Source organism: Entelurus aequoreus, linkage group LG22 (genome assembly GCF_033978785.1).
Source record: "Entelurus aequoreus isolate RoL-2023_Sb linkage group LG22, RoL_Eaeq_v1.1, whole genome shotgun sequence".
In the NCBI taxonomy this organism is placed as follows: Eukaryota; Metazoa; Chordata; class Actinopteri; order Syngnathiformes; family Syngnathidae; genus Entelurus; species Entelurus aequoreus.
In genome coordinates this window covers 23,480,367-23,552,455 of record NC_084752.1, presented here as the reverse complement: position 1 = coordinate 23,552,455, position 72,089 = coordinate 23,480,367, and the positions used below count along the sequence as shown (strand labels likewise).

The 72,089-nt window shown below is 37.9% G+C and overlaps 1 protein-coding gene across 1 annotated transcript; it reads left to right on the top strand.

Annotated features, from left to right (window-relative positions):
* The first annotated feature begins 21,947 nt into the window (after nt 1-21,947).
* On the top strand, nt 21,948-57,066 carry LOC133639224 (stromal cell-derived factor 1-like). Its single transcript, XM_062032383.1, has 6 exons — nt 21,948-22,018; nt 24,532-24,609; nt 24,711-24,991; nt 28,855-28,972; nt 46,829-46,912; nt 53,168-57,066. Exons 3-6 carry the CDS (start codon nt 24,925-24,927, stop codon nt 53,205-53,207), a joined length of 309 nt encoding a protein of 102 aa, XP_061888367.1. The 5' UTR covers nt 21,948-22,018; nt 24,532-24,609; nt 24,711-24,924; the 3' UTR covers nt 53,208-57,066.
* The last annotated feature ends 15,023 nt before the right edge of the window (nt 57,067-72,089 follow it).

Sequence of the window (72,089 nt, the reverse complement as noted above, 5' to 3'; positions counted from 1 at the left end):
GGCAGAGGAATTAAACCTGTCAATTTTAAAGCGCCCCTCAATCGCCCGTCGCCGTGGGACCGTCAGAGTGGGAGGGGCCAACAGCATCTGTCCGCCTCTTGTGTCTTTCCACCAACAATCTCGGAGGTGAATTAAACTGTCACGTTCAAATGAAGACTTCTCGTGACACAAACTGACATCCTGCCAAACTTTTCATTGGTGATCATGTGTACTTTTTTTTGTTGTCACAATCACATTTTACAGTAAAGCTTTATCAAATTTGCCTGGCTTGCAAACGGTGCTTCAGTCAGTCAGCTCTTGGCGCCAAACATTTGGACTGGGGAGCATAAGTTTTCTGATTCAAGACCCAGATAGAGAAGATTTACTATGGACTTCATGCCCGGTCAAAGTGCCCTTGAGCAAGACATCAAAGAATTCTTGGATGCAAAACTATTTATGCAGTGCCGTCATTCTGCATTTGTTTGTTAAAGGCCTACTGAAATTTTTTTTTAAATTTAAACAGGGATAGCAGATCCATTCTATGTGTCATACTTGATCATTTTGCGATATTGCCATATTTTTGCTGAAAGGATTTAGTAGAGAACATCGACCATAAAGTTTTGGTCGCTGATAAAAAAAAGCCTTGCCTGTACCGGAAGTACCGTGACGTCACAGGTTGAAGAGCTCCTCACATTTCCCCATTGTTTACAATGCAGCGAGAGCAATTCGGACCGAGAAAGCGACGATTACCCCATTAATTTGAGCGAGGATGAAAGATTCGTGGATGAGGAACGTGAGAGTGAAGGACTAGAGTGCAGTGCAGGACGTATCTTTTTTCGCTCTGACCGTAACTTAGGTACAAGGGTTCATTGGATTCCACACTTTCTCCTTTTTCTATTGTGGATCACGGATTTGTATTTTAAACCACCTCGGATACTATATCCTCTTGAAAATGAGAGTCGAGAACGCAAAATGGACATTCACAGTGACTTTTATCTCCACGACAATACATCGGCGAAGCTCTTTAGCTATGTAGCTAACGTGATAGCATCGGGCTTAAATGCAGATAGAAACAAAAGAAATAAACCCCTGACTGGAAGGACAGACAGAATATCAACAATACCATTAAACCATGGACATGTAACTTCACGGTTAATGCTTTCCAGCCTGGCGAACCTTAACAATGCTGTTGCTAACGATGCCATTGAAGCTAACTTAGATACGGGACCTCACGGAGCTAACGTGATAGCATCGGGCTTAAATGCAGATAGAAACAAAAGAAATAAACCCCTGACTGGAAAGATAGACAGAAAATCAACAATACTATTAAACCATGGACCTGTAACTACATGGTTAATGCTTTCCAGCCTGGCGAAGCTTAACAATGCTGTTGCTAACGACGCCATTGAAGCTAACTTAGCTACGGGACCTCGTCAGAGCTATGATAAAAACATTAGCGCTCCACCTACGCCAGCCCTCATCTGCTCATCAACACCCGTGTCACCTGCGTTCCAGCGATTGACGGAGCGACAAAGGACTTCACCCGATCACCGATGCGGTCGGCGGCTAGCGTCGGATAGTGCGTCTGCTATCCATCTCAAAGTCCTCCTGGTTGTGTTGCTGTAGTCCGCCGCTAATACACCGATCCCACCTACAGCTTTCTTCTTTGCAGTCTCCATTGTTCATTAAACAAATTGCAAAAGATTCACCAACACAGATGTCCAGAATACTGTGGAATTTTGCGATGAAAACAGAGCTTTTTGTATTGGATCCAATGGGGTCCGAATACTTCCGTTTCAACCATTGACGTCACGGGCATACGTCATCATATATAGACGTTTTCAACCGGAAGTTTTGCAGGAAATTTAAAATGTCACTTTATAAGTTAACCCAGCCGTATTGGCATGTGTTGCAATGTTAAGATTTCATCATTGATATATAAACTATCAGACTGCGTGGTCGGTAGTAGTGGGTTTCAGTAGGCCTTTAATGTGTGGTTTTCCGCTTTCCCCTTAAACCCTGTAGGCTACTACAGCGAGTCAACCCAAGATGGTTTTGGCTCAGTTTGTACGCCCTTCCTGACACAAATACGGCCTGAAATCGATTAGTTACAAATTTTATTTTTTTTATTTTTTACTTTTTCATACAGACTGGGTACCTAATTAATTTAAGGTGTGTGTATTAAAACATGTGCAAACTTGATAGCGCACGATTGCGTCTCTTAAAGTCCCAGTAGAATGTATATTATTGAAGCTATTATCATATACAGCTATTATCATATACAGATGTGGTCAAAAGTTTACATACACTTGTAAAGAACATAATGTCATGGCTGTCTTGAGTTTCCAATCATTTCTACAACTCTTGTTTTATTGTGATAGAGTGATTGGAGCACATACTTGTTGGTCACAAAAAACATTCATGAAGTTTGGTTCTTTAATGAATTTATCATGGGTCTACTGAAAATGTGACCAAATCTGCTGGATCAAAAGTATACATATTTTTGTTTCATCTGACATCACATGAACAAAGATAACACTTTCTGGAAGAAAATTCTGTGGTCAGATGAAACCAAAATTGAGCTGTTTGGCCACAATACCCAGCAATATGTTTGGAGGAGAAAAGGTGAGGCCTTTAATCCCAGGAACACCACACCTACCGTCAAGCATGGTGGTGGTAGTATTATGCTCTGGGCCTGTTTTGCTGCCAATGGATCTGGTGCTTTATAGAGAGTAAATGGGACAATGAAAAAGGAGGATTACCTCCAAATTCTTCAGGACAACCTAAAATCATCAGCCCGGAGGTTGGGTCTTGGGCGCAGTTGGGTGTTCCAACAGGACAATGACCACAAACACACGTCAAAAGTGGTAAAGGAATGGCTAAATCAGGCTAGAATGAAGGTTTTAGAATGGCCTTCTCAAAGTCCTGACTTAAATGTGTGGACAATGCTGAAGTAACAAGTCCCTGTCAGAAAACCAACAAATTTAGCTGAACTGCACCAATTTTTTCAAGAGGAGTGCTCAAAAATTCAACCAGAAGTGAAGTGAAGTGAATTGAATTACATTTATATAGCGCTTTTTCTCAAGTGACTCAAAGCGCTTTACATAGTGAAACCCAATATCTAAGTTACATTCAAACCAGTGTGGGTGGCACTGGGAGCAGGTGGGTAACGTGTCTTGCCCAAGGACACAACGGCAGTGACTAGGATGGCGGAAGCGGGGATCGAACCTGCAACCCTCAAGTTGCTGGCACGGCCGCTCTACCAACCGAGCTATACCGCCCCAAGCTTGTGGATGGCTACCAAAAGCGCCTTATTGCAGTGAAACTTGCCAAGGGACATGTAACCAAATATTAACATTGCTGTATGTATACTTTTGACCCAGCAGATTTGGTCATATTTTCAGTTGACCCAAAATAAATTCATAAAAGAACCAAACTTCATGAATGTTTTTTGTAACAATCAAGTATGTGCTCCAATCACTATCACAAAAAAATAAGAGATGTCGAACTTATTGGAAACTCAAGACAGCCATGACATTATGTTCTTTACAAGTGTATATAAACTTTTGACCACGACTGTATCTGCTGCTAATAGTCCGATGCGGCTTACACATGTAAACATATTTATTTATTCTCAAAATGGCGGGTGCGGCTTTAATACCGGTGTGCCAAATAACCTGGAAAATACGGAAGATGGTGTAGGTGTGTCTAACTAAAGTTGTGAGTAGTGACTGTTTTATATCTCTGATAGGCTTTTAACAAAGCACACATTCACTTGGCGTACATTGTGCATCTCATCCAATTAGAGAACAAGTTCTGATGACCATTCCCCGGTCTGGTATGGCCTCCTGTGAGAAAAGAACAGTGAGCTCCTTGCCTGAACAGACGCAGTCTCACACCCTTGAACGTGCCACCAAAAAAGCCGACAAGCGCGCCAGACAACCCTCTCTTTTCTCAGCATCCTCCAACGTATACAGTAAACACATGTCCTGCCCTTTACAGGTCCCGAAACCATGGCGACGAGGTCAAATGCGAACCGTGCTCTTGACAAATATATGAAAAACAGCCTGGATTCAATGCGCTCGTCAAGCCGAGTACGAGGAGGGGAGAGGAGGACGGCCATTTTTGCTTTTGTTCCGAAAAGCATCCATTGAGTTTCTTTTGGTGGGATGCCAGATCCTCTCCTCTACAGGCAGGCACCATCTAAACTGGATTAGCCATTGAGAAGCCTTCGCTACCAAAAGCGACAAGCCAGGAAAGCCTAAGACTATAAACACTTTCAGGATGTTTTACCTGAAGTTGAAATTGTTATTGAGATGGAAATGTCTTTATCATCCACTCTGATGGCTTTCATGGCTTTTAAACTGCATGTGATGTCCAATGTCTCCATCTGCCCCACATATTGCCTCTATTGTAGTAGAAATAATGAACTTATAGTAAGTATACTATAGTGATTCTTAGGCCTAGTCTACATTTAGCTGGATAACTCCTTAACTCTTGTGTGGTGTTCGGGTCTGTGGGACCTGTTTTCATTTTTTATTAAAAGAAAAATTATACAATTATTACATTTTTCAAACTGAGACTCACTGACTTTGGCTCATTTTCTGTGAAGAACATATATCAGGAAACATATTTAATGACCACACACCATACACCCCCCTACACATTTCTATTACATATAAGATGTCCGGGTCTACTGGACTCCAGGCTAATAGAAGTGTGGAAATTGATGTTCTGTGTACCACATCCACACACACACACACACACACACACACACACACACACACACACACACACACACACACACACACACACAGCAGGCCTAGACAGGAGGAGGACAGAGTGTAGGTACACAGAACATCAGAGGGTCAAATGTGCGAGAAAATGAGAGCAGACAGTGTTGACAAACAATGTTGCAACCTAGTGTGGGAACCGCAGGTGCAGAAACACAAAAGAAGAATCCCTGTGGGATGCAGAAACTGGCAGAGAAATTTTCCGTGCAACGTTCATATTGTTGTTACTCAGCCAGCGTTTGTGGGTCTGATGGACCCGTTGCATTTTTTGGCTTTTAATGCCTCACAATCAAACACTTTTATGGTAAAATACTGAACAGATGTTTACCTTATCCCAATAAACATCTGTTCAGTATTTTTTGGCTTTTAATGCCTCACAATCAAACACTTTTATGGTAAAATACTGAACAGATGTTTACCTTATCCCAATAAACATCTGTTCAGTATTTTAACATAAAAGTGTTTGATTGTTAGGCATTAAAAGCCACAAAAAATGCAACGGGTCCATCAGACCCACAAACGCTGGCTGAGTAACAACAATATGAACAATACACAAGGGTTAAACAAATAATTATTTAGCCTAAACCTCGTGTCAGTCACACTAAACCATCATTTAAGGTTGCCCTCCTTGGATAATTTTTACACGGCTAAGTACGCCGTGTATTTCTTGAATCTCCGGCTCTTAGCTTTGTATGGATTCATTGATCGTTTACAAACTGAGTTCGGAGAGGAAGTGACGCCAGAAAGACAGCGCCCCACACAGGAAGTGATGTCAGAAAGAATGTGCTATAGCCAGGTTCATAGCAGACGCTTGTGGAAATCACACATGAATACCTTCAAAAGAAGGAAACGGGCGATTGCAGCTATTTCAGATACAACACATCTCAGGCGGCAACATAGCAATGTTGAGGGACGGTTTTGGAGAAGCCCTGTAATTATTGTAAAATGTTCTTTATCACATTGTTTACTTTCACACGTCCATTAAAGATATGATTCATGTATGATGGCTCAGGTGTGATTCACTACAATAGTCTAACAGCTGCTGATGGTGAAGCAAGCAAGGTTTACTGTTAAAAGAAATGTGGCAATAGTCTACATTGAAACACAGGGTAAGGATACACTTCCAGGTCAGAGGTGACTATGACACGCGCATTTTTTTTCACGCATGCTTAATAGGTCACGTTGCACCGGCAGACGGAGGGGGGAAGGGGGTCTTAAACGGTGGCATTGTGGGTGTGTGTGTGGACAAGGATAAGGTTAGGTGGAATATAGCCTGGATAACCTTAGCCGGCTTAGTGTAGAAGGGGCCTTAGGGCGTATTATTATTATTTTAAATATTTCCTGTCCAGCCATTCAGGCAAATCATATTGTTGATGTAGATGCCCATATCTGTTGTACAGATTTACTTCACAAAAGAGAAATAAATGTGTAGCCCTATTTATATGTATATATTTAATCAACTTTGATTGATTGAATTGAATTTATATATTTCTCTGGTCAAATTGACTCACGCAAAATTGGGCAGGCCAAGTGAGAGGACTGTAATTTGCAACAAACATTTTAATGATTTTGACTCAGAAAAAGAAGTGTTTCGGTCGGAGTTTGGATGGAAAAAACGTATAAGACTCAAGCCAAATACAATCTTGAAAATCAGGGGCACCCTCACGGGATGAAAGCCTGAATTAAAACCTGTGGAAAAACGGACAACGATGCTCGTATCTGATTTACTTCACAAAAGAGAAGTGTGTGATATTTCTCTTGTTTTCCTATTTAATAATATATATATATATATACAGTATATACACTACCGTTCAAAAGTTTGGGGTCACCCAAACAATTTTGTGGAATAGCCTTCAGTTCTAAGAACAAGAATAGACTGTCGAGTTTCAGATGAGCGTTTAATTGACTCCACAAATGTGATGCTCCAGAAACTCAATCTGCTCAAAGGAAGGTCAGTTTTGTAGCTTCTGTAACGAGCTAAACTGTTTTCAGATGTGTGAACATGATTGCACAAGGGTTTTCTAATCATCAATTAGCCTTCTGAGCCAATGAGCAAACACATTGTACCATTAGAACACTGGAGTGATAGTTGCTGGAATTGGGCCTCTATACACCTATGTAGATATTGCACCAAAAACCAGACATTTGCAGCTAGAATAGTCATTTACCACATTAGCAATGTATAGAGTGTATTTCTTTAAAGTTAAGACTAGTTTAAAGTTATCTTCATTGAAAATAAGGACATTTCAATGTGACCCCAAACTTTTGAACGGTAGTGTATACATGTGTATAATAATAATATGATTATATAACAAATATAACGGCATTCTATTTGTATATGACTTTATTAAATGGATAGTGGCCTAGTGGTTAGAGTGTCCGCCCTGAGATCGGTAGGTTGTGAGTTCAAACCCCGGCCGAGTCATACCAAAGACTATAAAAATGAGACCCATTACCTTCCTGCTTGGCACTCAGCATCAAGGGTTGGAATTGGGGGTTAAATCATCAAAAACGATTCCCGGGCGCGGCCACCGCTGCTGCCCACTGCTCCCCTCACCTCCCAGGGGGTGAACAAGGGGATGGGTCAAATGCAGAGGACAAATTTCACCATACCTAGTGTGTGTGTGACAATCATTGGTACTTTAACTTTAACTATAATATGTTGGTATGGCGCAGCCAGACCGCAGCAGGGGGGATAGAAAGAAGAAGAAAAAAGACAGGGAAATTTGCTGGGACAACAGGGGCATAAGACATAGAGAGATAACAACAACAACAACAACAACGACAACAGAACTACATCAGCAAACAGAATATATACAAATATGATACCAAAAATAATAAAGAAGAAGCAGTTTGTGAAGTAAATAGTAATAACACAGAAATGACATTGAACATTATTGCACGTCAAATGGAACAACACAAATACCAATAGAAATAACAATATTGATATTGAATAATAATAATAATGACCTCTATTATCAGCAGTACAATCGCTTCAAATGCAACAATTAATGCGGTATATGTAATGAATACATGAATTACAAAGAAAAGCAGATAAAGATGGGGCAAAATAAAGAGGAGCAGACTATATTAACCTTTTACATTGTTCAAGTAAAACTAGGTTAAGGGCGTATTATAACACTCTGCCATTTGTACCATGCTAGACTTGGGCACCGTTCTCCCTCCCTCTCCTGGCCCCTGCTGGGCTGCACTCACTCTGAGCATTCGCGCCTTGTCCTGCTTACTTGTCCTGTCACTTCATTTCCCTGACTTTGAGGATTACTTCCAGCCTTATTTCAAGACGCTCAGTTTGCACTGCCGAAGAGAGGAGCGTTCACATTAATTAAATGCCTTTGTCTTTATTCAGACACAAATATTAGTGCGTTAGTTTTGACTTTAGGCCCTTTTCTACAGCATGAAAGTTTGCAGGAACCTTCTGAATTCACCCTTTTGAGATTGCGATAAAGATGATTTATGTTTTTAATATTTGTTTACTTACTATGGTATATGATTTATTTATTCACTGTTCTGTTACAGAGAACAAGGAAATTGGATACAATTGCTATGGTATGAAAAGGGGTAGGATTAAATAAGCTCTGCTTCTTCCTACTTCTTTTCGAAACAACTGGAAATATGTGATGCATTACATTGTATCGTATGCGTGTTACAAATAAACTGAAAATGAACTGAATTGAACCCTGATAAGCGTTTCCACCAAAAACTACCCAGGTAAATAAAGTTCTACCAGAAACTAATTTGGCCTGAAGTCACCGGGTGCAACTTTTAAGAAGGTTGATTGTTTGAACACAGTGGGCCTTGTTTCTTAAACTTCTTATTTGAAATGTAATCCAACATTACAGTATACAGCAGACCTGGGCAAATTAAGGCCCGGGGGCCACATGCGGCCCGTTAAGCTTTTCAATCTGGCCCGCCGGACATTCCCAAATAATTTTTGTAGATCTTTAAGATGGAAAGTGTAGCTGCCATTATGATGTGCAGTGATGTTTTCTAATGACCGTAAGTCTTCAACTATACAAAGTATTTCAATGGTTGGAATCTGCGCTTTGGGATGATATACCAGTTATTATGGTAATCTAATTAGTTACAATGGTAATCTAATTAGTTACTATGGTCATCTAATTAGTTGCTATGGTAATCTACGTCACAGCAGCTCAGACGAGGCACCAAGTAGTGTGGGCGGGAAGTGTTTCCACAGACGCGGAAGGAGATTTTCACAACAAAGTTCTAAAGTTTAGTGATATATCAGATGTATCAGATTGTAGGTGGGTTTATTTTGTACCCTTCGCATTCATATTGCACTGTTAGTTGCATTTTTGTTGCGTTTCACTTGATTGTAAAACATGTCGATTCATATGTTGTCAATATTCAGTGTTTTATCGTTCATAGAAAAATTAAAAATTCCATTACGTTTTTTAAGGCGGTCTGTTATAATGTTTTTTGCATTCAATCAGACATTATTGTGAGGTTTTGTATTAGTGTTCCTAAAAATAGATATACCGGCCCAAAGACACATTTTTTTTCTCTAAATGTGGCCCCCGAGTCAAAATAATTGCCCAGGCCTGGTATACGGTAACACCTTGTTTATTTCTTATTTCTCGTGTATTTCTATGACAAAGGAGAGGAAGGAAATCGCTTAGAACTTTTGAGTTGCAGGAACTTTTGTGTGTTGAAAAAATGCTGATTGGTGGAACAGTCATGCAGGTTTTTTTTTACCGAGCCGTAATATTTAAAGTAGTTTGCAGTTTAATGTTTTTGATTGATTTTTACAACTTTCATTTTGATACGAGAAGTGGACGGACTCTTTCAGACGTATTTATAAGTGAATATGCAGTATTCAGAAGGACTTCGACGCAATGGGAATCGACAATCGTGTGGTTAGACGATAAAATGTGAAATAAATCCGGTACTAAACGAGTGGAATGTGGGTAAATCATACCAACTAATTACTACTAATTTTATCACGTGCTGTAACAGTAGTCAGCAAGACGCCATTTGTGTTACTAGCTTTAACCCAAGCCTATAATATACCTACTCAGTGGCCTAGTGGTTAGAGTGTCCGCCCTGAGATCGGTAGGTCGTGAGTCCAAACCCCGGCCGAGTCATACCAAACACTATAAAAATGGGACCCATTACCTCCCTGCTTGGCACTCAGCATCAAGGGTTGGAATTGGGGTTTAAATCACCAAAAATGATTGCCGGGCGCGGCCACCGCTGCTGCCCACTGCTCCCCTCACCTCCCAGGGGGTGATCAAGGGTGATGGGTCAAATGCAGAGAATAATTTTGCCACACCTAGTGTGTGTGCGACTATCATTGGTACTTTAACTTTAACTTCATAAATCCCTTAAAAAAATACACCTCCATTAAGGTTTTCAATACATGATATATGTAATGTATTGGGCAAAATATGTAATGTATTGGGCAAAATTGGGCACAATTATATTAACATTTAATATTTACGTATTTTGTTCGTATTCATTTCAAAAACGCATCGCAACATTTGCTTTTTTTAATTCTTCATCACTGATTATTACTCACTGCAGACTTCATGAGAGCCAACAAACCTAATAAAACATCACTTACTGTGCAATGTCTGCTGTCATTAGGATGCAGACTGCTAGGATGTTCATATATTCCCATTTAAATGAAAAATATCTCATAATCCTCGCGAAGAAAAGGTGAGGGTGAGGGGGGGACAAGCGTCTTTTCGTGTCCTCCTCGCCAGTTTCGGGTCCTAAATGGCTGTTAAAGTGTACCAACTTGTCAGAATACCTACTTAGACGTCTCATGTCCAGGTGAGAGGCATGATTTATGACCTAGAATAAACGTACAGGGAACAAGGAAGCGAGAAAGCCGAAGACCAGTCGATGATGTAAACATAGGGAAATGATTACGTCGCCGCTATAAATAGTTTGTCTGTGTTAGCGCTTGTAATAACAATATCACTAATACTTGGTTGATATTCATGTCACGAAATGTAAACGGATGATGTATTGTTGTTGCTTTTTGCAGTAATATTTTGATATTTTGCAATTATTTATTGGATTTTATGGGCAAAATAAAGGAGCTCCCATTGGCAAGCACACTTTTATTTACTTTTATTTACAAGTTAGAATGCATTAAAAAAAAATCCATCCGACGTCATGTCTTTCATGATGATTGTGAACGATAGGCAAAATTCCAAAAATCCCATAATAGAGTAATATTTGTGAAAATTAAAATTATTTTGTATCACACCTTATCTACCAGCGATTGTTTCCTTCATTAAAGAAATCAAAAGATAATAACGAGCCAATCTTTTAAGAAGTGTCTCTCTTCAAAGAGCAATAAATCCCACCTCTACATTTTCTTCCGTCCTGCTTAAGACGATGTAAAGATTCTGCACAGAATATTTCACTCATAAGTGGAAAATATATCAAAGTGGTTTTTTTGTCCACCGCAGTAAGCAAATGTTTTGTGTGTGTGTGTGTGTGTTCTTGTATTTCTACCCTTCTTGAGACATCAACAAGGAAAAGTACTTTCCATATGAGGACCGGTGAACAAGTTAGGACATAAATCATGGTCCCAATACGGAAAAGCATTGCATCTAATAAAGAATGTCTCATTTGCACCCCTGGTGGTGAAATCTATCAAAATTAGGGTGGTCCCAAAAAGGAGGGATTTTTCAAATTGACTGTGTGTCGGTTTTAAAAGTGCTCTCCCTCTGGTCAACATATGTAATTACAAGTGTGTGCAAGAAATTGAAATGCGCGACCTTTGGCCAAAATTAATTAAAAAAATTAAATTACTATGTATACAGAGACATGCTGTAATAACCTGAAGTAAATAATGAGGATTAAAAACCAATTACAAACAAAAAATAAAAAAATTAAAGGCCTACTGAAACCCACTACTACCAACCACGCAGTCTGATAGTTTATATATCAATGATGAAATCTTAACATTGCAACACATGCCAATACAGCCGGGTTAACTTATAAAGTGCAAATTTAAAATTCCCGCCACACTTCCGGTTGAAAAACTCCTTTGGATATGATTTATGCGCGTGACGTCACAAAAGCAACGGAAGTGGTTGGACCCCATCGGACCCGATAGAAAAGCCTCTTGTTTTCTTTGACAAAATTCCACAGTATTCTGAATCTTTTGCAATTTGTTTAATGAACAATGGAGACTGCAAAGAAGAACGTTGTAGGTGGGATCGATCGGTGTCTTAGCGGCTAAGTACAATACTGTAATATCCGTGATATTTGCATTAGTGTATTGTGTCTTTAAGGGTTTGGGGAACGCGCATGCGCGAGTGAGTTGGCGGAGAACTTGAGTGTGTGTGATCGTGACTTTTGGCTAACAGCAGCTCGTGTATGTGTGTGCGTTACTTTTTGAACTACAACCAGTTACCGCTTGTTAATAAAGCGATTGAGCAATTTGTTTAATGGACACTGGAGACTGCAAATAAGAAAGTTGGAGCCGGTGGAGCAGCGGACTACAGCAACACCAACACCAGGAGGTTGTGTTGTGTTTTGAGCAGGATAACAGACGCACTACGGTGAGTCTAGCTTTGGCTTCCAAACATTTGATTGATTGCCCGTACGTGCGTGTCGATATGTGCATGTGACGTACGTAACTTTGGGGAAATATATGTTTCTTGCCGACTCTGATGGCGGCCGGGGTGTCGTCAAAAGCGTACAACGCCCGCCGCCGCATCTAAGTTAGCTACGCAGCTAGGTTAGCTTCTGTTTTTTTAGCTTCGCAAAGCTGAATATTATTAATCGTGTATTTACATGTTCATGGTTTAATAGTATTATTGGTCTTCTGCCTATCCATCCAGTCAGGGTTTTTTTAAATTTAGTTTCTATCTGCATTTGAGACTGGCGCTATCGCGTTGGCTACGTAGCTAGGTTAGCTTCTATTTTTTTAGATTCGCAAAGCTGAATTATTAATCGTGTATTTACATGTTCAGTCACTGTGAATGTCCATTTCGCGTTATCGACTCTCATTTTCAAGAGGATATAGTATCTAAAATGGTTTAAAATACAAATCTGTGATACACAACAAAAAAAGGAGAGGGTGTGGAATCCAATGAGCCAGCTTGTACCTAAGTTACGGTCAGAGCGAAAAAAGATACGTCCATCACTGCCTTTCAAGTCCTTCACTGTAACGTTCCTCATCTACGAATCTTTCATCCTCGCTCAAATTAATGGTGTAATCGTCACTTTCTCGGTCCGAATCTCTCTCACTCCATTGTAAACAACGGGAATTGTGAGCAGCACTACCGCTTGTGATGTCACGCTACTTCCGCTACAGGCAAGGCTTTTTTTATCAGCGAGCAAAAGTTGCGAACTTTATCGTCAATTTTCTCTACTGAATCCTTTCAGCAAAAATATGGCAATATCGCGAAATGATCAAGTATGACACATAGAATGGATCTGCTATTCCTGTTTAAATTTTAAAAAAATCATTTCAGTAGGCCTTTAACTAAAAGCAGTCTTTTTCTCACAATGTGTCGACGTTTTTCATATAAAATCGGGAACAATTTCTCATATTATTTCTGTTTCTGTAATATTGCAACATTTTCTCCTAAAATGATTACTTTTTAATGTAAAATTATTACATTTTAATGTAAAATTATTACATTTTAATGTAAAATGATTACTTTTTAATGTAAAATTATTACTTTTTAATGCAAAATGGTGACAATTGTCATATAAAATTCTGACTTTTATCACAATATTGCCATTTTTTTTTGTTGTTCATGTAAAATAGTGACATGTTTTTAGTAAAATTATGACTTTTGTCATCATTTTGCCAAGTGAAATTCCGATTATTACTATAATATGGCCAAGATTTTGCCGTTTTCTTACAAAATTGTGACTTTTGTTGTGTAAAATGACGACTCTTTTCATAAATTTGCCTTAACATTAAGCTTTTCTTGGAAAATTGCGACTGTTATTGAGTAAAATTCCAACTTTTATCAAAATATTGCACAAATGTTCACTTTTCTTGCAAAATGTTGACTTGGGTTGAGTAAAATGACGAATTTTATTATAATACGGACAAAATTCTACATTTTTCTTGTGAAACTGTGACCTTTTTCTTGTGGAATTCCAATTCATTTTTCACTACAAGCTTTTTTTATATTTGCATAGTATGTATATATTATTAATGTTGTAAATACAAATATTTATATATCTAGAAAGGGTGGCCCTAAAGAGGTAGGCTTTTTTCGGAGGTCTCAAGAAGGTAATAGATACAAGTGCGTGTATGTGTGTGTGTGTGTGTGTGTGTGTGTGTGTGTGTGTGTGTGTGTGTGTGTGTGTGTGTGTGTGTGTGTGTGTGTGTGTGTGTGTGTGTGTGTGTGTGTGTGTGTGTGTGTGTGTACTGAGAAGCCAGCTGCTGGGGATCTTGGAGGAGAAGTGCTAACTGATAACAAAGACCCCCACCCAAAAACACATCGCACATCCAACCCCCTTTCTACACCCACAAACATTATACCTTTAAATCTACTGAAACCTGCTGTAACACACACATGCTATCGACACACTTACCTTTTTATATAGATTGTATGTATTCCCCGTATACATAGTCAATGTATTGCAACTGACCAAAACTTTTAATCAAAACTTTTAATCAAGACTAAATCTTTTTAAAATGTTCAAGAAAAGAGAATTTCTCCACACGTTGATTAATGTGTGTTTACATGCGCCCCTATACAGACCCGACTGTGATGGTGAACTACTGTTTATCCAAGCCCAGTGGAGGGAAAGCCTTCATGTGCCCCACCAAAATAAAATCCAACACAATAAACTGTAGACCACATATATCATTACATACATCCCAACAGGAAAGTCGGGGATCTGCAGTTGTTAGCAAGATGACCGAAAAGATTAGTCTGTGTTTGTTTTGCTTCATTTTAACATGCAAGGCTACTAATATTGTGTTTGTGTTAGTTATAGCTTTAAGTGCCGTTTCGTACACGGTGATGAAAGATGGTCACTGAAGTCTGCAGTATGTCTTTATCTCAGAATCTTGGGCTGAAAAAGACAGATTTTTTGAATCTGTACTTATGTTATGTTAGTGGATTTGAGTTTATTCCACCAAGCAGGAGTAATAATCCTTCAAGCATGGCAGGAAAACCGCACATGCGCCCACAAAAAAGACACATAATGGTGATGATAAGAAAAAACCCAACTGTTTCTTTGTGATTGCATGTCACTTGTGACACTTTTAGTGGGAAAGAAGCCATATTATATTCACTACCTCCAACGTAGTATATACAGTAGAACCAAAAAATAATGAAAAAAAAGACCATTATGATTATTAGTCAAAGCCTTACTTCATGTTTTCTAAGTTTAGGTTTAGTCCAGACTAATGTAACGATACCAATATTTTGGTACCGGTACTAAAATTATTTCGGTACTTTTTGGTACTTTTTTAAATAAAGAGGACCACAAAAAAATTGCATTATTGGCTTTATTTTAACAAAAAATGTTAGGGTCCATTAAACATATGTTTCTTATTGCAGTTAAGTCCTTAAATAAAATAGTGAACATACAAGACAACTTGTCTTTTAGTAGTAAGTAAACAAACAAAGGCTCCTAATTTAGCTGCTGACATATGCAGTAACATATTGTGTCATTTATCATTCTATTATTTTGTCAACATTATTAAGGACAAGTGGTAGAAAATGAATTATTAATCTACTTGTTCATTCACGGTTAATATCTGCTTACTTTCTCTTTTAACATGTTCTATCTAGACTTATGTTAAAATGTAATAATCACTTATTCTTCTGTTGTTTGATACTTTACATTAGTTTTGGATGATACCACAAATTTGGGTATCAATCCGATACCAAGTAGTTACAGGATCATACTGTACGTTGGTCATATTCAAAGTCCTCATGTGTCCAGGGACATATTTCCTGAGTTTATAAACATAATATACATTTAAAAAAACACAAAAGAAGATGTTGTGATGCCAAAAAATGTCGACGTAATCATAGTAGTATCATTTTTATATATGTATATAGGCCGGCCAAATTAATTTAACCCAATGTGGCCCTTGAGTCAAAAAGTTTGGGGACCCCTCATATAAATTATATTAACTTCCATTAAGTACGCACATGTGCACCACCAATTAGTTATATAAAAATAAGGTATATGCAAGAATTTTTCATTTGTTTTCTACCACTACTCATAGGTGAGCTTTAGTTTATTCCAGCTGACTTTGGGCCATGGTACAGGCTGGATGGACTGGGATCCGAATACAGAAACCCTTCAGTTAAATTAAATACCACTAATATCTATATTAGTGGTATTATATAAATAAAAAAGACAATATAACATACATCCATAAACGTGGACGCATGTGTAAAAGTGCAATATATTTATCTGTACAGTAATCTATTTATTTATTTATATATATTTATTTTGTATATATATTTATATATTATTTATATATATTTATTTATTTATATATGCACCTTATTGCTTTTTTATCCTGCACTACCATGAGCTTATGTAACGAAATGTCGTTCTTATCTGTGCTGTAAAGTTCAAATTTGAATGACAATAAAAAGGAAGTCTAAGTCTAAGTCTATCTGCTTTAAAACCGTCTCAATATTTGAACTGCAGCATGACATTGAGTTACAACTCTTTTAACCAGAAAATTTTCTTTAAAAAGTTGTACAATATCACCAATCAAAGACAGAAATCAACAAGAATTGTAACAATATCACAATGCAAACAAACATATTTTTATGGTGATTTATAATCTGAAAAGAAAGAGAAAAAAGGCACGGAAAATTAGCGCTGTGGATTAATCTGACCAGTTTCTCAAATAATCTGAGTTAGTGTCTGATGATTACAGTAGGGAAGGGATTCATGTGGTCCCACTCCTGGGTGGATCTTTATTTATGAAATTCAACGATTTGGTGCATTTACAAACAGCTAAAATGATGTATAAAGCAAACTATAACCTGCTAGCCAAGAATGTACAACAATTCTTCTCAACAAAAGAGGAAAATATAATTTAGAACATTTGTATGATCATACAACACTTAAAACCTTTAGCATATCAGTATGTGGAATTAAATTATGGAATGGATTAACCAAAGAAATCCAACACAAAGCACCAATATGATTCACTTTAAGAGACTGTTCAAACTACAAGTGTTCACAAAGTACACAGAAGAACAATTATGATGAACATCTTGAACCCTTTTTTTATTGAGACCAATATTATTTATGTATTTAATATTTGTTTACTTATGTTATATTATTTGTTTATTATAAATGTGTTCACTGTTCTGTTACAGTGAACAAGGAAATGGGATAAAATTGCTACGTTATGAAAAGGGGTAGGATTAAATAAGCTCTGCTTCTTCCTACTCCGTTTCGGACGTGCTCTAATGGGAAAAAAACTGGAAATATGTGATGCATTACATTGCATCGTATGCATGTTCCAATAAACTGAAACTGAACTGAACTGATCTTGCGTGAGAGAAGTGGAGGTTGTTGTTGTTATTGTTGTTGTTTTATGCACACATGCAAAAAGTGCAATTTCCATGTTTAAGATGTTAATTTATTGGGGGAAAAAAATGACATTTATTTTTTTAATTTCAACTGTTTTCCCTAAACTATGCATTGAGGTTATAAAGAGTGTTTTACCAATTACTCGATTAATCCAAGTAACTAATCGATAGATTACTCGATTACTCAATTAATGCGTCCCTAACACACTCACACACACACACACACTCACACTCTGGGATGGAGATGCTAAATGTCCATTGCACTGTGATGGAGGCCTGTAGAGTTAATGACTAAATGCTGTGTTGTTTCTACAGGCTTATTTAGTCAGGCCCTAAAACACTAAAAACATGTTGTTTGTGTCATTAGAGGAAGTCCATTCCAGACCGCTCATTTACATTTTACCTCCTGGAAGCTCAGTTTGATCTCTCAGCTCATGGTGGCAGTTTTACAAGGCGACTCTGCGGCCAACTGTAAACACCCTCTCAGGTTTAGGGTTTACAGCAGGACCTGCCACGAGTCCTTCACCGCCACACAGCAGCATGGGCCGTAAAGGATTCGAGCGCTTGTGGCGAGGGTTTGGTGGATGTCTGGACCGCAGATCTTGAGCAGTGGTATGGTTTTATTGCCCGAGGTGCTGGCGGCGGCGGTGAGGGGGGGGGGGGGGGGGGGGGGGGGGTGTTGGGGGGGGGCAGGGTTGCGTAAGGGGAGCAATGACAGGGGGAGGCGCCGAGTTCTGACATGAAGACTGTTTCAGTTTCAGCTGAGAACAGCAAGGGGTGACACAAATGAATGGTAATGTGCATGATAATGGGCACATAGTCGTGTAGAGACATGATCACACACACACACACACACAGACACACACACACAACACACACACACACACACACACACACACACACACGCACACGCACACATTCTTGAATTTATCACATTATTGAGACCTCTGAAAAATGCCTACCTCTTTAGGACCACCCTTTCTAGATATATAAAGATTTGTATTTACAACATTAATAATATATACATACTATGCAAATATTTTTTTAAAAAAAGAAGCTTTTAGTTATTTTTGTATTTTTTTTTTGTTTGTAATAGGTTTTTAATCTTCATTATTTACTTCAAGTTATTCCAGTATGTCTTTATATAAAAAACTTTTTTTTTTAATTAATTTTGGCCAAAGGGGGCGCATTTCAATTTCTTGCACACACTTGTTATTACATATGTTGACCAGAGAGGGAACACTTTTAAAACGACACACAGTCAAGTTGAAAAATCCCTCCTTTTTGGGACCACCCTAATTTTGATAGATTTCACCACCAGGGGTGCAAATGAGACATTCTCTATTAGATGCAATGCTTTTCCGTATTGGGACCATGATTTATGTCCTAACTTGTTCACCGGTCCTCATATGGAAGCTACTTTTCCTTGTTGATGTCTCAAGAAGAGCAGAAATACAAGAACACACACACATTTCAATTCCTTACACACACTTGTTATTACATATGTTGGCCAGAGGGGAACACTTTTAAAAACGACACACAGTAAAGTTGAAAAATCCCTGCTTTTTGGGACCATGAATTGATTTACGTGGACCCCCGACTTAAACAAGTTGAAAAACGTATTCGGGTGTTACCATATAGCGGTCAATTGTACGGAATATATGTACTGTTGTGCAATCTACTAATAAAAGCTTCAATGAATTAATCAAAAACCACCCTAATTTTGATAGATGTCACCATCAGGGGTGCAAATGAAACATTCTCTATTAGATGCAATGGCTTTCCGTATTGGGACCATGGTTTATGTCCTAACTTGTTCACGCGTCCTCATATGGAAGGTACTTTCCCTTGTTGATGTCTAAAGAAGGGCAGAAATACAAGAACACACACACACACACACACACACACATTCTTGTATTTGTGACCTTCTCGAGACTCCGAAAAATGCCTACCTCTTTAGAACCACCCTTTCTAGATGTATAAAGATTTGTATTTATAACATAATAATATATACATACTATGCAAATGTAAAAAAAAAGAAGCTTTTAGTAATTTGTTTTGTTTCTTTGTTTGTAATAGGTTTTTAATCTTCAATATTTACTTCAAGTTATTACAGTATGTCTCTATATACACTACCGTTCAAAAGTTTGGGGTCACCCAAACAATTTTGTGTTTGAGCCTTCATTTCTAAGAACAAGAATAGACTGTCGAGTTTCAGATGAAAGTTCTCTTTTTCTGGCCATTTTGAGCGTTTAATTGACCCCACAAATGTGATGCTCCAGAAACTCAATCTGCTCAAAGGAAGGTCAGTTTTGTAGCTTCTGTAACGAGCTAAACTGTTTTCAGATGTGTGAACATGATTGCACAAGGGTTTTCTAATCATCAATTAGCCTTCTGAGCCAAGGAGCAAACACATTGTACCATTAGAACACTGGAGTGATAGTTGCTGGAAATGGGCCTCTATACACCTATGTAGATATTGCACCAAAAACCAGACATTTGCAGCTAGAATAGTCATTTACCACATTAGCAATGTATAGAGTGTATTTATTTAAAGTTAAGACTAGTTTAAAGTTATCTTCATTGAAAATAAGGACATTTCAATGTGACCCCAAACTTTTGAACGGTAGTGTACATATTTATTTTATTTGTGTTATTAATTTTGGCCAAAAGGGTGTACTTCAATTTCTTACACACACTTGTTATTACATCTTGGCCAGAGGGGGAGCACTTAAAATTTTTACACACACTTGTTATTTCATATGTTGACCAGAGGGGGAACACTTTTAAAAACGACACACAGACAAGTTGAAAAATCCCTCCTTTTTGGGACCACCCTAATTTTGATAGATTTCACCACCAGGGGTGCAAATGAGACATTCTCTATTATATGCAATGCTTTTCCGTATTGGGACCATGATTTATGTCCTAACTTGTTCACCGGTCCTCATATGGAAGGTACTTTTCCTTGTTGATGTCTCAAGAAGGGCAGAAATACAAGAACACACACACACACACACACAGGACTGTATCATATTGCCAAGTGTTTTAGTCTCTCCCACTTCCAGATGTAGTATGAAGTGTTTTACGGACCATTTAAGCTCCATCTTCCCACCTGCTGGGGCATCATCTCACTTACGGGTAATTCCACCGCATCGGCGCCATTTGTGTTGCCTGGAAATAAAATGTATAAAAATACAGGATCAAATTAACTGTAGAATACACTTTTTTTCTTAAAGTGTCCTGCACATTGATCTGGTTGCGGTTGCATATTTGTTGGGTGAATTTACCCTACCTGAAAATAGAATGTGTTCCCTGTCCCTGCTTCTACTTCACCATGAAATATAATAATTACAATCCTTTGGAAATGTTCTATTTTTAGCACATTTGTGTCATTCCTTATCCCGTCGATGCTTTAATTTAATTGTATTTAATGAAAACAACAATTGATTCAAAATTCACACTTGGGGGTTCACTTCGGCCCCTTCTAAGGTTATCCAGGGTAAATCCCACACACACACAAGGTCGTTTAAGACCCCCTGCACCCCTCCATCCGCCGGCGCAACACGACCTAGTACGCATGCGCGAAAAAAATTAGTGCGTCATAGTCACCTCTGACCTGGAAGTGTATCCTTACCCTGTGTTTCAATGTAGACCAGGGGTCGGCAACCCGCGGCTCTAGAGCCGCATGCGGCTCTTTAGCGCCGCCCTAGTGGCTCTCTGGAGATTGTTCAAAAATGTATGAAGAATGGAAAAAGATGAGGGGAAAAAAATAAATTTTTTGTTTTAGTATGGTTTCTGTAGGAGGACAAACACGACACAAACCTCCCTAAATGTTATAAATCACACTGTTTATATTAAACATGCTTCACTGATTCGAGTATTTGGCGAGCGCCGTTTTGTCCTACTAATTTTGGCGGTCCTTGAACTCACCGTCTAGTTTGTTTACATGTATAACTTTCTCCGACTTTCTAGGACGTGTTTTATGCCACTTCTTTTTCTGTCTCATTTTGTCCACCACACTTTTAACGTTGTGCATGAGTGCACAAAGGTGAGTTTTGTTGATGTTATTGACTTGTGTGGAGTGCTAATCAGACATATTTGGTCACTGCATGACTGCAAGCTAATCGATGCTAACATGCTATTTAGGCTAGCGATATGTACACTAATATTGCATCATTATGCCTCATTTGTAGGTATATTTGAGGTCATTTAGTTTCCTTTCAGTCCTCTTAATTAAATGTATATCTCATGACACATGTAATATGGCTTTTAATTTTTTGCGGCTCCAGACAGATTTGTTTTTGTATTTTTGGTCCAATGTGGCTCTTTCAACAATTTGGGTTGCCGACCCCTGTCCTAGTGGCTCTCTGGAGATTTTTCAAAAATGTATGAAGAAAGGAAAAAGATGAGGGGGAAAAAAAATCAATTTTTTTGTTTTAGTATGGTTTCTGTAGGAGGACAAACATGACACAAACCTCCCCAATTGTTATAAATCACACTGTTTATATTAAAAATGCTTCACTGATTCGAGTATTTGGCGAGCGCCGTTTTGTCCTAATAATTTTGGCGGTCCTTGAACTCACCGTCTAGTTTGTTTACAACTTTCTCCGACTTTCTAGGACATGTTTTATGCCACTTCTTTTTCTGTGTCATTTTGTCCACCACACTTTTAACGTTGTGCGTGAGTGCACAAAGGTGAGTTTTGTTGATGTTATCGACTTGTGTGGAGTGCTAATCAGACATATTTGGTCACTGCATGACTGCGAGCTAATCGATGCTAACATGCTATTTAGGCTAGCGATGTGTACACTAATATTGCATCATTATGCCTCATTTGTAGCTATATTTGAGGTCATTTAGTTTCCTTTAAGTCCTCTTAATTAAATGTATATCTCATGACACATGTAATATGGCTTTTAATTTTTTGCGGCTCCAGACAGATTTGTTTTTGTATTTTTGGTCCAATATGGCTCTTTGAACATTTTGGGTTGCCGACCCCTGATGTAGACTATTGCCACATTTCTTTTACCAGTAAACCTTGCTTGCCTCACCATCAGCAGCTGTTAGACTATTGTAGTGAATCCCACCCATCATACATGAATCATATCTTAAATGGACGTGTGAAAGTAAACAATGTGATAAAGAACATTTGTACAACAATCATAGACTCATTAGTTTTGGATGACACCACAAATGGTAAATGGGTTATATTTGTATAGCGCTTTTCTACCTTCAAGGTACTCAAAGCGCTTTGACACTATTTCCACATTCACCCATTCACACACTGATGGCGGGAGCTGCCATGCAAGGCCCTAACCACGACCCGTCCGTTGCTCAAGGACACAACGGACGTGACGAGGTTGGTAGAAGGTGGGGATCGAACCAGGAACCCTCAGATTGTTGGCACGGCCACTCTCCCCACAGCGCCACGCCGTCCCCAAATTTGGGTTACAATCCGATACCAAGTCGTTACAGGACCATACATTGGTCATATTCAAAGTCCTCATGTGTTCAGGGAAGGGTTGTACGGTATACCGGTACTAGTATAGTACCACGATACTAATGAAGCATTTTCGGTACTATACCGCCTCTGAAACGTACCGGTCCCGCAAGCCCCCGCGCCTTCGCCGAAGTCACGTCGTGTCATTGCTGGTTTACGAGCAGAGGAGCATGTTCGGCAGCGCACAATCACAGAGTACTTACAAGCAGACAATGTGTGTAGACAGAAAAGGGAGAACGGACGCATTTTGGCTTAAAAACTAACGATAAAGGTGAAGTTATAACACTGAAACACCCTCAGAAAGAGGTGATTTAAGACATGGCTAGCTAGCTAGCGGCTAAGGTCCATCCGCCGTCGGCAGTGTTTTAGCTACTTCTAAATCACTAATCCTGGTCTCCATGGTGACAAATAAAGTATGTTTTTTACAAGTATCATAGTAATATCGAGGAATAGCTAAACATGCTTCACTGCACACCGTAGCTCACCGGCATCAAAATGTAAAAAAACGCCATTGGTGGATCTACACCTAACATCCACTGTAATGATATCAAGTACAGTAGCGTATGTAGTCGATACTACTATGATTACGTCGATATTTTTTGGCATAACAACATCATCTTTCGTTTTTTTAAAATGTATATTATGTTTATAAACTCAGGAAATATGTCCCTGGACACATGAGGACTTTAAATATGACCAATGTACGATCCTGTAACGACTTGGTATCGGATTGATACCCAAATTTGTGGTATCATCCAAAACTAATGTAAAGCATCCAAACAACAGAAGAAAAGTGATTATTACATTTTAACAGAAGTGTCGATAGAACATGTTAAAAGAGAAAGTAAGCAGATATTAACAGTAAATGAACAAGTAGATTAAATATTAATTTTCTACCACTTGTCCTTAATAACGTTGACAAAATAATAGAATGATAAATGACACAATATGTTACTGCATATGTCAGCAGACTAATTAGGAGTCTTTGTTTGTTTACTTACTACTAAAAGACAAATTGTCTTGTATGTTGACTATTTTATTTAAGGACTTAACTGGAATAAGAAACATATGTTTAATTGACCCTAAGATTTGTTGTTAAAATAAAGCCAATAATGCAATTTTTTTGTGGTCCCCTTTATTTAGAAAAGTACCGAAAAGTATCGAAAAGTACCGAAAAGTATCGAAATAATTTTAGTACTGGTACCGGTACCAAAATATTGGTATTGTTACAACACTAGTCCAGTGACATATTTGATGAGTTTATAAACATAATATGAATTAAAAAATAAACGAAAGAAGATGTTGTGATGCCAAAAAATATCGACATAATAATAGTAGTATCGATTGGATATGCTCCTGTACTTGGTATCATTACAGTGGATGTTAGCTGTACGGACCGGTACTTTTCAGAGATGGTATAGTACCGAATATGATTCATTAGTATCGCGGTACTATACTAAAACCGGTATACCGTACAACCCTAATTATTATTAGTAGTAGCATTTTCCATCCAGCGACCAAACTAGTTTACCAAACTTTAAGTAATAAAAGCCAGAGCTGCATATTTTACATTACAGCGTGCATGCGTCCTATTGAGAGAGAGACAATAGTCACACTTGGCTGATATATGCGGAATACAACAATAATATTAGTTAACAGCAGGGAGCTCTGCAGGGAGGTCACCCAAACTTCCATGCGTGTGTGACAGATGTTTTGGAAGGTGAAAGATGCTCCGCAACATCAAAGGAGGGACACATTGATATAAATCAATGTTACACTGGAAAAGGTAACTCCATCGAGCCTTTGACAAATACAACAAAGGAGGAAAAAATATCCTCCAGACTTTCCCTTTTTGACTCCCTGCCAACTCTTTTTTTTACGAGCAAGGAAGTCTCTCCTGGCTCTCCACAGTTCTCTCCTCCTCCCTCTCACCTCCTCATGCTGGGACCCCTCTCCTCCACCCTCCCCCTTCTGAGAAAGTGGGACTCCCTCCTTCCCCTCGAATCTCTCGCTCTCCCTCTCCCGTGTGAGGATTTAACACAATGCAACGCTGGCGGCCTCAGTTGAGCCCGGGACTGTAGCAGAGAGTCACAGCCACAGCATGGATGTCAAACTGCTGCCACTGATGCTTCTGTTGGCCGTGATCACACATGGACCGATCAGCACCGGTGAGTCACTCCGTCTTAAATGGTTATGAATGTCATGGTTTTTTTTTAAATATTACATTATTTTATTTATTTCAAGTACTTCTTCCAAACTGCAGGTTGAATTAATTTGGATGCTGAAGTCTTCATTACCATACTCTTCTCTCTCTTAAAAACATATATTCTTAAGAAATTGCTAACCCAATTTTTTATAATTTACAACATATATGGTCTATTTTCCAATTTCAAAGCTCAATTTATCACAATCTAAGTCCATCCATCCATCCATTTTCTACCGCTTATTCCCAAATCATTGTTTTTTATTCAAATTTGAGGAACTTGGAAAATAATGCAATTATTTGTGCAAAAATGCATGCATTTAGGCGTGAATAAAACACAGTTTTATCTGGGTTTTTGTTAATAAAAAAAAAAAATCAAAATAAATATAAATGATGAAGAAAATGGTTAAATGGACATTTAATGTCAATAAAAAAAAAATTATACTTTATTTACTAAAATCACACAGAATATTAACCAGTGCAACAAATCAATACATAACAATACAATAATAACGCATAATAGTAAAATTCCAAACCAATCCAAGCCACGCAACACCCAAACACAACACCAAAAAAAAAAAAAAACAATATCAACAGTATCAACGATAATAATACCAACATAACAGTGATCAAAAACATGAAACAACAACAAACAAACCAATCACTGTTATTATCGCCTCATCATTTCCATCGCCATGACAAGCATTAATAAAAAAAAACAATAACGTGTCACATTGGCTTACACTTGCACTGCATTTCGAAACATATTGTATCCATTACTAACCACAAAAATAAAAAAGTCATATTTTAAGTTCATTTAATAGTTAAAACAATTTCAAAAAATGGATCCCATTAATTCTAAGTTTTAGTTTTATTAAAGACTCTTGTTTGCGCCATCCTTGCACTTTGCTTGACCATGTATTTCTTCAAATCAATGGTGTTGCACATTATTTATTGGGAAACCCAATCATGCATGGAGCAAGTGTAACAATTAAAAGTTAATTAAAATCACATACAATTTTGCTGCTTTTTTAAAATTCTGTACAAGAATCGACAAAAATGACTGTTTTGGAAGGGGGTCTGGGCAGCGAACTGCCCCCCTTATGTTCTTTACCAGGCGAGCAGCCAAGGTTGGCCTGCATGATGCTAAGCTTGTTGTTTCTGCCCTGCTAGGACCCCCTGATCGCATATTAAAGACATGTGTGCATTGGGCTCTTCTCTGTGCTTTCTTTTAATTAGTTTCTAATTAGGGATAAACAATGCGCTGGTGATAGCGGCGGATGCTCACTTGTGGCCCCGGCGCTGCATGCTGCATAATGATCCTCCGCTTTGCATTAGAATGGGCCCCGAAAAAGGTGCGCGTCATTAGGCTGATATTATTTGGGCCTCAGCCATTTGTCGTGGCACATTTGGTGCTGATTTATAAACATGTGTCAGGAACAATATGCGGAACCGCTGAAGAACACTTTGTTAACTACATTGGGTACAAAATGTTTATTTGTCCAATTATATTATTAAAAAAAGGGATATTGTGGATTAATTATTGTCTCAACATTGCTTTTTAATGGAAAAAAACAACCAGATTTAACACATTTTGCTATAACATAGGGCATTTGATAAGCATCAACATATTTGGGCCATCTGCAAGCTCTATTTTGGAATGTGAATATTATACTTTCATGTTTGATGTTATCAGCGTGCATCTGCAGTGCTGCACGGGGCCTCGCCAGCCTCCATGCTGGTGGCACAGGGGCCATTTGTAATCATTTTAAGAATGTACTTAGGGTGATTTCCACTGAGACCGCAGATGCGGTGTGTGAGCCACAGAGGGCCCTTTTATGAAAGAGGGCAACGTTAGAAATTGAATGTTGAGGACCCTTTAGTGGGAGAATGGTCCGGCTGAATGCTGTCCGAGTGAAAGGCTAAAATTCTGCGAGCGTCTGTGTGTGCATGTGAAAGAGAGAAAGTGGTTCCAAAAAAAAAGGGACTAATCTCTTTTTAATGAGCACGTTGTGGAGAGCAATAGCAGGTAAACTCATATGTTCCCGTGCTTTGGAAAGACATGTTACAGTGGATTAAACACGCTTTTAGGGAGGGATGACAAAGACATAAGGGAGCCAACAATTCATTATTGCATTTATCTTCAACTGCACCGTCTTGTTGATTGGTCATTTGGCATTTAATTGGTTGGTTGTCACACTCTTTGCTCTTTAGTACGAATAACTCATCAAAACATCTTTCAATAAACATTCCTACATTAAATTAAAGCTTAAGGCGTTGGCTTGAAAGCTGCATCCCTCTCATTGTACAACTCAACAAAGAGGTAATAAACTATCAGACTCACTGTCAAACTCATTTAAAATCGGGGGCCACATGGAGAAAAATCGGCTCCCAAGTGGGCAGGACTGGTAAAATCACAGCACGATAACTTAAAAATAAAGACAACTTCAGATTGTTGGGTTTTTTTTGTTTAAAAATAGAACAAGCACATTCTGAAAATGTACAAATCATAATGTTGTTGTTTTTTTTACACTTACATGTTGTGGTTAATAGTATTCTATCTTTATTTCTCGTTATTTATACTTTCTGAATAAATTATGTGCTAATCTAGTCAACGCGTTGGTGTTAATTTTCAATCCATCAAGATGTGGATGTTATTTATGTAGTTTGCTCATTTTCCTCGACTGGTGCACTAACATCATGTGGTTTATTTATTTTTTTACATATGTAGCATCATCTACAGATACAAAGAATTGCTTTTGCGGGGGTTGGGGTTGGGGGGGGGGCATACCGGTACTTTTCAGAGGCGGTATAGTACCGAATATGATTCATTAGTATCGCGGTACTATACTAATACCGGTATACCGTACAACCCTAATATATGTATATACACACACACACATATATATATATATATATATATATATATATATATATATATATATATATATATATATATATATATACTACTGTTCAAAACTTTGGGGTCACCCAAACAATTTTGTGGAATAGCCTTAATTTCTAAGAACAAGAATAGACTGTCGAGTTTCAGATGAAAGTTCTCTTTTTCTGGCCATTTTGAGCGTTTAATTGACCCCACAAATGTGATGCTCCAGAAACTCAATCTGCTCAAAGGAAGGTCAGTTTTGTAGCTTCTGTAACGAGCTAAACTGTTTTCAGATGTGTGAACATGATTGCACAAGGGTTTTCTAATCATCAATTAGCCTTCTGAGCCAATGAGCAAACACATTGTACCATTAGAACACTGGAGTGATAGTTGCTGGAAATGGGCCTCTATACACCTATGTAGATATTGCACCAAAAACCAGACATTTGCAGCTAGAATAGTCATTTACCACATTAGCAATGTATAGAGTGTATTTCTTTAAAGTTAAGACTAGTTTAAAGTTATCTTAATTGAAAAATAAGGACATTTCAATGTGACCCCAAACTTTTGAACGGTAGTGTATATATATATATATATATATATATATATATATATATATATATATATATATATATATATATATATATATATGTGTACAAATTCTGTACGTTTCCATACCACAATTTGAGAGACAACGAACCCATTTTCCCATGCATGTATCTTTATGCAAGCATTGCATGACACATACATCATTGTTTTATTTTAATTGTAGGTATTAAACGATATAGTGCAGTCAATACAAAATTCTTATTAGGTTTTTTTAAAGTTGTTGTCAAGATTAACTATTTTTCCCCAAGTTTTCGTTCCAGCTTAATCATTTAAATGTTTTTGATATTGTTCATTAATAATATTGGTTCTTGTATTTTGCGGTGTGTTTACAGCAAAGCCTATCAGTCTGGTGGAGCGGTGCTGGTGTCGTTCCACTCTCAACACGGTTCCTCAGCGCTCCATCAAAGAGCTCAAGTTCCTGCACACGCCCAACTGCCCCTTCCAAGTCATGTGAGTACAGGACTTAAAGATTAGGACGCTAAGTAAATGAAAGCTCAGTTTGTCTGATGTGAGTTATTCAGGCAGACAACTGACATCCCCAGATATTGTTAAGCATAGTTAAATGATGTACATGTTGTCAGCTCTATTCTCAAGTGTAGTGTTTGCCTTACTTCCTTGCAAAGAGCCAAGGTTGAGGCAGCTCGGCAACAACAAACACAAAACAGTTTTTATTCTTTGCTTTGATTCGATTTTCACGTGTGAACATAAAATAGTTGGCCAGTTTCTTACAACATGATGTAAAAGTTATCTATCCTGCAGGACAAGCTGGAATATATCAATTGCAATACATTGCACACAGCAGGAACTCCCAGGTTGCCTTTTTTTAGTATGTGAAGTTTGATTACATTTCTGTTTTTATGGACTTTCTATGCATGAAAATGCTTTGGTTTGGACTGATGGAAAAAAGTACCTAATTCAAGTACAAAATTCCGGGCCCACTCTTTAAGGGCCCCCCCCCATCCCACCCTAAACCAAACTTCGCCGCCCCATACACATACTTGGTATATTTACGTGCACTACAATACTAATTATTGCATTGATTTGGTTGAAACCAGCTTATGAAAACACATGTGAAAAACGTAATTTGTTTTCTTACTTTTTGAAGAAAATATATTTTTACAAAAAAGTCCCAACAATTTCAATATAAAGTGACCGGAATATGAATTTAAATAATCATTATTCACTTAAATATGATTGTAACTCAAGTTTTCCTTTACTTCAGAGTGTAAAGTAGAGATTATCTGATTCACATAGGATTATTATCACTGAATAATACGAATCACAGCAACAAATTATTATTATGATTATGTTATTTTTAGGACATCACCCGGAGTTAAGTCTCCCTCTGTCTTTGAAAACTTGTGACACATCTGCTTCTAACTCTAATCAAGGCTCCTTGAACTCACCCCAGTTATGCGCAATGAGTTGTAAAAGTGAAACGTATACATACCATTCTCCTATGCTGCCACAAATAGATGCATTATATATTTATCTTTCTTCTATCACTTCACCCTTGTTACAAAAATGTTGGTGCTGTGTGTGAATGCTTAAAGGTGAACTTTGACGATGTTATGACGTCTGTGATTTGTGAAATGTTCGAAGTTAGGTTTGCCGCTATCCAGGTGGAACCATTTCGTATTTGTATCAAGAAGGTGTAGGTAGTAGTCTTAGACATTCTAGATTTTATTCAAGCAACCTTATTATTAGGGATGCAACAAAAGTTGCTTGGAGTAAAAGTATGACTTCCCTACTTATTAAACATACATCCCCCTTATATACATGTAACGGCAAAAAAAAATCAAATGATTGTTAAGTAAAGTACTATTTCTCATAAATTCAAGCAACTAAAATACTTTCTCAGGAATACTTCAGAGATTAAGTTAGAAGTACTCAAGATTAGGTACAGGCTACAAAAATGTAAATTCACATAACTCAATTATTTCAAGTGTAGTAATTAAATCAGACAGGAACATGAAAATGAATATTACAGGGCAAAAACATTACATTATGTACACTACCGTTCAAAAGTTTGGGGTCACCCAAACAATTTTGTGGAATAGCCTTCATTTCTAAGAACAAGAATAAACTGTCGAGTTTCAGATGAAAGTTCTCTTTTTCTGGCCATTTTGAGCGTTTAATTGACCTCACAAATGTGATGCTCCAGAAACTCAATCTGCTCAAAGGAAGGTCAGTTTTGTAGCTTCTGTAACGAGCTAAACTGTTTTCAGATGTGTGAACATGATTGCACAAGGGTTTTGTAATCATCAATTAGCCTTCTGAGCCAATGAGCAAACACATTGTACCATTAGAACACTGGAGTGATAGTTGCTGGAAATGGGCCTCTATATACCTATGTAGATATTGCACCAAAAACCAGACATTTGCAGCTAGAATAGTCAATTACCACATTAGCAATGTATAGAGTGTATTTCTTTAAAGTTAAGACTAGTTTAAAGTTATCTTCATTGAAAAGTACAGTGCTTTTCCTTCAAAAATAAGGACATTTCAATGTGACCCCAAACTTTTGAACGGTAGTCTATACTTTCAATTTTAGCTATCCCAATCAATGTAATTAAATGCTAGGAATAAACAAATACAGTTTAAGATTATTCATTGATTTCGTATCTATACATAATTGTATTTATATATATAATAGTTGTATTTTAATTATGTATGAATATCTTATTTATATATTATTCAATGTTGCAAAAGTTATTCATGTTTAATATAATGTTTTTATTGTCTAGAGGGTCATATAACATGTTTTCATATTTAGTAGGAAATCCCACAAATTCCAAAGACATGCACCTGGGGATAGGTTGATTGGCAACACTAAATTGGCCCTAGTGTGTGAATGTGAGTGTGAATGTTGTCTGTCTGTCTGTGTTGGCCCTGTGATGAGGTGGTGACTTGTCCATGGTGTACCCCGCCTTCTGCCCGAATGCAGCTGAGATAGGCTCCAGCACCCCCCGCGACTCCAAAAGGGACAAGCGGTAGAAAATGGATGAATGGATCGCACAAATGTATATTATATACTGTATAACACTGAGGTAATGTAGTTCACCTTGACTTATTTCCAGAACTATTGTTGCATTGCTTGCGTTGGCTCTGTATGCTTTTGTAAAATGTTGCGAAATATTCAAAGAGACTAAGTTACTTTGATAAATACATTAAACGATAAGTGTGTTGAATTAGTGTCCTGATGCAATTGAGTGCACTACCTAACTGCAACCTGCAGAGGTGCTATTGATTCAGTCCCAACTAGTCGAAAGAAGTGCAATGCAATACCAACTTATGGCAGTGCCTCTCCATTACTTTCTGTTATTTTTCCTCTTATCTTTCTTCCTAAGTGATTTCCTAAGAGGAGTCCATTCAAATTCATTACGTGTTTTTAAAAGGCCAAATTGTTCCCACCTGCTGTTCTTAAATTGCTGAATGCCAAATGGTTAGCGCGTGCGTGTCTATCATAATTTGCATATAAACACGCCCTTATTTCCCCAATATGCATATGTAAACACCCTTAATTCCGTAATTTGCATAGGTAAACGCCCTTAATTCCCCATATAAGGGCACAATTCCGGCGGAAAAGCCGAACATCAAACAGACGGAGAAAACACAAACAGATTACAGAAGACAAATTTGTATTATCCCGCAGGGGAAATACATAATGTCAAAACGTAAGTTTAAGAAAGGGGGGACGGCTGAGGTAGCCCCGAAGCGGAAGAAAAACTGGTCGAGTTCAGAAATGGAGGTTCTACTGCAAGAAGTGGAGAAAAACAAAGTAGTGATCCTCAGCAGTGTGTGTGTGTGTGTGTGTGTGTGTGTGTGTGTGTGTGTGTGTGTGTGTGTGTGTGTGTGTGTGTGTGTGTGTGTGTGTGTGTGTATGTGTGTGTGTGTGTGTGTGTACGTGCATGCACGCACACAGTATTTTGAAATGTCTTTATATTGCTCATTTTGCTATATGTCTGTCTGTCTGTCTGTCTGTCTGTCTGTCTGTCTGTCTGTCTGTCTGTCTGTCTGTCTTATCTATCTCTATCTATGTATGATATTCATTTAAACATTAGACAATAGAAGTAAGGGAACTTGTCACACTTAAGAACAAATAGGCCACCCTAAGAGTGCACTGGAGCACTCTTAGATTTTGTTCTTACCTACGAACAAATCCCAGTTTAGAAAAGATTGGTGAATACAAAAATATCCTTAAAAACTTCGAAAGTGGGCCTAAGAACTAAATGTGTTCTTAAGAACAGTTGCTGAATGGTTCCCATTGTGTTTTTGAAGCTGCACCAATTTCGTCAGAATTTTCACCAAACTTGAAGCGTTTTGTCCAGAGGATTATTTGTGATTTGTACGTTTTCAGAATGTGACTGTTCTATTTTTGGCCAAAGTAAAACAAAGAAAACAACCTGGAGTTGTCTTTATTTTTAAGTTATCACGCCATGATTTTACCATTAAGGCCCACTTGGGAATAGATTTTCAACCATGCGGCCCCGGAGCTAAAATGACTTTCAATCAATCATTCAATCAAAGTTTATTTATACAGCCCTAAATCACGAGTGTCTCAAAGGGCTGCACAAGCCACAACGACATCCTCGGCTCAGATCCCACATCAGGGCAAGAAAAAACTCAACCCAATGGGATGACAATGAGAAACCTTGGAGGGGACAGCAGATGTGGGGACGCCCTCTGGGCGATTGGTGCAATGGACGTTGAGTGTATCTAGTGAATAGTGTGAGAGTCCAGTCCATAGTGGATCTAGCATAATAGTGTGAGAGTCCAGTCCATAGTGGATCTAACATAACAGTGAGAGTCCAGTCCATAGTGGATCTAGTTAATAGTGTGAGAGTCCAGTCCATAGTGGGGTCAGCAGGAGATCATCTTGAGTGGAGACAAGTCAGCAGCGCAGAGACGTCCCCAACTGATGCACAGATGAGTGGTCCACCATGGGTCCCGACTTTAGACAGCTAGCACCTCATCTGTGGTCACCAAATCTGTGCCCCCCCCCCCCCCCTCTCCACAAAGGAGAAACGGCAGATCAACTGGTCTAAAAGGGGGGTCTATTTAAAGGCTAGAGTATACAAATGAGTTTTAAGATGGGACTTAAATACTTCTACTGAGGTAGCATCTCTAACTGTTACTGGGAGGGCATTCCAGAGTACTGGAGCCCGAATAGAAAACGCTCTATAGCCCACAAAACCTAGGGGAACACTAATAAGCCGGAGTTCTTTGAACGCAGATTTCTTGCCGGGACATATGGTACAATACAATCCGCAAGATAGGATGGAGCTAGACCGTGTAGTATTTTATACGTAAGTAGTAAAACCTTAAAGTCGCATCTTAAGTGCACAGGAAGCCAGTGCAGGTGAGCCAGTATAGGTATATATGTATATAAAGGTATATACAGTATAGGCGTAATATGATCAAACTTTCTTGTTCTTGTCAAAAGTCTAGCAGCCGCATTTTGTACCAACTGTAATCTTTTAATGCTAGACATAGGAGACCCGAAAATAATACGTTACAGTAATCGAGACGAGACGTAACGAACGCATGAATATTGATCTCAGCGTCGCTGGTGGACAAAATGGAGCAAATTTTAGCGATATTACGGAGATGAAAGAAGGCTGTTTTAGTAACACTCTTAATGTGTGACTCAAACGAGAGAGTTGGGTCGAAGATAATACCCAGATTCTTTACCGAGTCGCCTTGTGTAATTGTTTGGTTGTCAAATGTTAAGGTGGTGTTATTAAATAGGTGTCGGTGTCTAGCAGGACCGATAATCAGCATTTCCATTTTCTTAGCGTTAGCGGACATCCATTGTTTAGTTCGACACCCCTGATGTAGAGTCGTGGTGCCGATCATGAATATTAACGTGGGCCTGAAGTGAGGTGCGTGATGTTAATGTCCTGCTAAAACAAGAGGCTCCAGTTGAAAGAAAGAGAGGAAATAAAGTGATGACGGCCACAGCTCGAGGGTGCTATTTATGTTTTTGCCAAGGAAGCAATAATTAAGGGTCAAAGTGATTACCTTTGTGTTTGCTGACCCCCCCACCTCCGAGTCCCTTATCCACTGTTGTTGTTTTGGGTTTTTTATTTGCCGCCAATGTCATTGGTCTGGAACACATTAACTCAAAGCCTCATTCATTTGTTTGCTATAGAAAATGGCAGAAGCCTCACAGCCAAAAGGCGAAACGGCTGCCAAATGAGGAGGGGGGGGAGTGACTTGTGAGCGTTGGAAGCGAGAATGAATAGCGAAAGGTCGCAGAGGACATGGAGAGCTCTGACCAGGCATGGAAAAACTGCGCTGCCAGAGGAGTCAAGAAGTCATTTAGGCGAGGCGGGATGTATTCCGTGCTGCTCTGATATCTCTATTGAGGCACATGAAAGGCGGCTAGTAACACTAGACTCTTCTACCGCCCCCCCCCCCCCCACCCAGCAGCGTCCCACCGTGCACCCGTGCCAAGCCATCCCAGCATGCTGTTGGTATTACCTTGCTGTGAAGTAATTACTACCTGCTGCTTGTGGAACTTTAGCCGAGTCACTTCGAGGTGAAGCTGCGAGTCGACGAGGAGACAGATAAACAGGATGAGGAAGGACACCTCCAAAACAGGACCGAGCTCCCAAGCGGGATGGGCCGGCCACCCCTAATAAAAAAAAGAAGGCAGAGAAAGTAAGCACAGATCCAATTACGGGTGTTGTTGACATGTTTGATTGAGGGATGGGGATCGGAGGCTGAAGCCCGCGATGCTGCGCTTTAAAGTGGGGACGCCATTTGCTCACACAGGAGGCGGCAGGTTGAAGTGGCTGCAGTGACGAGGGGGCGCCTACACGGGATGTGGGGGGTGTTTCATTTGTGGAGCGGTGTGATGGAGATATGGAAGGAGGAAAGGTTGTTAACTCTCACGCGCGACCTTTTGCCACGGAGGTGTGAGACCCACATGTTGAGAGGCAGCTACAAATCCTCTCTTAAATATTTGGCCCAGGGTTCCATCACTCACAGGAACACACACACACACACACACACACACACACACACACAGACACAGACACACACGCACACACACACGCACACACACACACACACACACACACACACACACACACTTCGACCGCGACAATGTTAATCATATAGTGGCTTGAACGCGCTAATATCCCAGAAGACGCGTCTCACACTGCAAAAATGATCCATTCACACCTGGTAATACGTTGAGGGTTTATAAATATTATTCTACTTTAACAAATCGTGTTCATTGAAAATAACATTTAGATTTTTTATTTGTGGCAAGAACATGCATTCACAAAATAAATGACGTCAACACTACAAACCATTTGCCACTTGCCAGGTTTTTTTTTTTTTTATTCTTGAAATTTCCCTATTTTTAAGAGCTATTTACTTATTTTTAGTCATTAACTATAATCCCAATTTTAGCAAGAATAATTATATATTGTCCATTCTAGTTTAGAAATATTAAAATTGAGAAAATAACTATTCAAATAAGACATTTTGGTTTTCCCGACATAGAAAATAATGCTTGTTTTCAGAATAAAATACTTATTTGTATCTTAAAAGTCCTGCTAATTTCTAGATATAGAAATTTTAATTTAGAATGTCTTATCAAGTAAAATTAACGAGCTGCATGCATGGATAATTTCCCTAGTTTTTTTTTTAAAAAATCCTAAAATCTTGTATTTTTATTTTATATTTTGTCAGCTCTTTTTGCAGTGTATAATATTATTTAAAGTAGACCGATTGTATGATGTATTCAAACATACTCAAGATAACATGTATGAGATATGCTTTGGTTGAATTTTTTCTCCACAACTTTTGCTCCACAGTTACATTTATAAACCATTTTCTGAGTCTGTCTGCAAATTTAGATGGCAAATGAAACCCACCACGTTCCACCCTCTCCCAAAGAATATATATTTTCAAACACAGTTGAAAATAAACGTCATAAACAGCATACAAATTCACCGCTTACAACATTAGGTACGCAAAAAACTGCATTTTCAGCATTTATCTCACCGCATGGCACAGGTCATTATTGTGCACATGCCACAATTAGATGAAAAGAATAATAATAATTTTATTTATTTTTTTGTCCTGTCCAGCTTCTCAGGCAAATCATATAGTTCAGGGGTGTCCAAACTTTTTCCACTGAGGGCCGTACACAGAAAAATTTAAGCATGGGGGGCCATTTTGATATTTTTCATTTTCAAACCTTAACAAAATATATGTATTTTTTTTAAAAAAATTTTAACCTTTAGGGCTCCCGGGGACTATAAAGGGTCTCAGTCATTAAACTGTTAAAAATAAGTCAAATTGTTATTATTATTTTTTATTTAACGCTTACAGTAAATCTCTATATATATATATAAAGTAAAAAAAAAAAAAGGTTTTCTGTCAGACAACTTTGTTTTTTATAGTAAAACTGAAATATGCAGTATTTAGTAATTAGAGCCTTAAAATATCAATAATGCAGGACACCATTGATTTTAATTCTTTAATATTTTTGAGTAATCACAGTGAAAAGTTCAATAAAATCCTACTAAATATATTTGGGATCCAAAAGGTCCCCCACTCATAAAGTGATACATTTGTAGTAGTTTTTTTTTACTTTTAACACTTAAATTACGAGATCAACTTCAGATATAAATCTGTCGATTTTACGTTTTGAACTATTATTTTGTTTGTTTTATGCTCTTTTGTCAAATACAACTTTGATGTTTTCATATGGCAACCACACAATATATGCAATATTTTTTCCACATAAAACATTTTAAAGTGATATTTTTTAACTAATAATTCATTATAACAGATTTTTAGTCTTTTTTTTTTTTTAGCAATGGCAAAAAAAAGAAAAATAAACAAAGACAAAAGAAAAAAAACAGCCTGTATCGCAGCTTTGTGTCAACATTGCAACTTTTTCTTGTTAGATTTCACCTCATTCCACTTTTTTAAAATGTTTTTTTTTTATTTTTGCAATATCATAAATTTTGCAATTTTTGTAGAATGTGTGGCGAGCCGGTAAACAATTAGCTGCGGGCCGCAAATGGCCCCCGGGCCGCACTTTGGACACCCCTGATATAGTTGATGTAGATGCCCGTATCGGCTGTTCAGATTTACTTTACAGAAGAGAAGTGTAGGATACTTCTCTTGTTGCCTTATTTGTATTTGACTTTATCCAAATGTATTTATATTATCATTTGGTGCAGCCGGGCCGGAGCAGGAGGGGATAGAAAGAGAAAAAAAGAAGCCAGCTATATTAACCTTGTAGATTGTTATAGTAACAATAGGCTAAGCTTTGTCAGTGTGCCATGTGTTATCCAGTTTCCCCTAGAGTAACAACGTTGATATATGTTTGATGAAACGTGATTATGTGCATGAGTGTATGTATGTATATGTACAGTAAGTGTATATGTATGTCTGTACAGTGAATATATATGTACAGTATGTGTATATGTATGTTTGTACAGTGCAGGCTTTTTCGTCGGCGTGGCTAATCCAACTTTGTTCCTGTCCATGCTGACTGAACAGTCCTGTGTAAAATATGTGGACAAATTAATTTCATTATAATCATTTTGTAGATATTATAGCAGGCGGGAGGGCATGAAACAAGAATAAGCAATCTCAACAGAGGACGAGACTGGCCGACAGCAGATACTACTAGATTGTCAATCTGTGACATCACAAATGGCCCACGGTTAAAAAAAAAAAGACCACAAAGCACAGCGTTCAGAGGCATCCAAAACTGCGTGCAAGCTCACGCCCAAATACATGAACCTTATAATTTGACGCTTAATAGCCATTATTTATTATTTATATCATATTAACATTAGAAAAGAGGAAAATCATTAGGTCTCCTTCAAATCAATCTGTTATCACAATCCTTTAAAAAAAAACTATAAAACAAACAACATATTGCATAACATGATGATAACACTAGGATAGTACTACAATTATATTTTACCATAAATGGTTGGGAGTTGCAGAGGATAATATTGGAACACTTTTTGCAAAAAAATAAGTCACCAAAAAATAATTTTCATATAAAATTCTCATATACTATCATAGGAATTGGTTCTTTGGATAGATGAAATTATAAAATTGTATATTTTCAGGGTCTAAGAAGCGAACAAATAAGCACAAATGATCATTCATTAAAATCAAAACACAGACTTAAAATACTTAAATTTAAAAACAATATTTATGGTAATGCAGATCTCAAATTTACCTAATTTGTGTGGGGGTTTTTTGGGTTTTTTTTTGGTGTATGAAGAAAAGTCTGTCCAAATAGAGATTTGTCAGACAAAGTGCATTAGTGTTCAAAGTGACCCTAATTGTGTATCCGGTGATCATTTAGTTCAATCAGAGTTAAATTGAACCACCGGTCAGATCAAAAGGACTCACCAAAAATACAAAGTTTACATCAAACCCTGTGCACAGATGTCGTTGAGTCTGTGGAATATCACACAAACACGCAGGCCATTAGGCTAAAAACACTACAATGTCACAGATCTCAGGGAGTTTGCAGTCTGCTTGCACACATCTGAGTATTAGCAAAAAATATGATATGTTTTAAAATGTATGTATAGGTTTGAAATGTGAAATGTTACTAAGCAGTTCAATATCAAAATCACTCACCATACAGCAATAGATGATAAATGTCTATTACCTGACAGTTTATATGTTAGCTGCCTCTCTTTGTTTATAATGTATATTTTATGTTGTATCTACTCTTTATTTTATGCTCCCTTTTTTTTTTGCTACAGCTGTTACATATACTGTAAAATTGTCCATGGAAATTGGGATTTGTTATATATTGTATATATTATATAATAATATAATATAATATAATAATACATCAGTATATATACTGTATATATAATATGTAAATATTACATATATGTTATGTTTTATATTGCTACTGTGGTACATTTTTAGTCTACTTTATACCTTTTGTTTTCGCCCTCTTTTTGTGCCCTTGTGTGCATTATCCTTTCCATCCTTATCCTTTCCTTCCTTTGTAACTGAGCTACTGTGTGGAAGAATTTCCCTTGTGGATCACTACAGTTTGTCTAATATCTAATAAGTGTCCTCTTAGTGCTTTATAAGCTTTATTGAAGTACAGACGTCACTCTAAATTCTAGCGCCTTAAAGGTTGTACTTTTGGAAATTATCAGACGTTTTAAGTATATTTTATATAATGTGTTGACAACTCTGCAGATCTAGTACTAGTGTAGGCTAGTAGTAATGTAGTCTTGCTGCTGTACACGTTATCACTGGTGATCAACTTCTTTTTACACTTGTCTATTATTCATGTAAAAAAATACGATGCGTAAGGTTTATCTCTGAAACGTTATCACGCCTGTGTGCCCTCCTGTATCGGATTTGTTCATGTCAGTGTGAACAGTACAATTCTGAATGTTTCAAATCTGACCCAAGGCTCTTTCGTCTGTGGATATCAGTCAGATATGTATTCGATGCCACTGCAGTCCGAACAATTGCAGTCATCCGACCTATACTACAACAAAAAATATTCGCCAAAATAAACGGTTACAAATTAAATTATTGACAAATGAGCTGAAAAAAAGTGAAAATAACGTTTTAGAAACGTACGTCAATGTTCCACCACACCTCTCTAGGACTGCTTGCCCACTCGTTCTTCGGAGAAGACGTTGAAGCAAATGTCCTACGAACTTGCCCTCTTCCTTTTTAGACTTCTATGCGTGATAATTCCATTCCGAAAATGTCGACTTTGATTGCACAAAATCCTTTAAATTACCACAATGCGCCGGGATGTAGACCGACTAGAATTGGAGCCATGTTTACTTCTATTAACACTGCAGCACATGTGACATCATGGGTCAGTTTGCGTTCACATTAGACATTTTTTTCTGAAATGTGACCGACTAAATAAAAAGATCGCTTTTGACAAAAATAAAATAAAATTCAAGGAGACCTGTGATGATTTTCTTTTTTTCTGATACATAAATGTTGTTACAATGTTGTATAATCCTGTTAAACAATGCCAAAGCATCAAATTATAAGGTTCAATAATTTCGGCGTGGGCTTGCACGCAGTTTTGGATGCCTCTCTTCGTGGATTTTTGCAGTTTGGCTCTGGTGTGACGTCACAACGAGGTGGACGTACTTATTTGGACATTAAGTCAAGCTCTTAGCTAGAGTGGTAAGGTCCTCCCCCTCTGCTTCAAGTTATGAGGAAACACAAAACAAAGGTAAGCTAACGTATTATTTGTATCTAATCTAATGCACATAATAACATAGACGTGCATAAATGCTGCTACAAGCAGAGCAGAGTCTGACTCAATTGGAAAGTGCGCAGTTGTATCTAATGTGACCAGGTGAATCTTTATAAAATGTTAGCTAAGTTTTTTTTACTTTGAACAGTGAACTTAAAGATAAATTACGACACTTTTAGGGAGGGTGGGGCGAGGTATAATGCAAATCTGAAGGAATGAGACAGACTCAACAAATCTAGTCCAGTTATATACACTACCGTTCAAAAGTTTGGGGTCACATTGAAATGTCCTTGTTTTTGAAGGAAAAGCACTGTACTTTTCAATGAAGATAACTTTAAACTAGTCTTAACTTTAAAGAAATACACTCTATACATTGCTAATGTGGTAAATGACTATTCTAGCTGCAAATGTCTGGTTTTTGGTGCAATATCTACATAGGTGTATAGAGGCCCATTTCCAGCAACTATCACTCCAGTGTTCTAATGGTACAATGTGTTTGCTCATTGGCTCAGAAGGCTAATTGATGATTAGAAAACCCTTGTGCAATCATGTTCACACATCTGAAAACAGTTTAGCTCGTTACAGAAGCTACAAAACTGACCTTCCTTTGAGCAGATTGAGTTTCTGGAGCATCACATTTGTGGGGTCAATTGAACGCTCAAAATGGCCAGAAAAAGAGAACTTTCATCTGAAACTCGACAGTCTATTCTTGTTCTTAGAATTAAGGCTATTCCAAGAAATTGTTTGGGTGACCCCAAACTTTTGAACGGTAGTGTATGTGGCTGTTGAGCAAAATTTACACTAAAGCATATCCAACACATATTAGCTAAATCACAATGAAGTGGTTTTAAATTAAATAAAAATAATCATAGGTTCCATTTAAGAGAGTGTTTGAATTGTATTTTATTGTTGAATTGCTACAGTAGTAGCTTTTACAGAAATGTTACCTAAAATATCACCTTTTTGGGTAATAAATATTGTATGATTGTGACAGTTTGACCTTGAGAAAGGTTAATTCAATTGCATTCGATTGATTGTTTATATTTTTAGCCAAATATTTTGGTGGTCAATATAATGGAAGTGAAAATTCACATTTTCAACCAAACCCCAACATTTGTTTAAGTAAATCACACTGACATTTTCTGCTTTTAGTGTGTGAATATAGATACAGTATATCACATTTATTAAGCACCCTAATGTTATTTTATAGATATATGAAAGATTGTAGTATTACGGAGCGCCTAAAGGGACATGGATGTTTTGCGAGATCTCGAAAAGGTTTTTTTCCTATGTCAGTGAACCGGAAGTAAAACAGACACAGCGGTGGTGAACCGGAAGTGAAACAGACAAAGCGATGGAGGAGCCTACCCATCATCTGTGCTCTGTTGTGGGACCATAATACGATTTGATGTCTTTATATGTTAGGCCAATACTAAAATAGAAATCAATGATGGGTAGGCTCCTCCATCGCTTTGTCTGTTTCACTTCCGGTTCACCATCGCTGTGTCTGTTTTACTTCCGGTTCACTGACATAGGAAAAAAACCTTTTGCGACATCTCGCAAAGCATTTTTTTCCCTCCATGTCCCTTCTTGAACTCAAACTTATAATACATAATTCACCCCTATGCAATATTCTACCTTAATACCCTAGTGTGCAATATCCATTGAGTGCAATACATCCGACACTGATTGTTATTTATTACTCCGGTACTTTTGTCTTGTTCTGTATATTGTACAGTAATTTGTATAGTGTTTTGTATATTGTACAGGATTGCTTGTTATTTTTATTTGGTAGTAGTCTGTTTATTTCAATTCTTATTTTTTATCTTTATTACTTCTTGTGAAATTTAATTTTATCCCATATTTGTTTCCACTACCGCACCTTAAGTTGGAGTCCTTAATCTTGTTATATGCAAAAATAATGATAATAAAGTCCATTCTATTCTATTAGGGGCTCCGTATAGTATAGATCTTGTAACATCATAGTTTTTATTTAATGACTATGCAAAAGTACAGGTGTGCAAGGGCCATTTTAAACATCTACTTAGAATTTCATCTGAACGGTTGTTCGCAGCTATTCTAAAAAATTGTCCATGCATAATTTTAGCTCATTTCAATGAAATGCGCTTCAGACAGAGCACGGGCATCTCTCGCAGCTGTTCTCCAGTGGAAACAGAAGAGTGTTAATTTTCCTCAGCTGGCTGCTGGTTGACTGCCTGTCATGCTCAGGCAGCCTCACATCTGCAGCTCACGTGTGTTAGTTAGTTAGAGGACGTGCTGAGCTTTGTAGGACTTCTGAGCTCAGGTGTTTCTGGCCTGCCATTTCATGAACTGTGCCTAAATACCAGTATGGATAACGATTACTTTCGTTCCTTTTTGTGCTAAAAATGAGATTCCGAAAGATAAATAGGATAAATTGAAGATTTCTTCTTTGAGATTTTTCCCTCCAGAGAGATTGAGGTTGTAATCATGTGGCTTTAAACTGTGATGTGTTTTGAGAAGTTTACAAAGATGAACTCTTGATTCCATAAATACCGAAATGATTTATTAGCTAGTGATAAAATAAATATGTTCGGAAACAGCGCATGATCCTTTAAGTGTTTCCGCAGTGTTTACCTTTTATCACCTCCCCAGATGATATTTAGACTACTGTAGGGACTCATTAATGTTGCTCGTGGTTCATTCTGTGGTTTATATTTCCACAAAGAGAAACATATTGTACTTTTATGTATGTTTGTCGTTGCATCACTGGATCTCAGTGATCCGATTCTTACAGCTTATCTTGCCAAATAAACTTTTAAAATGTTTCTAAGCAACTTTATAGGCGGAGGATGCGCCCATTGACAATGAAGCTGATTTATGTATGACACTTAAATAGATAAACTAATGCCCAATCTTCCTTTTGGAGAATCAAGCATTCGCACAGTTTACACAATAATGTCGAAAGTACAGTTATAAATGAACTGTTAACAAAATGGAGTGCCATGTTTATCCATCAATTATGTCAGTTGGCAGGCTCCTTCCTGGTAATGGAAGATAAAACAAAAGGAACATATCATTTTTGATTCTAGGATGGCGGGAAGCCATAGTTTGACTCAAATGGCTTTGAACTGTAAATAAAATCCTCTAACAAAAAATGAAAAGGTTGTCTGTTTGGTTGCTAGCAAGCTAGGCTACACCTAGTTCAAGACAACAGGAACATACCCTTTTAAAAACCATTCTGGGGAAATATAGTTGTAAAAGGTTAAACAAGAGAGAAGAAATGCTAGAAATAAAATTGACATCAAGGTTTTAATTAGTACGATAACGTGACCGCACGAGGCTGAGTTTTTTATTCCCCCGCCATCACCGGCATTTGAGTGACAACCATGTTGACAGTCTAAAAATAACATGCCTTCCTTCACTCGTTATTTTCACAGTTTTATGCATTTATATGTATACAATATAAAAGTCGCAAATGGAATCGTAAACTAAATTTAGATGCGAAAAATTTGCAATTACATTTTTGCTCAAAATCGTGCTATGTCTATTTGTTGGCTAGCAGGCCACTTCCTGGTTCATAGAAAATGATGTACGAGAGTAGCAATACTTTCTACTGTAGATGAATGATGTCTCCACCTTTTCTATTTACATTATTTTCACAGAGAGAAGGAACAGTTATATTGTCACTGAAATGCCAAAAATAATTCATTCATTTTAAAAAAAAGTGTTTGTTTGTCTGCATGTTAGCTAGCAGGTCACTTCCTGATTCTCGGAGAATGACGTGCAAGATTAAAAACACTGTAGATGAATAGGTCACTCTGTACCATTTCTATTTGCGGAAATTTTCACAGTGAGTTGGGACGGTAATTTGTAAATGTAATGTTGAAAAGACATACCTAATATTTACAAAAAAATTTGCTTATTTGTTGGAAATAATTTTGGTGGAAAAAAATTGTTTGTTTACATGTTAGCTAGCAGGTCACTTCCTGGTGGATGGAGAATGACGTACGAGATTAACAATACTGTAGATGAACGGGTGTCTACTATTTCTATTTACATTATTTTACAGATGGCGTTGGGACAGGTATCTTGTAAATAGAATGCAGAAAAGAGATAATTATTATGGGGAGATGTTTGATTGTCTGTAGGTTAACCAACAGGCCACTTCCTGGTTCATGAAGAATAACGTTTGAGATTTTAAAAATAATGTAGCTAAACGGGCTCCACCATCTATATGGGACCCCGACTTAAACAAGTTGAAAAACTTATTCGGGTGTTACCATTTAGTGGTCAATTGTACGGAATATGTACTTCACTGTGCAACCTACTAATAAAAGTCTCAATCAATCAATCAATCAATCAATCAATATTTACATTATTTTACAGATGGATCTGGAACGGTTAATCTGTAACTGTAGTGTCGAAAAGACATACTTAATATTTAAAAATATATATTTGTTTGTTTGCATTTTAGCTAGCAAATCACTACCTTGTTCATGGAGGGTTTTTTTTGATTGATTGAGACTTTTATTAGTAGGTTGCACAGTGAAGTACATATTCCGTACAATTGACCACTAAATGGTAACACCCGAATAAGTTTTTCAACTTGTTTAAGTCGGGGTCCAGTCGGAGAATGACGTACAAGATTTTAAAATATTTTAGATTAATGTTTCTCTACCATTTCTAGTTCTATTATTTTTCACAGGGCCTTAGGATGGTACATTTGTAACCGTAATTCCAAAAAGAGATCATTAATATTGAAAAAAAGTCTGCCTTTCTTTGTTTATCTGTATGTTAGTTAGCATGTCACTTCCTGGTTCACGCTGGTAAACACATGGTTTCCAACCATTCCCTTTAAAAAAAACGTAATCGTCCAGTATTTAGAAGCAAAAGTATGCGTGTTGTATAGACTTACTTTGTCGCAAATTAAGGTGAGAATGTAAATGGCAAACATGCACCTTATAAATTCAGGTCCCAGCCAAATAGTGTAACACAAATAATTAAGGCAAAAAAAAAATCCACCAACCAGGTAGAGGTGAAGACAAATGGCCTTTAAGGAAGTTGCAACCTTAACCTGGTAAGTGAATTTTTGCGAAATAGGAACACTATTTATTGCATGATTTTTATGAATATTACATGCATCTTTATAAGCCTTTATAACAGTGGTTCTTAACCTGGGTTCGATCGAACCCTAGGGGTTCGGTGAGTCGGCCGCAGAGGTTCGGCGGGGGTCAAAACACACCTGATTCATCGTGTAAATACAAACTTCTCCCTATCGGCGAATTACGGATACGGCAAAAGCTGACTGGTTTGCAGGTGTGTAATTTGTTGTGAGTTTATGCACTGTGTTGGTTTTGTTGTTTGAACAAGGTGATGTTCATGCACGGTTCATTTTATGCACCAGTAAAAAAATATGATAACACTTTAGTATGGGGAACATATTCACCATTAATTAGTTGCTTATTAACATGCAAATTTGTAACATATTGGCTCTTATCTAGTCATTATTAAGTACTTATTAATGCCTTACTCGGCATGGCCTTATTATAACCCTAACCCTCTAACCCTGACCCTAACCCTAACCAAATAACTCTAAATTAAGTCTTTATTACTTAGAATATGTTCCACTAGTGTCCAAATAACTCTAAATTAAGTCTTTGTTACTTAGAATATGTTCCACTAGTGTCCAAATAACTCTAAAGTAAGTCTTTGTTACTTAGAATATGTTCCCCATACTAAAGTGTTGCCAAAAACCTATAACTTTGTCTTGAATTTGAAAAAAAACAACATTTTATTTTTCACTAAAGAAGGGTTCGGTGAATGCGCATATGAAACTGGTGGGGTTCGGTACCTCCAACAAGGTTAAGAACCTCTGCTTTATAAGCTTATATCCGAGTTCTTTCTCTGCACACAATTACATGTATTTGGAGTTTTGTTAGCCGTGTTATCTAATTCCCCAGCAAACCAGGTCTCATTTGCACACATTGGATTTAAAAATCCCTAACTGTATCCCAGCTCAGAAAATCTAATATTCAAATTGTGTCATGTTTTTTTTCCCCACACAGTGCCAAGCTGAAGAACAACCGGGAAGTTTGCATCAACCCTGAAACCAAGTGGCTGCAACAGTACTTGAAGAACGCCATTAACAAGTGAGAGTAATTCTCACTTTCTTCTGCATCCTTGACAAAGACAGACACGAATAATTCGAATTTGGAGCCTGGAGAGTACAAATAAACCACAGTTACAAATTGCCGGTTGACCGTCTAGCTGGTACTTACTCAGCGAAAGCGTTGACGCATGCAGCTGAGTTATCATCTGTGAAATGATCTGCATTAAGTTGAGGAAAGTCATAAATCTTCTTGCGGTGCGACGGCTTCCTCCTTTCTCATAACCTTCTGCCTGAGAATCACAGGCGTCATCACAGAGTTTATCATCATCAGTTCGCTCGCCGCACTTAAGCACGCAAGTATGTCAACTGGCTTTTTAAAGGCATTCATTGCATAATTATCGCCACTAATTGCACATTAACAGCGGACCAGCCTTAGCCGTAGGGCAACACTGGGGGAGGAAAGCGTAAAAAGTCCAACAATAGCAGAAGCGCGTTCAGATTTTAACAAGCAATGTAGTTAAAATCAACACATTCCTCATAAACAAAATGTGTCTGGTAGTGATTATTGCCAGGCTGCGTGCCTGCTTCTTTGAAACATGGTGAACACTCAAAGCGCACAATATAAAGATACACAATAAATTAATTTACTGGTGTTGTTTACTGTGTTTGTGCAGGGTCAATCTTTGTTGATTGGCTGGGCAACGTCAAAAGTTTATACTGCCCTATGGCAGTCACATTACGGTATGTTTCGGACTATAAGCCTCTACTTTTTTCCCAAGCTTTGAATCCTGCGGCTTTTACAGAGGTGCCGCCAATTAATGGATATTTCTTCACTAATGGCTAAATTATGGAATGGATGAGGCAAAGAAATCAGACAATGTCCTAAAATGATCCACTTGAAGAAACTGTTCAAACCTAAAGTGTTTAAAAAAGTACAAGGAATAAGAATCCCGATAAACATTTTGAACCTTTTGTTTTTTTTTGACGTTTTGTTTGATTAGGGCAGGGGTGTCAACGGTTTTATCCGGCCCGTGGGAGGAGTTTGCTAAGTTTAAAAATGAGCCAACATTTTTGAATAAAAGAAACAGCTGTTCTAAATGTGTCCGCTAGATGTCGCAATAGCAATTCTTTGTATCTTTGTAGATGATGCTACATAAGTTAAAAAAAAATAAACCACATGATGTTAGTGCACTAGTCGAGGAAAATGAGCAAACTACAAAAATACCATCCTGTAATTTGATTTTGATATCATTTTTTTATCTTAATAGATTTAAAATGAATACCATTTAGTTTACTGATGAACAATATCACTTAATTTATTCAGAAAGTATAAATAACGACAAATAAAGGTAGAACCACTAGGCCACCTACTCAGTGGACTAGTGATTAGAGTGCCCTGAGATCAGTAGGTTGTGAGTTCAAACCCCGGCCGAGTCATACCATAGACTATAAAAATGGGACCCATTACCTCCCGAGCTCGGCAATCAACATCAAGGGTTGGAATTGGGGGTTAAATCAGCAAAAATGATTCCCGGGCGTGGCCACTGCTGCTGCCCACTCCTCCCTTCACCTCCCAGGGCGTGAACTAGGGGATGGGTCGAATGCAGAGGACAAATTTCACTACACCTAGTGTGTGTGACAATCATTAGTACTTTAACTTTAACTTTTAAAATACTATTAACCGCAACATGTAAGTGCAAAAAAACAACAACAACATTATGATTTATACATTTTCAGAATGTGCTTGCTTGTTCTAATTTTAAATAAAGAAAACAACCTGTAGTTGTCTTTATTTTTAAGTTATCGTGCCGTGATTTTACCAGTCCGGCCCACTTGGGAGTAGATTTTTCTCCATGTGGCCCCCCGATCTAAAATGAGTTTGACACCCCTGGATTAGGGGTTTTACTGCCGTGTTATAGGAGCTGTTTGGAAACAATTAATGTATGTAAATAAACATTTGATAAATATTTCTCTGTAAATATCTAATTTCAGTGTATATCTGCAGTTTATAGTCCGTCTAAAATTTAGTGGGTGTGGCTTGTAGTCCGGAAAATACAGTGTATTGCTTGTCATATGCTCGCTCCTTATAAAAGAATAAGGGGCAGCAACTCTACTTCATACTGATTTAAATGCGAAAAACTAATTATGTTGGTCAATTAGGACAGGTGAGTGGTTTTGGCTGGGCAACAGCGCACATATTTTTGAGGATATGAAAAAGGCGAGTCGTTTCCTGCTGCTGCCCACTACAAATGTTTCCACCTGTTTTGAATAACACATTGAGACTGACGACCAAACACAACATTTCACACCACGGCGCGTCAGATGGGAAGCAGCGCCACTTTGAACACTTCAAAGTTAGTTGTGGTTCATTCGGCATGGGAACGGACATACGTTTATTAGTGCGCTTCACGTGATACAAGTCCCGTATAAAGAAGTTCTACCTCTACCTGGTAGCCCGAGTGTATCACATGCCAACAATGTTTTTACAGCTACGAGAGGTGGACTCAAACATGAAATGTGATATGAAGCGTTACAGACTAAAAACTGGGCACGTGGGAAATGTTGCTCTTACAAGAATGAAAGCTGTAGATTAAAATCTGAAACCTTTGTTCTGGTAGGAAGCGAGCATGTCTGCCCTTTGTCACCATCGCCCTTTTAAATTGTGAAAATGCCTCCACTGTATATTGCCTGTAAAAACAAACATTGTGCACATCATAAACATCAATGAATGCTTGTTTAAAGCTGAACAACATTAGGATCAAGTCTGCTAACATGTCTCAACATTATGTATATATGATAACACAGGGGGTCCGTATAGCGGCGGTCTTCAACAGGGGGTCCGTAGAAGGGTAGTGAAATTTCTGGTTGATTAGTCCAGTGTTGTTCAACCACTGTGCCCGTGAGATACAGTCCGGTGTGCTGTGGGAGATTATGTAATTTCACTTATTTGGGTTAAAAAATATTTTTTTGCAAACCAGTAGTTATAGGTGGTCGGAGTTGGCGCAAATTGCAGCCACGCTTCCGTCAGTCTACCCCAGGGCAGCTGTGGCTATGAAAGTAGCTTACCACCACCAGGTGTGAATGAATGATGGGTTCTACATGTAAAGCGACTTTGGGTACTTAGAAAAGCGCTATATAAATCCCAGGTATTATTATTATTATTATAATCCGCAAATAACGTGCCGTTGTTGAGTGTCTGTGCTGTCTGGAGCTCGGAAGTATACCCATGTTATACTCTTCCATATCAGTAGGTGGCAGCAAGTAGCTAATGTCGTAGATGTAGATGTCGGGAACATGGTTTGTCGTGATCACAATATGCAGATGACAGCGGGAGGCAGTGTGCAGGTAAAAAGGTATCTAATGCTTAAACCAAAAATAAACCAAAGACGAGTGCCCCTAAGAAAAGGCATTGAAGCTTAGGGAAGGCTATGCAAAATGAAACTAAAATTGAACTGGCTGCAAAATAAACAAAAACAGAATTCTGGACGACAGCAAAGACTTACAGCGTGTGGGGCAGAGACGGCGTCCACAAAGTACATCCGGACATGACATGACGATCAACGATGTCCCCACAAAGAAGGATAGCATTCGCACAACTTAAATGGTCTTGATTGCTAAAACAAAGCAGGTGCGGGGAATAGCGCTCAAAGGAAGACATGAAGCTGCTACAGGAAAATACCAACAAAAAAGGAAAAAGTCACCAAAATAGGTGCGCAAGACAACAACTAAAACAGTACACACAGGAAAACACCAAACAACTCAAAATAAGTCATTGCTTAGAAATAACAGCCAAATTGATGGAGAGATACTTATATATCCTGTATAAAAATGTATTTTAAGTTAAAGTGGTCCTAATAAAAGTATAGCGCTACTAATCGCTAGCAGCCAAATAGAGCACTAATTGTGAGCTATCCTAAATGCTAACATGAATTTAATAATATAATTATTCATGTTTTCAGTTCAAACCTGCAAGGTACAGTGAGTAGGGTGGGAATACTGCTGCCATTTATAAACTACTGTACAGTGTGTTGGATTAAAGTTAATGTTTGTATAAAGACATTTAAATTTGTGGAAAAATTGTCAGAGGAATAATATATAAAGAAGACTAATCCAGTGTTTTTCAACCTTTTTTGAGCCAAGGCACATTTTATTCATTAAAAAAATCCGGAGGCACACCATCAGCAGAAAACAAAAAAATTAAACTCAGCAGCCGATATTGACAGTAAAAAGTCATCCTCGCAATTGTTGGATATAAATTCGAACCATAACTAACCATGCATCACTATAGCTCTTGTCTCAAAGTAGGTGTACTGTCACCACCTGTCACATCACGCCGTGACTTATTTGGAGTTGTTTGATGTTTTCCTGTGTGTAGTGTTTTAGTTTTTGTCTTGCGCTCCTATTTTGTTGTTGATTGTCATGTCATGTACGGATGGATGTACTTTGTGGACGCCGTCTGCTCCACGCGCTGTAAGTCTTTGCTGTCGTCCAGCATTCCGTTTTTGTTTACTTTGCAGCCATTTTAGTTTTAGTTTCGTTTTGCATGGCCATCCCTAAGCTTTAATGCCTTTTGTTTATTTTTGGTTTAAGCATTAGATACCTTTTTACCTGCACGCTGCCTCCCGCTGTCGTCTGCATATTGTGATCACGACAAACCATGTTCCCGACATCAAAGCATCTGCTGCCACCTACTGATATGGAAGAGCATTACACAGTTACTCTGCCGAGCTCTTGACGGTACAGATAATAATTACTGGTTATTGGCAAAAAATATTTTTAACCCAATTAGGTGAATTTACACAATTTCCCACGGCACACCAAACAATATCTCACAGTACACTAGTGTGCCGCGGCACAGTGGTTGAAAAACACTGCCCTACGGGATCGCGGGGATCAATTCATACTAATCAGCCTTCATTAATTTAAAGCCATACTACCGTATTTTTCGGAGTATAAGTCGCACCGGAGTATAAGTCGCACCTGCCGAAAATGCATAATAAAGAAGAAAAAAAACATATATAAGTCGCACTGGAGTATAAGTCGCATTTTTTGGGGAAATGTATTTGATAAAACCCAACACCAAGAATAGACATTTGAAAGGCAATTTAAAATGAATAAAGAATAGTGAACAACAGGCTGAATAAGTGTACGTTATATGACGCATAAATAACCAACTGAGAACGTGCCTGGTATGTTAACGTAACATATTATGGTAAGAGTCATTCAAATAACTATAACATATAGAACATGCTATACGTTTACCAAACAATCTGTCACTCCCGATCGCTAAATCCCATGAAATCTTATACGTCGAGTCTCTTACGTGAATGAGCTAAATAATATTATTTGATATTTTACGGTAATGTGTTAATAATTTCACACATAAGTCGCTCCTGAGTATAAGTCGCACCCCCGGCCAAACTATGAAAAAAAACTGCGACTTATAGTCAGAAAAATACGGTAATTATTCGATACAGCACTGAGTATGCAAAAACAAATGCAAGATTATTATTATTATATACAGAAAAATATGATGATCACACAATGCTACTCCATTTATCGACTTCTAAATTCCATTAACACAGTGGTTCTCAAACTTTTTTCACCAAGTACCACCTCAGAAAAAACGTGTCTCCAAGTACCACCGTAATGACCAAGATTAAAATACAGTAGCATAAAATGTCTAAGTATTAGTTAAAAACAAGGAACACGCATATTTCATATTTTTGGCCACTGCTACATTACACACAGTTTGAACAGTAACAGTTTTTGCTGTTGTCCAGCATTCCGTTTTTGTTTACTTTGCAGCCATTTTAGTTTTAGTTTCGTTTTGCATAGCCATCCCTAAGCTTTAATGCCCTTTGTTTATTTTTGGTTTAAGCATTAGATACCTTTTTACATGCACGCTGCCTCCCGCTGTCGTCTGCATATTGTGATCACGACAAACCATGTTCCCGACATCAAAGCATCTGCTGCCACCTACTGATATGGAAGAGCATTACACAGTTACTCTGCCGAGCTCTTGACGGTACAGATAATAATTACTGGTTTGCAAAAAATATTTTTAACCCAATTAGGTGAATTTACACAATTTCCAAACAATATCTCACAGTACACTAGTGTGCCGCGGCACAGTGGTTGAAAAACACTGCCTTACGGGATCGCGGGGAGTGCTGTATACCAGTAAATACAAAAATGATTGTCAGTATAGACACACACAAAAAAATGAATGAATTTCCTCGTTAATAAGAGGACATGGTTTGACCATCCACTGTGTTTCTGAACGTGTGTGCAGGGTGAAGAAGTCCAGAAGGCGTAACAACAAGAAGAACTAAGTCCGAGGGATGTTTTCTACCAGGTCAAGCATCCTGGGGTCCAACCTGTGTACCTCTCTACCACTGCTATGGATGTATGTAAACACGCTGTATGTACCCGTCCACTTCTCTGGACCGCTTGCACAACCAGCACTTCGACGCCAATCTGTGCCGCCACCCGACATGGGCCCCTCTGGACTTCCACTGACTCGTCCCCCACGCTCCATGGTGGCACCAAGTGCAATTAAAGCCTAGCTTGGGATAACGGACGCATCATGATGTTTATTGTGTCTTAGTGAGCGCTAGGTCAACGTGTGTGTGTGTGTGTGTGTGTGTGTGTGTGTGTGTGTGTGTGTGTGTGTGTGTGTGTGTGTGTGTGTGTGTGTGTGTGTGTGTGTGTGTGTGTGTGTGTGTGTGTGTGTGTGTGTGTGTGTGTGTGTGTGTGTGTGTGTGTGTGTGTGTGTGTGTGTGTGGAAAAAAGAGCATGTGGAGCTTTCTTTCCTATTGGCAAGTGCTTATGGGGAAGGAATCAAGTCAGATGTCCTATAAACAATAGGCCCTTTTCCATCAAACTTTTGCTTCCTGCTGGATCTATAGTTTCCTGTAGAAGTGGGTGGTTTGTGTTTCCACCGCATTTCACAGTTCAGGTTAGTATATACAATATCAGGCTGATGGCGTATGGCCGTGCGTTTCCCACCTAGGCCTTCAGTGATGTCCGACTTCAATGATTACCTCTCAAAATACCATCATTGATGTCATTTCTGGAGAAATACTATACAGGAACACATTTACGCACTACTGTGCATTGTACAAAACGGGTTATTTTCTGGCGCATTTAAAAATCAATAAACCCGCATCAGCAATATGTGGTGAGAACTCCGAAAGGTTCCTCAAGAACTAAATCTACCCGGGTAGTTTTTGGTGGGAACACACGGGGGAACTTTAAGTGGGGAAGTTCCTAAAAAAAAAAAAAGTTCCTGCGGTGGAAAAGGGCCGATTCAATATTATTTGTTGGCAGGTAACAATAACAAATCTCCCACTGTCTTTTAAATAAGCAAATATTTACCGCTGGATCAAATGTGTGTTAAGTATATATGAAAGTGGCACTCTTTTTTAAAAGTCTTGTGACAAGCACTGATCATGTGGTGCAACAACTATAAAAGGCATTTTTTATATTTTCATGTAAAGATTACAGGTAGCGATGTGTTCATATTCAGTAGCTTGCAAACTTATGGCAATCAAATGTGAATTACAACATGTTAATGTCATCTCCTGCAGACAAACGCGATAAAGAGGATTGAATAAGTGGAGTATTGTTAAAGTTAAAGTACCAAGGATTGTCACACACACACACGAAGTGTGGCCTAATTATTCTCTGCATTTGACCCATCACCCTTGATCACCCCCTGGGAGGTGAGGGGAGCAGTGAGCAGAAGCAGTGGCCGCGCCCGGGAATCATTTTTGGTGATTTAACCCCCAATTCCAAGCCTTGATGCTGAGTGCCAAGCAGGGAGGTAATGGGTCCCATTGGTGTATATGTATTGTTTATTAATGCAGATTTTGCTGACTGGACATATCGCTATAGAGACCAAATATTTATTCAGTGTCACAAGTACAAACCTCAGCAAAACAATCGCAATTCCGAACCTGTTTTTTACCATTTTTACACAGCAGCGGAGACTGAATTGTTGACAATTTGAACAAATATTGTCAAAAAGGGAACGTCCATGACGGCAAAAAGAAAGTTTGGATGATTTTTTTATACATAGAAATATATATTTTTGAGCCACTTTATTACCTGTTATTTCTTGGGAATGTTACTGTTTTATTTGTATATTGTATGTGTTCTCACTGAATTGCTTTTTTTTTTTAATGCAACATACTGGTCAATACTACAGTAAATGAAGGCTAGAATATTTTAAACTTCCAGCAGTATTAAGCTACTGTGCATTACGTTTTGAATTCAATTTCCAGTTATTGGTTCCAAAACAATATGCAACGCAGAAATCGAAAGATTTATTTTTATTTTTACAATGTTGCTGCTCAAACGCAAGTTAATTAAATACTGTCCTCCTATTGTTTTTGTTCCCTGTATTCATTCATTCAACATTCTATATTAGTATATCTTGTTTGAGGATAGAAGTCATCATTATTGAGTAATATTTGGAAACATATTTCAGCCCAGCTACACCTAATACCTGATTGGCTTTTTACACTGTTGCCCAATGTTTGTATTTAGTGTCAGTAAAGCGATTGAGCCAAAGCAGAACAAAAGCTGCAGTTTTAGATCTAAGCGAACAACATGTGCTTTCTATTAACACACTGCCAGCGCCCTGTATACTTATTCTCTGCAGAACTGTCCTTTTATCCATAAAATGTTATGGAGGTGTTGCTTGTGGTCTTTGCTAACATCTTTGTTTTGTTTGACAAATGGCAGCCTGCTTGCTTACAGGCGATAATATTATTGAGCCAACAATGCAACAATTCATACTAATCAGCCTTCATTAATTTAAAGCCATACTACCGTATTTTTCGGAGTATAAGTCGCACCGGAGTATAAGTCGCACCTGCAAAAAATGCATAATAAAGAAATAAAAAATATATATATAAGTCGCACTGGAGTACAAGTCGCATTTTTTGGGGAAATGTATTTGATAAAACCCAACACCAAGAATAGACATTTGAAAGACAATTTAAAATAAATAAAGAATAGTGAACAACAGGCTGAATAAGTGTACGTTATATGAGGCATAAATAACCAACTGAGAACGTGCCTGGTATGTTAACGTAACATATTATGGTAAGAGTCATTCAAATAACTATAACATATAGAACATGCTATACATTTACCAAACAATCTGTCACTCCTAATCGCTAAATCCCATGAAATCTTATACGTCTAGTCTCTTACGTGAATGAGCTAAATAATATTATTTGATATTTTACGGTAATGTGTTAATAATTTCACACATAAGTTGCTCCTGAGTATAAGTGCCAAACTATGAAAAAAAACTGCGACTTATAGTCCGAAAAATACGGTAATTATTCGATACAGCACTGAGTATGCAAAAACAAATGCAAGATTATTATTATTATATACAGAAAAATATGATGATCACACAATGCTACTCCATTTATCGACTTCTAAATGCCATTAACACAGTGGTTCTCAAACTTTTTTCACCAAGTACCACGTCAGAAAAAACGTGTCTCCAAGTACCACCGTAATGACCAAGATTAAAATACAGTAGCATAATATGTCTAAGTATTAGTTAAAAACAAGGAACACGCATATTTCATATTTTTGGCCACTGCTACATTACACACAGTTTGAACAGTAACAATGTAAACACTGTACTTTAATTATGTGATTATTTGGCATATAACTAGATGTAACCCGTGTACGGCTAGTGGTACACATACCACAGTTTGAGAATCACTGCATTCGCATAACAACAAAAATACGTTATGCATTGAATAAATATGGGTATAAATGTGCACAGGACTTTAAAGACATTTTTCTAGCAATACTAAAAATATTTACTAATATTGTACTCCACACAGACGAATGAATGCATTTTCTTTTTGTCACAGTTTGTGTCACGATTGTATCACTTGTGTACAATGCATACTTGTCTGTTGCAGATGTGATTAATTCAAAGCCATTTATCATTTTAAAAATCACATTATCAATTAACTTTACTCTCCATTAGAGGGGAGTATGATTATTTAACAACATGGGGTGTGCGGTCCATTTGGACTCCCAAAATGTGAAACATGTTATTCTTAATTATGTTAGCCTTTGCATTTTGTATGTAAGCCAAGATGTATTTTAGCTATGATACTCAAAGCCTTTTCAATAAAGTCACATTAAAAATAAACCAGATAAGTCTTTTTGTATTATCATTTTATTTACACCAATTGTTTTGTTTTTTGTTCACTCACTTTAAAATTACAGCTTGTATTATTAAAAAAATCATCATGAATCAAAAATATCTATGTCGCACCAGTCACTAAACTAACAATCCAAACTAACTATTCTTGCACATTTATATAAGAGCAACTTTTTTTGATTGATTGATTGAGACTTGTATTAGTAGATTGCACAGTACAGTACATATTCCGTACAATTGACCACTAAATGGCAACACCCGAATACATTTTTCAACTTGTTTAAGTCGGGGTCCACGTTAATCAATTCATGGTAGTGATAACTGATTTTTTTTTTTAACTTACATCTTTGTTAACATCTCTTTGTTTCTTACATATGTGTTTATTTTTATTTTGGTTCTACTGTTTTCAAAGATTTGGTGTCAAACTGAATTTTCAAGTGCTTTTTCATTGTATTCCCTTCACATTGGTCAACTAATGCTCTAAACACAGAAATGATCATTACCCAAAGCACAAACATAACGAATGCAACAGCAAAATACTGCAGAGTAAAATTGCTGCAATTACATAATTGCTTCAGAAATACATTTCAAAAGCAAACGCAAAAGAAACATGCTGCAAATGTCAGAACATACACAAGCATGAAGAGAAATGCTGCAGTTTTACAGAACAAAAGATAAGGGTGTCCAAACCACAAGATGCCTCGTCTGCAATTTCAATTTGGCCCGCAAAACAACGTCACAAGGTCAATTTCAATAAGCAACCTGGCCATGTGAGGTGTTTTTATTATACATTTGAACACCCAGGGTCTGAAATGTAAATACCCAGGGGTCTGACCGATAGCAATCTGTCACCATCTTGTGAGCACTGTTAGAAACTCAGGTCAGTGACCATGATGTAAGCTTTCTTGGTTTTACCGGCACATCATTAACTTATATGACCCAAACCAAAGAACCTTTCCTAGTCCTAGTGCAGAAATAAAAAATTCAACCAGCACAAAAAGTCAACACACAATGTCACACACAACACGACCTGCTCACTGAAATTTGTGGATATTATAAAAAAAAAACGTCCCATCACAATAAAAAATGATAAATTACACCCATTAATTTATAAATCCATTGCAAGGCATGATGTACTGTGTGATGACTGTATTATGAAAATAGTATATATCTGTATCATGAATCAATTTAAGTGGACTCCGACTTAAACAAGTTGAAAAACTTATACGGGTGTTACCATTTAGTGGTCAATTGTACGGAATATGTACTTCACTGTGCAAACTACTAATAAAAGTTTCAATCCATCCATCCATCTTCTTCCGCTTATCCGAATAAAAAAAAAGTTTCAATCAATCAATCAAAATGGGAAAAATGCTAAACAATCTCTCCACACTTATCCATGTTTGACTTTTAGCTGCTTGGTATTTCTAAATGAATACAAAGTTTTAAAGAAGTCGTCACGGAAGTAAACACGGTAGGAGTTGAACTTTCACATACTCTTTCACATAGAATAATTATTAATTATATATATATATATATATATATATATATATATATATATATTATATTATTATATATATAATGGATATATAATTAATAATTATTCTAATTTAATTTTAAGAGTATGTGAAAGTTCAACTCCTACCGTGTTTACTTCCGTGACGACTTCTTTAAAACTTTGTATTCATTTAGAAATACCAAGCAGCTAAAAGTCAAACATGGATAAGTGTGTGTTTGCTGGAGGGCAGAAGAAACGATATAAAGACCAGCTGAAGACTGCACTAAGGAAGTGTAAAATCAGACCTGAGGCCCTGGAGGGTGTGGCTGCTGATCGTAACACCTGGCGTCAGCTGTGCCAGGATGGCACCTGCCTGCTGGAGGAGGATAGGACAGCCAGGAAACAGGAGAGAAGACTCAGGAGGAATACACCTACGGTTGCCGTTTCCTCCACCACCACCACATTTACATGCCCTACCTGCAGTAGGGTTTATTTATCCAGGATAGGGCTAGTCAGCCACCAACGAACTCACCGATAGAAAGTGGATGTCGTCATCGGACTCGATGGACAACCATAAGCAAGCAAGTAAGCAATAATAATACAATGGATATATAATAAATATATATATTATAGCTCGGTTGGTAGAGTGGCCGTTCCAGCAACTTTAGGGTTCCAGGTTCAATCCCTGCTTCTGCCAACCTAGTCACTGCTGTTGTGTCCTTGGGCAAGACACTTTACCCACCTGCTCCCAGTGCCACCAACACTGGTTTAAAAATGTAACTTAGATATTGGGTTTCACTATGTAAAGCGCTTTGAGTCACAAGAGAAAAAGCGTTATATAAATATAATTCACTTCACTTCATTATATATTAATATATATATATATATATATATATATATATATATATATATATATATATATATATATATATATATATATATATATATATATATATATATATATATATATAATATATATATATATATATGTCTTAATTAGATTATCCAAAAAATAGTGCTCGATACCGTGGTAGAGCGTAATATGTATGTGTGGGAAAAAAATCACAAGACTATTTCATCTCTACAGGCCTGTTTCATGAGGGGTTTTCCTCAATCCTCAGATTTTTTTTTTTTTTAAATCTCCTGAGGATTGAGGAAAACCCCTCATGAAACAGGCCTGTAGAGATGAAATAGTCTTGTGATTTTTTTCCCACACATACATATATATATATATATATATATATATATATATATATATATATATATATATATATATATATATATACAGTATATATATACAGTATATATATAACACACCTCATTCAATGTGTTTTCTTTATTTTCATGACTATTTACATTGTAGATTGTCACTGAAGGCATCACAACTATGAATGAACACATGTGGAGTTATGTACTTAACATAAAAAGGTGAAATAACTGAAAACATGTTTTATTTTCTAGTTTCTTCAAAATAGCCACCCTTTGCTCTGATTACTGCTTTGCACACTCTGGGCATTCTCTTGATGAGCTTCAAGCACACCTGTGAATTGAAACCCATTTCAGGTGACTACCTTTTGAAGCTCATCGAGAGAATGCTAAGAGTGTGCAAAGCAGAAACTTGAACGGAAATAAAAGACGTTAAAATGCTTAAAAAGAGCAAAATAGGTCAATATTACATGTTATTATGAATGTGCCTGTTACTACTTTACAAGACACAATTTACAATTAAAGTGCGTACCGTAGGGAAGGGATCCAATTGGCCCTATTCCTGGGTGGATTTCACGAGAGGAAGAGGGGGGTTAATCATTATGCAATGCACTCGCCTGATAATGATGGAAAGTGCCACTCTGCATAGCAACTGACGCTGTGGTCAAAGTTGGAATTAGATATTAGATAATGCCTCCTCACCCAATTCGTCACATTTCATGTGTCAGGTAAACCATGACAAATGGGTCTTCCTACTGTATATAAAACCTAGATGGAAGTGTTTTGATGTTTTCTAAGCACTTTGTAGGCAGAATAGATCGACTCCCGCAGGCTTCGTTGTAAGATGACTTTTGCTTGCATTTATTTACTAGTTAGAATGCATCAAAAAAGAAAAACATATGTGTGCGTGTCTTATATAAGGATTGTGAATGATTGACAAAATAAAATAAAAAAAAGTAAAAAGACTGGTCAAACTTGTCCAAAGATGTATTGCACCAATAAATGTAAGGATTTTTGCAATATTATAACATTTTATGTATGGCACAAAAATCACAAACTCCACACACAAATAAGTGTAAAATGTAAAAAACGGAATTAAAAAAAAATTAAACAGTGACAGGTGGCAATTTTTCACCAACTTGTGAGGGCTGTTAGAAACTTAGGTTAGCGACCATAATGTGAACTGTATTGGTTATGCCAGCACATCATTTACTTTTTTGACCCAATCCAAACAAACTTTCCTAGTCATGGTGTAGAAAAAAAAATTCAACCAGCACAAAAAGTCAACACACAATGTCACACGTAACACAACCTGCTCACTGAACTTTGTGGATATTATTTTAAAAAAATTAAATACAAAAAAAAACGTCCCATCACCATAAAAAATTATAAATTACACCCATTTACCTATTTCCCATTGCAAGGCATGATGTGAAAAATTCAAAACACTCTCTCCACACTTACCTATGATTGACTTTTAGCTTCTTGATATTTACAAATGATTACAAAATTTAAAAGAAGTCCTCACGGAAGTAAACACGGTAGGAGTTGAACAAATAAATGTAAGGATTTTTGCAATACTATTACATTTTATGTATGGCACAAAAATCCCAAACTCCACACACAAATAAGTATGAAATGTAAAAAACTGAATTAAAACAAATTAAACGGCAACATTTATTTTGTTTTATCATATTGTTATTGTTGTTACTTTTTTATTATTTTACTTGTTTATTCACTCCTAATTAATATCCGTTGTTCTTTTAAATTATATTTAAAGTTGAGTTTTGGTGGTACAATAAATACTCATGTTTTTCAAATTAGTGAACAATCGTGTTATTAATCGTGATTTCAATATCAATGAAAATAATCGTGATTATTGTTAACACTGCAGAGGACACAAGTTATCAGAAAGGATCTATCGTGCCCATTATACTGGTCGGACACATTAACAGCGAGTGTTTCAGATGTGTTCGTTGGTGCTGCTTCATTAATCCGGTGGAGCGACGCGGCGCTCCGAAGTGTCGGCTCTAATCAAGCGGAGCCACACTGAGCGGATTCATTTCACGACGCCGCGCTCTCCTCTGACCTGCGGCCAGTCATATGAGCAACATGAGACACTTTTTGGATCTGCTCCAACTGCTCTCCAAGGTCAAGGTTGCATGTTTGGGCCTTTTGGGCCCACTCACAAATGATTATTGGATTTCTATACCGTGCTTACTCAGCTGACACCCAGCCGTGATGGAGGTGGCTGACATATGGCATGTTTATGAATATATGGCTTGTAGCAGACACACGCAAATTAAGCACGAGTGAGGAATTCTGGGGCGTTTACAAAGTTATAAATGTTCTGAACAAAGTTCGATAAAACAAGGCAAATCAGTTGTGAGTCATAAAATGTATCCAGGGGGCTTCGTGGAGTGTTTGCACATGCTCAGTGCGACTGAGCGCAATAAAAGTAGAGCCTGATGAAGAGACGGCAGCAGGTGACCCGACAGTAATAATAATAGGAAGTTAGCAAAACAAGAAGCACACGCTCGCACACAAATACACCTCTTTTTAACTAGAAATTGTCCATGGAAAGCACCTGTTGACAGATTCTCCACAGATTTTCCTTAGGCTGTAGGTCTGAGGTATGAGTCAAAAATATTGAAGTTCGATGATTTGGTGAAATTGCAAACAGGTAAAAGTATGCACAAAGCAAACTATAACCTGCTACCAAAGAATGTACAACAATTCTTCTCTACTAAAGAGGAGAAATAACTTTAGAAGAAAATCTAATTTAAAACATTTGTATGCACGTACAACACTTAGAACCTTCAGCATATCAGTATGTGGAATTACATAATGGAATGGATTCAGTAAATAAGTTAAACAATGTACTGATATGATCCAGTTTAAGAGGTTGTTCAAATTAATACCGTATTTTTCGGAGTATTAGTCGCTCCGGAGTATAAGTCGCACAGGCCGAAAATGCATAATAAAGAAGGAAAAAAACATATATAAGTCGCACTGGAGTATAAGTCGCATTTTTGGGGGAAATTTATTTAATAAAACCCAACACCAAGAATAGACATTTGAAAGGCAATTTAAAATAAATAAAGAATAGTGAACAACAGGCTGAATAAGTGTACGTTATATGAGGCATAAATAACCAACTGAGAACGTGCCTGGTATGTTAACGTAACATATTATGGTAAGAGTCATTCAAATAACTATAACATATAGAACATGCTATACGTTTACCAAACAATCTGTCACTCCTAATCGCTAAATCCCACGAAATCTTATACGTCTAGTCTCTTACGTGAATGAGCTAAATAATATTATTTGATATTTTACGGTAATGCGTTAATAATTTCACACATAAGTCGCTCCTGAGTATAAGTCGCACCCCCGGCCAAACTGTGAAAAAAACTGCGACTTATAGTCCGAAAAATACGGTAGTGCTTACAAAGTACAAAGAATAATAATTATGGGAAACACTTTCAACCTTATTGAAAATAATATATTCTTCATCTCAATATTTGTATCATAACTGACTTAATTATCTATTACAAAAAGTGAAGTGAATTATATTTATATAGCGCTTTTCTCTAGTGACTCAAAGCGCTTTTACATAGTGAAACCCAATATCTAAGTTACATTTAAACCAGTGTGGGTGGCACTGGGAGGAGGTGGGTAAAGTGTCTTGCCCAAGAACTCAACAGCAGTGACTAGGATGGTGGAAGCGGGGATCGAACCTGGAACCCTCAAGTTGCTGGCACGGCCACTCTACCAACCGAGCTATACCGCCCCACAAAACTGCTGTATTAATCATTCACGGATGTCATTGGGCTACAAAAAGAAGTCAGTAAATGAACGTATATATATTTGTAAACGCTCTCAAGTGCGAAAGGGGTAGGATTAAATAAGCTTTGCTTCTTCCTACTCCTTTTCAGACATGATGTAAAGTGAAATGATATGAAATTGTGTGATGTATTATGCTGTAAGTGCGTTCATGTTCGAAATAAACTTACAAAAATTAAAAAAGAAAGAATGAAAGGTCTGGTCTTTATCTCATGTTTAATCAGTGGCGGGCCGTGCGTTTCCCACCTAGGCCTTCAATGATTAAAGTTAACAAAGGATTAAAGTTAAAAAAAGTTAAAGTCCCAACGATAGTCACACACACACACACACACACTACCTCTCAAAATACCATAATTGATGTCACCACATGACCATTGTTGGAGAAATACTATACAGAAACACATTTATGTACTACTGGGTAAATCGTAAGTGGTACTGTCAAAATTAAAATTGCAAAAAAAAAATTAAAAGTGAAAAAATAAAATATTTGAGCTCACTATTCGCCGCCGTATAAGCCAGTGATACTCCTTGTCGTCGGCTGATAAGAGTGGAAATGGCAAGCACTTCCCCATGTGATCACCAGAACAACTGAGCTAGCTACCGGAGTTGGCCGACATCGTCTCACAAGATGAAGTTTCCCTTTAAATATCCTTCTTGAAAATGGCCTCGCAAATATATTCTAGCCTTTGATGGGTCAATCGTGGACTGTAGTTGATGTCAAGATAAGATTTCCCTCTGTCCGATCATTGGCATTTTTAATGATTCTGTTACTTTTGAACACACATGTTCATACCAAAGACTATAAAAATGGGACCCGTTTCCCTCCCTGCTTGGCATTCAGCATCAAGGGTTGGAGTTGGGGGTTAAATCACCAAAATGATTCCCGGGCGCGGCGCCGCTGCTGCCCACTGCTCCCCAAGGGGATGGGTCAAATGCAGAGGACAAATTTCACCACATCTAGTGTGTGTGTGTGACAATCATTGGTACTTTAATCTTTACTTTAATCTTTAATGAAGGGCATACTTAGTCAACAGCCATACATGTCACACTAAGGGTGGCCGTATATACAACGCCAACACTGTCATAAACCTGTGTCATATAGTGAAACCACACTAAACAACAGTGACAAAACACATTTCGGGAGAATATTTGCACGCAAAACAACATAAACACAACAGAACAAATTCCCAGAATTCCCTGCAGCACCAACTCTACAATATATCTGCCACCTAATCAACGTTTTGTTTTCCTTCTCTGCTATCCCGGTCTGGCTACGGCGCAACACTTCCCGCTTCCTGCTAAATTGCAACTTGTGAATGGATACTCACTTTGGAATGACAAGTGAGTACCCAATCACAATCTCGTTAACATCAGGCTACCTAGATAGGCTACTGTCAACAACTTGTGATCTGATTGGCTATCGCAACTGTCTCTCAACTGTATGTGGTCTCACATTCATCCGCCAACGGTCCCGATGACACATCCGATCACAGGACGCGTAAATGTCACGTTCAACGTGAGACCAGCTGGAAGGCCTTACTGACAACAACTCGTGATCTGATTGGCTGTCGCAACTGTCTATCAACTGTATGTGTCCGTTCACTTACAGTGCACAGACGCCGGCATTGTTGATTCTGAAGACCTCGGGCAGATTTGGCACAGCATGGCAACATAAGCTAGCTGAATTCTGATTGGATACAGACTAAAACTAAAAACAACAGCACTGGAAGGAGCATAATATGACATGAAGAGAATATGAATACTTTTAGATATTTAGGGAAAGTAAATTAAAAAATAATTGTATCTTTAATTATGATCATGATTTCCGGTTATGTTAGGCCAGCAGAGAAGGCCTCGCTGGCCCTGACGGCGCACCACTGTGTTTAATCAATGATCATTTCACACGACTTTGAATGTCAGTGTTCTTACAGTACAATAAACATTAGAAAAGAGGTAGGAACTAGAAAAGCTAAGCCCTATTTCCCACGATGAGGTACTAAGCAAAGTTAGCGAGCTCGTCTGCAATGCTGAGTGCGATGAGGGGGCGACACACCGCCACACAAGGACAGCACCGTCAGGCACAATATGGCTACGCTGTAGGGCACAACTTGGTGAGAATGATCCAGATCCATACCAAAATCTAATGACCCGATCGTTATCCTTTTTCGGACATTTCCTGAAAGTTTCATCAAAACCCGCCACCAACTTTTTTAGATATGTTGCTAACTGAATAACTAACTAACAACCTGAAAGAGGTCATTAAAAAAGGATGTCATGATCTCACATGACACTTGTGACTATTGTTTGCTATTTTATTGTTCATTTCCTATCCTGGTGCTGCTATTTTTGGAGTTCTTGTTTTGCTGCACCTTCATTTCTGTTATGTTTCCTGCCGGCACACCTGATTTCCATTAGTTATCTAGCCTAGCTTAGTTGACCGCTTGCTCTTTGCCGGTGCTGGATCGTTGTGCTTTGTACCTCGACCGTGTTCGTCTTCTGCACACTTCCATGCAGCGTTAGATAGATTTGTTCTGCACTACCTGTGTTTCCCCTAACTAAACTGACGTATTGCCTGTACATTGCCTTCCTTGCTCCGCATCCTGGGGTCCACGCCAGAGAATGTAACAAGAGGTTCGTAGACTAATACAAACAGTTAAATAAATGTGAATTGTTAATTTAATTGATCGTGTTTGTCATTTGAGTTATCCAAAAACAGTTAAAATATGTTTTAAACTATTGAGTACTTTTTAAATAAATATTATTTGATTTTATTAAAATGTATTTGATTTAAAAATTCAAATCTTGTATGTTAACTGAACAGGACAACGTTCATTTGGATTAAAATGAGTGCTGTCAAACGATACATTTCCTAAATCAGAATAATCACACTTTTTCATTTTAATTAATCGTGATTAATGTCAGTGTATTACTTTTTTGCATAACCTATACTAACTTGAAAAAAGGGCAGAGCATATTGATTCAAATGCTATTTTATTGTCAGAATGTCATACAGGAAAATTTTTATAATGTTTTACTTGAATGCATGTTGTTTATTCCGTCACAACTTGATAACAACAACAACTGATATTAACACGCATCACCGCTCAGGTAACATAAAGAAGAGTGTATGGTTCAAATAAATTGTGTGATTTGTTTGTGTTTATACATGATTAATGCGATAGTGTCTTGTGGTTAATTGCATGTGTGAACTTTGACCGCCCTAATTAAAATACAATACACAGATGTTCAGTAACCAACATCAGTATTTATATACTGTAATTTTGGACATAAGGCGCGCTGGATTATAAGGCGCACTGCCAATGAGCGGGTCTATTCAGGTCTATTTTTATACAAAAGGCGCACCAGATTACACGGCGCATTAAAGGGGTCATATTATGATTGGTTTTTTTCTATATATAAAACACTTCCTTGTGGTCTACATAACATGTAATGGTGGTTCTTTGGTCAAAATGTTGCATAGATGATGTTTTACAGACTGTTTTGAAGCCGCTTTCTGACCGTCTCTTCAGGCTGCGCTGTTTTGTGGGCGGTCTTATTTATGTGGCTCACCTTCGACAGCGTCTTTCTTCTCCCCGTCATAATTGTTGTATTGGTAGTTATTAGCGCTTCCATAACGAGTCTACTAACAGATTACGTTCGAGCTATATTCTACTTTATATTAGAAATGGCAACAGCGGAGGATGCATGCCCCATAACAAGAAGATAGAGGAAAAGAAGGAGTTTATTGACTCCATTGGGACTACATTGGCATTCACGCGCAAATATTCGGGACTGATGCAGATCCCAAATAAAAATCAGCAGGTACTAATAAGTAAGAAAAGTTGTTTTTGCATAATATTGCGAAACAAGATGCCAGATAATGTCTCCTAATAGGTGCCATTTTGCGGTCCTTTTACACACACACTATAATAATACCCGTATGGGGATAGGTTGATTGGCAACACTAAATGGGCACTAGTGTGTGAATGTGAGTGTGAATGTTGTCTGTCTATCTGTGTTGGCCCTGCGATGAGGTGGCAACTTGTCCAGGGTGTACCCCGCCAACCGCCCGAATGCAGCTGAGATAGGCTCCAGAACCCCCCGCGACCCCGTAAGGGACAAGCGGTAGAAAATGGATGGATGGATGGATGTTGAAGCACAGTACGTCTGACTACAGTAGTCGTAATGCTCTGCGTTCCATCAAGCAGTGTGGCTTGGTAGTTTACCAAAGTCCTACTACCATGAAGTCCTACTACCATGAATTGATTAACGTGGACTCCGACTTAAACAAGTTGAAAAACGTATTCGGGTGTTACCATTTAGTGGTCAATTGTACGGAAAATGTACTGTACTGTGCAATCTACTAATAAAAGTTTCAATCAATTAATCAATCAATCAATCAAAACATTCAGACAGATTTTGAGCCCCGTGTGTAATGGTCTATATCAGACCTGGGCATTCTGCGGCCCGCGGGCCACATCCGGCCCTTTGTGCGTCCCAGTCCGGCCCGCGTGAGGCCAGTCATAAATTACAAAATAAATTTTAAAAAGTATCTATGTCGAGTGTGCAATACAACGGTGCTGCTTTTGTTTTGAAAAGCGTTATTTGTATTACTTCCGTGTGGACATATGCGCCTGTGTGAGTGAATGTGAACAGCGGCAATCACAAATTACAAAATAAAGTTAAAAAAACGATTTTTAACAACAGACGGTTGTCCAAATCTGACGGGGAAAAATGTTGGATAATGCAGGATAAAGTGACAGAAATTAACCCTGTGCGGAAATTGACATTTTTGCATTGTATTATACATCAGGAAGTGTTGTGTAAGACAGTGTTAAAAATAAAACCATCAAAAGCAATCTGCTTTTGTATAAAGTTAAGTTAGGTTAAATTAAATTATTATTATTATTAATTATTATTATTATTATTTATCTTACGGTATATCAAAAATAATAATGAGCAAAATTTAATTGAAATATTGTTGGTGTGGCCCTCCAACAGTGCTCGGGTTGCTTATGCGGCCCCCGGTAAAAATTAATTGCCCACCCCTGGTCTATATTCTCAATGAAACATCAAAGTTTTGGTGTTGCTTGCTAACAGGTTGTTGCTAGCATCATTTATTGAACAGGCATCAACCTGCAGTCCACACATATCCTTTTATCTGTGACTGCCCCCTACTGATCACACTCATCATCACACCATGTACCAAATATAATTGTTTCGAGGTCGGTAAGCACAACCAGAAATAATTCGTACATTGGGCGAAAAGAGTTATAGCGCCCACTGTCGATTTTTGAGAAAATGAAAGGATTTTAGGTGCGCCTTATAGTCAGAAAAATACAGTAAACCCACATTGATGAAGAATGTTCTTTAGACTTCACTCTTCACTGCTTTTTGTTTAACTTTTGCACCTGCAGTGAAGATGATGGTCGATTACAAACGTGAAATGTTGGATCATATTTTCCTGCAAATCTACGCTCATCTTGAGTCATGTGTCGCTGACATGAAAAAGACAGTGTTTCACTGAGCACACAGCAGCCTTCAGGTTGAATAAACCGAGCCACAAAACGTAACCATTGTGGACAGCAAATTGCTCGGCTGATTTGCTCCCGGAGGTTGTGCGTAATCCTGTGTGATTTGAGGCTCTGGACTGTACATCTTTGAACAACTTAATACTCAGCCGCCTGGATGCAAGTTAATCGGAAACATGCTGGCTGCAGAGCGGCACCAGGCCCTGTATGTTTACCTGGTGTTGCTCATGTTGTGGGGATTTTAGTACTTTAGTACTCGCCTACTTTTTTGGGGAGGTTTGAAGTGAATCCCCTGCATGTAAATCAGTGCATTTGATTGTGAAGGCTTGGCTTCTTGCAAAGGGTCCAGGAGGATAGGAGTTGTGTCCTGAGGTGATTTCACAGGGTTAGTCACAGTCCGTGTCCGTTCGGAATCTGCTTTTCATTAGATTTTCGCGAAAATGATATAGAGTACAGTAGAAGAATGAGGAAACTGCTATTGTGACATTTCCTGACTATGTTCCTGTGGACATGGCGATGACGGCGAGACAAAGAGAGCGAACGTGAGCACACATGATTGTGCTTGAGGGTTTTGGCTGCAGAGTCGGTGTATGTCATCCAAGAAGGTGCAGTGTTGACGGTTCAATCATCCGCTCCTCCTGTCTGCATTCTGGAGCTACACACTGAACTACTTCCCAAGCGCTTGTTGATGGAAACAAACCTCAGAGTTCTTTTTTGGATAGGAAGACAGAAAGCCATTAGTTTACAAAACAATCGCATTTCAGCGCTTGAAAATACATCGATTTGACAATGGGTCTCAAATTTGACTTGTCTCCACCCAAGACGATCTCCGGCTGGCCCCACTATGGACTGGACTCTCACACTATTACCGTATTTTTCGGACTATAAGTCGCAGTTTTTTTCATAGTTTGGCTGGGGGTGCGACTTATACTCAGGAGCGACTTAGTTGTGAAATTATTAACACATTACCATAAAATATCAAATAATATTATTTAGCTCATTCACGTAAGAGACTAGACGTATAAGATTTCATGGGATTTAGTGATTAGGAGTGACAGATTGTTTGGTAAACGTATAGCATGTTCTATATGTTATAGTTATTTGAATGACTCTTACCATAATATGTTACGTTAACATACCAGGCACGTTCTCAGTTGGTTATTTATGCGTCATATAACGTACACTTATTCAGCCTGTTGTTCGCTATTCTTTATTTATTTTAAATTGCCTTTCAAATGTCTATTCTTGGTGTTGGGTTTTATCAAATAAATTTCCCCCAAAAATGCGACTTATACTCCAGTGCGACTTATATATGTTTTTTACCTTCTTTATTATGCATTTTCAGCCGGTGCGACTTATACTCCGGAGCGACTTATACTCCGAAAAATACGGTAACTAGATCCACTCGACGTCCATTGCACCGGTCCCCACATCTGCGGTCCCCTCCAAGGTTTCTCATTGTAATCCCATTGGGTTGAGTTTTTTTCTTGCCCTGATGTGGGATCTGTACCGAGAATGTCGTTGTGGCTTGTGCAGCCCATTGAGACACTCGTGATTTAGGGCTATATGATTGATTGAAATGATTGAACGTTTTTTGTTAAAACATCCTAACATTTTCCATGTAAACCCTGAAAATTGTTGAACCGTCTCTTTCCATAAAGACAGGAGCTGCAAATGTTGCTTTCCAGCATGCTTTGCAGAACTATCCCATCCATCCATCCATCCATTTTCTACCGCTTATTCCCTTCGGGGTCCCGGGGGGGGGGGGGGGGGGGGGGGCGTCGCCATGTCTGTAACTTCCTCGTTCTTCTGCTTCGTCTCCTTATTGTGTGCGCAGTTGTGCACTCTACTCTCTAAAAGCCGTAGATGTTATGACGTCATTGGGCAGGCAAGCTGTTTATATTGTGGGAAAGCGGACGTGAGAAACAGGCTGTCCCCACTCAGGTCCGCATTGAGCTGGAGGGGGCGTGGCCTCCAGCTCCGGCTGAATTCCGGGAGTTTGTCGGGAGAAAATTTCTGCCGGGAGGTTATCGGGAGAGGCGCTGAATACCGGGAGTCTCCCGGTAAAACCGGGAGGGTTGGCAAGTATGCGTTATGCAAGCGCTAAAAACTACCGATACGACAAAGATGACAGGGAGAAGATACTGTCAAAGTGGATCCACGTAAATAAGACCGCCCACAAAACAGCGCATCCTGAAGAGACGGTGAAAAAGTGATTTGAAGATGGTCTGTAAAACATAAACCATGCAAAATTTTGACCAAAAAACACCATTAAATGTTATGTAGACCACAAGGAAGTGTTTTAAATGTAGAAAAAAAACATAATATGAACCCTTTGTATGTATATATATATATATATATATACATATATAATATATATATATATATATATATATATATATATATATATATATATATATATATATTCTCAATCCTAGATTAGACCAATAGGAACACATTCAGTGTGTGTGCAAATCAGAATGTTTTTAGGTATTGAAACATCTGTGTGAATTGGGATTGTATGCAAAATTGCTTACACAAAGACTCCCAATGAAACAAAAAAAATATGTATAAACTTTAAAACGTATTTACCGCAGATGTTCACAATTTGGTAATTTGTACTTTGGGCTCAGAACTTGTACAAAGACTTTCATCCACATTTTAAAAAATATGCTTTTGCATTAAGGACAGCTTCAACATTTCTGATTTGCATAACAGGATCAGTTTTATTCCCAAATGTGTAACGCTGGCAAAAAAAAAAATTATCTGCAGAGGACTCTGGGCCTCAGGAGGATATTCTGATGATGTAGTGCGCTCACACGAAGTGACATTCAAGGCACAGAAAGGTCACAGGCATTGACTACTCTGTGATCACTTCATCCCGCATCCCCTGACTCTGTGATGACCCCGCCACAAACATGCCAGC

Bases quoted from the DNA above. Each gene is read 5' to 3' on its own strand.
- LOC133639224 (XM_062032383.1), top strand. From the start codon at position 24,925: ATGGATGTCAAACTGCTGCCACTGATGCTTCTGTTGGCCGTGATCACA. The intron at 24,992-28,854 runs GTGAGTCACTCC...GTGTGTTTACAG, and splicing joins ACATGGACCGATCAGCACCG to CAAAGCCTATCAGTCTGGTG. The intron at 28,973-46,828 runs GTGAGTACAGGA...TTCCCCACACAG, and splicing joins AACTGCCCCTTCCAAGTCAT to TGCCAAGCTGAAGAACAACC.